The following is a 72,089-nucleotide window of genomic DNA, read 5'->3' as shown; positions in this document are numbered from 1 at the left end:
TCGTGCCGTGGTGGTGCTGCTGCCGTTCGTTCTCTACTATTCATGTTTGTAATATAAGTATCACTCTTACCTCTTATTCAATCATCAATTAACATAAACTATTCACGTATTTTTCATTTTCGAGGCCCACAAAAAATACTTTTTGTAAAAAAAACTGTCAAAATGAAGATTAATAGTAGTATGATTACAAACCTGAAATACATTATTTTACTTTGAAATTTTTTGATTGGCCCTCCCATCAAAATCATTGGTTCGTGGAGGTAGATGTACCATTCGCATGGTACATCCGTTCCTAAAAAAAAAAAACAAAAAAAAAGCCCAGGAAAAATATTGTACAGTATAGAAATATAAGGAACATTTAGTTAAAGTGAAAATAACATGGTATAGAATTGTAAAGAACATAAGTCTAAAGTGAAAAGAACATATTGTTAAAATGTAATGAACGTGATAAAAGAACATAAGAGATATACAAAAATTAAAGAACATAAAGCTATTAATAACAATGAACATGACACTATTCGGGTAAACGGGTCGGGTTTGGGTCGGGTAAGAGTGGGTCGGGTCAACTCGGGTTGGGTCGGGTCAATTCAGATTAATTCCATAACGTATGCGGATCGGGTTTAAGTTGGGTCATGCTTGAGTCGGGTCACATCGGGTCATACTTCTTATCGGGTTTGGGTCGGGTTAATAACAGGTCAGGTTAAATTCAGGTCACGTGAACAATAGGTCAGGTTTAATTCGGATTTTCACGGGTTAAAACGGGTTAGGGTAATTCTCAAGTTCGAGTCGGGTTTGGTTCAAGTCAATAATTTGCGGGTAAGAATCAGGTCGGGTTTGAGTCGGGTTCAGTTCAAGTCAATAATTTGCGGATTATAATCAGGTCGGGTCATTTTCAAGTCAGGTCATTCTCAAGTTCAAATCAGGTTCAGTTCAAGTCAATAATTTGCGAGTTATATTCAGGTAGGGTAATTTCCAAGTCGGTTCATTCTAGGATTCAAGTCGGGTTATGTTCAAGTCAATAGTTTGCATGTTATAATCAGGTCAGGTCATATTCGAGTTCAACTAACTATAAATATATAATTATCATTTTTATCAAGCTAATTATTATATGTTGTCATAAATGTTCGTAGTAGGCTTGAGTTAATATTTTAGGGACACATCTCGGGGTCATATAACGCCGTTTGGAACCATATATGATCATTATATGTTGTCATAAATGTTCGTAGTAGGCTTGAGTTAATGAAATCCGTTTAAGTTATAAACCAGTAATTAAATTGGTCGTTTAAAGGAAAATTGGATGGTTCCACCAACCCAATTGGACTCCCAGAGGGTATTAAGTACCATGGAAAATATTTCGTAATTTTTATTTCCGGGCCTAAAAAGTCATAAAATTCCAAAATTGAAGACAAATATTCACGTTTTTTGAGAAATTTTTGGTGTCGAAAATTCATGAAATTTAAGGGGATAAATCTCGGGGTCATATAATGATGTTTGGAACCATATATGATCATTATTTTCTATCATAAATGTTCGCGGTAGGCTTGAGTTGATGATTCAGTGCAAATTGTAAACCGGTAAACTGGTCGTTTAAAGGCAAATTGGATGGTTCCACCCACCCAACGGGACTCCCGGGCGGTATTAGGGATCATGGTAAACATTTTGACAATTTTATTTCCGGAAGAAAAAAAATTCTAAAATTTCAAAATTGAAGACTAATATCCACGCTTTTTAAGAATTTTTGGAGGATTCGAGACCCGGTGTCGAAAAGTCTTGAAATTCTGGGGGATGCATCTCGAGGTCATTTAATGCCGTTTGGAACCATATATGATCATTATTTGTTGTCATAAATGTTCGTGTTAAGCTTGAGTTACTGAAATCGGTGCAAGTCATAAACCGGTAAATAGGTCGTTTAAAGGCAAATTGGATGGTTCCTCCCACCCTATTGGACTCCTGAAGGGTATTCGGGACCCTGGTAAACATTTCGGCAAATATTATTTCCGGGCGAAAAAAAGTCTAAAATTCCGAAATTAATGGCTAATATCCACGTTTTTTTTAGAAATTTTGAAGGTTTCGGGGCCGGGTATAGAAAAGCCTTGAGATTCAAGGGAAGACATCTCGGGGTCGTATAATTTCGTTCAGAACCATATATGATCTCTATTTGTTGTCATAAGTGTTCGTAGTGGCTTGAGTTAATGAAAATGGTGCAAGTTAAAATTCGGATAATAGGCCATTTAAAGGCAAATTGAATGGTTCAACCCAGCCAATTGGACTCCCGGAGGGTATTTAGGACCATGGTAAATATTTCGGCAGTTTTTATATCCGTACGAATAAAAGTAAAAAAAAATTCCAAAATTGAAGGCTAATATCCACGTTTTTTGAGAAATTTTGAAGGGTTCGAGACCCGGTGTTGAAAAGTCTTGAAATTCAAGGGGATGCATCTCGGGGTCATTTAATGACGTTTGGAACCATATATGATCATTATTTGTTGTCATAAATGTTCGTGGTAGGCTTGAGTTAATGAAATCGGTGCAAGTTATAAACCGGTAAATAGGTCGTTTAAATGCAAATTGGATGGTTCCACCCACCCTATTGGACTCCCGAATGGTATTCGGTACCCTGGTAAACATTTCGGCAAATATTGTTTCTGGGCGAAAAAAAGTCTCAAAATTCAAAAATTAAAGGCTAATATCCACGCTTTTAAGAAATTTTGGAGGTTTCGGGACCCGGTATTGAAAAGCCTTGAGATTCTAGGGAAGACATCTCGGGTCCTAATTTCGTTCAGTACCATATATGATCTCTATTTGTTGTCATAAATGTTCGTAGTAGGCTTGAGTTAATGAAATCGGTGCAAGTTATAAACCGGTAAATAGGTCGTTTAAAGGCAAACTGAATGGTTCAACCCAGCCAATTGGACTCCCGGAGGATATTTAGGACCATGGTAAATATTTCGGCAATTTTTATATCCGTACGAATAAAAGTAAAAAAATTCCAAAATTGAAGGCTAATATCCACGTTTTTTGACAAATTTCAAATGTATCGAGGCCCGGTGTCGAAAAGCATTGAGATTTTAGGGGATACATCTCTGGGTCATATAATTCCGTTTGGATCCATATATGATCATTATATGTTGTCATAAATGTTCATGGTAAGCTTGAGTTAATGAAATCGGTGCAAGTTGTAAACCGGTAAATAGTCCGTTTAGAGAAAATTTGGATGTTTCCACCCACCCAATCGGACCCCCAAAGGGTATTAGAGACCATGGTAAACAATTCGGTAATTTTTATTTTAGAGCGTAAAAAAGTCAAAAAAATTCCAAAATTGAAGACAAATATTCACGCTTTTTGAGAAATTTTTTAGGTTTCGGGGACTGATGTCGAAAAGTTTTGAAATTTAAGGGGATACATCTCGGGGTCATATAATGCTGTTTGAAATCATATATGATCATTATTTTTTGTCATAAATGTTTGGGTAGGCTTGATTTAATGATTCAGTGCAAGTTGTAAACCGGTAAATTGGTCGTTTAAAGGCAAATTGGATGGTTCCACCTTCCCAATGGGACTCCCGGACGGTATTAGGGATTGTGGTAAACATTTTTCCAGTTTTTATTTCCGGACGAAAAAAGTCAAAAATTCAAAATTGAAGACTAATATCCACGCTTTTTGAGAAATTTTGGAGGATTCAAGACCCGGCGTCAAAAAGTCTTGAAATTCTAGGGAATGCATCTCAGGGTCATTTAATGCCGTTTGGAACCATATATGATCTTTATTTGTTGTCAAAAATGTTCTTGGTAGGCTTGAGTTAATGAAATCAGTGCAAGTTATAAATCGGTAAATAGGTCGTTTAAAGGCAAATTGGATGTTTCCACCCACCCTATTGGACTCCCGAAGGGTATTCAGGACCCTGGTAAAAATTTTGGATAATATTATTTCCGGGCTAAAAAAAAGTCTAAAAATTCCAAAACTAAAGGCTAATATCCACGCTTTTAGAGAAATTTTGGAGATTTCGGGGCCCGGTATCGAAAATCCTTGAGATTCTAGGAAAGACATCTCGGGGTCATATAATTTCGTTCGGAACCATATATGATCTCTATTTGCTGTCATAAATGTTCGTAGTAGGCTTGAGTTAATGAAATCAGTACAAGTTATAAACCGGTAAATAGGTCGTTAAAGGAAAATTGAATGGTTCAACCCAGCCAATTGGACTCCCATAGGGTATTTAGGACGTTGTTAAATATTTCGGCAATTTTTATATCTAGGCAAATAAATGTCAAAAAAATTCCAAAATTGAAGGCTATTATCAACCTTTTTTGAGAAATTTCGAATGAAACGAGGCCCGGTGTCGAAAAACATTGAGATTTTAGGGGATACATCTCGGGGTCATATAAGGCCGTTTGGATCCATATATGATCATTATATGTTGACATAAATGTTCGTGGTGAGCTTGAGTTAATGAAATCAGTGCAAGTTGTAAACCGGTAAATAGGTCATTTAAAGGCAAATTGGATGGTTCCACCCACCCTATTGGACTCCCGAAGGGTATTCGGGACCCTGCTAAACATTTTGGCAAATATTATTTTCAGGCGAAAAAAAGTCAAAAAATTCAAAATTCAAGGCAAATATCCACGTTTTTTGAGAAATTTTGGAGGTTTTGGGGCCTGGTATCGAAAAGCCTTGAGACTATAGGGTAGACATCTCGGGGTCATATAATTTCATTCGGAATCGTATATGATCTCTATTTGTTGTCATAAATGTTCGTATTGGCTTGAGTTAATGAAAATGGTGCAAGTTAAAATTCGGATAATAGGCCGTTTAAAGGCAAATTGAATGGTTCAACCCAGCCAATTGGACTCATGGAGGGTATTTAGGACCATGGTATATATTTCGGTAATTTTTATATCCAGGCGAATAAAAGTTAAAAAATTCGAAAATTGAAGGCTAATATCCACGCTTTTTGAGAAATTTCTAATGTTTTGGGGCCCGGTGTTGAAAAGCATTGATATTTTAGGGGATACATCTCGGGGTCATATAAGGCCGTTTGGATCCATATATGATCATTATATGTTGTCATAAATGTTCGTGGTAAGCTTGAGTTAATGAAATCGGTGCAAGTTGTAAACCGGTAAATAGGCCGTTTAAAGGAAAATTGGATGGTTCCATCCACCCAATCGGACTCCCGAAGGGTATTATGGACCATGGTAATCATTTCGGAAATTATTATTTCCAGGCGAAAAAAGTCTAAAAATTCCAACATTAAAGGCTAATATCCACGTTTTTTGAGAAATTTTTAAGGTTTTGGGGCCCGTATTGAAAAGCCTTGAGATTCTAGGGAATAACTCTCGGGGGTCATATAATGTCCTAAGGAACCATATATGATCACTATTTGTTGTCATAAATGTTCGGGGTAGGCTTGAGTTAATGAAATCAGTGGAAGTTGTGAACTGGTAAATTAGTCGTTTAAAGGCTAATTGGATGGTTCCATCAACCCAATTGGACTACCGGAGGGTATTAGGGACCATGATAAACATTTCAGCAACTGTTATTTTCTGGCTAAAAAAAGTCAAAATTTTCCAAATTGAAGTATAATATCCACCCATTTTGCTAAATTTTATAGGTTTCGGGGCCCGGTTTCTAAAAGTATTGAAATTCTAGGGAATACATCTTGGGGTCATATAATTCCGTTTGGAACCATATATAATCATTATATGTTGTCATAAATGTTCGTGGTTGGCTTGAGTTAGTGAAATCAGTGCAAGTTGTAAACCGGTAAATTGGCCGTTTAAAGGCATATTGGATAGTTTCACCCACCTAATTAGACGCCCAGAGGGTATTAGGGATCATGGTAAACGTTTCGAATTTTGTTTTCCAGGTGAAAATAAGTTAAACACTACTAGAAAAATAGCAATGGGCACCGGTTCAAACCCGGCCTAAGGCACCGGTTTGAACCGGTGTCAATGTGGGGGGGGGGGGGGTGCCCATTACCCCCCTTTTTGCCACCGATTCAAAACCGGTGCCATAATTTATTTTTGGCACCAGTTAACCGGTGCCATAACTATTTTTTTTTTATTTTTTTTTTGGAATTAAAGTCAATTGGCACCGGTTAACCGGTGCCAATTCATGTATTTTTCTTTATTTTTTTTAGTTTGCTTTATCCACTTAAACATACAATCAGAGATATATTGATCAAAATTGATCATTAAATAAGAAATATAATCAGAAACATATAACCAAGCTTGAATACGAAATATAATCAGAAATATATTGATGATTAAATTGTTATTTTACAATACAGAAAAATAAAATAAATTACAACATCAAAATCCAAAAAAAAAAATTACAACATCGAAGAAAAAAATTACACATCGAAGAAAAAAAAAATTATAACATTGAAATCAAAATTCCAAAATCAACACCTTGATTCTTTACCTGCATCAATTAAAATTACGAAAATTAAACCCAGAAAATAAACTCAGAAATCACGAAATTAAAAAGCAAGAAAATAAACCCAGAAATCCCCCCCTAAAAAAAAAAACTCACGGACTGAAAATAAAAAAATTAAAAAAAAACCCAGAAACTCAAAATTATAAGAAAAATTGAAAAAAAAATACAAAATCCCCGAATTTTTTATAAAAAAAAAACCAAGAAAACTCAAAATATAAAAAAAAAAACCCCAAAAGACACATGCATGTACCCAAAAAAAATTGATTAACTTAACCCAAAATTAAACCCAGAAAAAACGAGAAAAATCGAATTAAAATACAAAATCGATTAAATTCGGATAATTATACCCAGAAAAATTGAGAAAACTCGAATTAAAATCCAATAATCGATTAAATAAACCCAGAAAAATTGATTTAAATCCAAAATCAAACCCAAATTTAAATCCAACAAAATCGATTAACATCGAATTAAACCCATAAATTAAACCCTGGCCTCGAATGTTTATACCCAGAAATTGTTGTTGATGTCGGTGGGCATTGCGGCGGTGGTGATGTGGTGGTGGTGGGCTTTGTGGCGGTGGTCGAATTTGTGGTGGTGAAGATCGAAGAGAGAGAGGAGATCGAAGAAGCTAGGGACGGAGAGGAGATGAAAGAAGATCGAAGAAGCTAGGGAGAAGAGATCGAATAAGGGAGATGAGAGGGATCGAATAAGGGAGATGAGAGGAGAGAGAAGGAGAGAGGAGAGAGAAGGAGAGAGGAGAAAATGGAATGAAAGAGGCGGAGTGAGAAGTTAATTAGGGTTATGTATGTGATGAACCGGTTTTTTGTTTTTTTTTTACATCTTTTGCCACCGGGTCAAAATTGAATCGGTGCCATATGTCTAGCCCGGTTTACAACTGCTTCAATCTTAGCCTTTTTGCCACCGGTTTGCCTTGAACCGGTGGCAATATAGGGGTGCCCTTTGCTGTTTTTCTACTAGTGAAAAAATTCCAAAACTGAAGACTAATATCCACACTTTTTGAGTAATTTTGGAGGTTTCGGGGTCTAGTGTCGAATATCCTCAAGAATTAGGGGATACATCTTGGGGTCATATTATGCCGTTTGGAACTATATAAAATCATTATATGTTGTCATAAATGTTCGTGGTAGGATTGAATTAATGAAATCGGTGCAAGTTGTTAACTGGTAATTAAATTGGTCGTTTAAAGGAAAACTGGATGGTTCCACCCATCCAATTGGCCTCCTGAAGGGTATTAGGGACCATGGTAAATATTTCTGCAATTTTTATTTCTGAGTGAAAAAAAGTCAAAAAAATTCCAAAATTGAAGACTAATATCCACGCTTTTTGAGAAATTTTGGAAGTTTCTGGGCCCTGTGTTGAAAAGTCTTGAAATCTTAGAGGATACATCTCGGGGTCATATAATTCTGTTTGGAACCATATATGATCATTATTTGTTTTCATAAATGTTCGTTGTAGGCTAGATTTAATGAAATCGGTGCAAGTTGTAAACCGGTAAATTGGTCGTTTAAAGACAAATTGGATGGTTCCACCCACCCAAGTGGAATCCCGGATGGCATTAGGGAACATGGTAAACATTTTGGCAATTTTTATTTCCGGGCGAAATAAAAGTCAAAAATTCAAAATTGAAGGCTAATAACCACGTTTTTTGAGAAATTTTGGTGGATTTAGGGCCTGGTATCGAAAAGTCTTGAAATTATAGAGGATACATCTCGGGGTCATGTAATGCCGTTTGGAACCAGATATGATCATTATATGTTGTCATAAATGTTCGTGGTAAGCTTGAGTTAATGAAATCGTCGCAAGTTGTAAACCGGTAAATAGGTCATTTAAAGGCAAATTGGATGGTTCCACCCATACAATTGGATTCCCAAAGGGTATTAGTTACCAAGGTAAATATTTTGACAATTTTTATGTATGGGTGAAAAAAAGTCAAAAAATTCAAAATTGAAGGCTAATATCCACCCTTTTTGAGAAATTTTGGAGTCTTCGGTGCCCGGTGTCTAAAAGTCTCGAAATTCTGGGGAATATATCTTGAAGTCATATAACGTCGTTTGGAACCATATTTGATCATTATTTGTTGTCATAAATCTTCGTGGTAGGCTTGAGTTAATGAAATCGTTGGAAGTTGCAAACCGGTAATTAAATTGGTCATTTAAAGGAAAATTTGATGGTTCCACCCACCCAATTGGACTACTGGAGAGTATTAGGGACCATGGTAAACATTTCGGCAATTTTTATTTACGGGTGAAAAAAAGTTAAAAAATTAAAAAAATTGAAGGCTAATATCCACGCATTTTGAGAAATTTTGGAGGTTTCAATCGAGGCCCGGTAACGAAAATTCTTGAGATGTTAGGGGATACATCTCGGGGTCATATAATTCCGTTTGAAACCATATATGATCATTATATGTTGTCATAAATGTTCGTGGTAGGCTTGAGTTAATGAAATCAATGCAAGTTGTAAACTGGTAAATTGGTCGTTTAAAGGCAAATTGGATGGTTCCACCTAGCAAATTGGACCCCAGATGATATTAGGGACCGTATAGAAATATAAGGAACATTTAGTTAAAGTGAAAATAACATGGTATAGAATTATAAAAAACATATGTCTAAAGTTAAAAGAACATATTGTTAAAATGTAATGAACGTGATAAAACAACATAAGAGATATACAAAAAGAGCATAAAGCTATTAATAACAATGCACATGAAATTATTTTATAAAGAACATACAGTTAAATGTTACTTCTTTATCTTCGTGTTATTTGATTGTCAGTGTAGTGTATTTTTATTTGTAAATAATATTAATCACTGTGAAATGTTATTTAAAATTTATTTTTATATTATGGTGGGTGAATGTAAATAATGTTCATTATATAATATGATCATGCTCTTTATAATACTAGGGATGTTCTCTAGATACACAAAAATAACATAAAACTGGATGTTCTCTGTAAAATACCTACACGTTCTTTACAAAAAAAAAAAAAAAAAAAAAAAAAAAAAAAAGATGTTCATTATGTCTTTTATCAAATATCCGGGTGTACCATGCTTAATACATCTGCCTCCACAAAGACTATTTCACTTTTCCCCTACCCTATTCCCTAAAAACACTTATATCTTGGAAAACGAGGTTAGCGGTTCTTATTATAAACTAGAAAATGCTAAGTACTTGATTGAGAGAAGTCACAAAGCCTAAGTGTTGGGGTATGAGACTGGGCAAGGTGGTGTGTGGCATGTGCACAAGACATGTGCGCCCAAGAACAAGGAATACAAACAAGTAGTTTGGTCGTTTGAGGGTATTTTGTCGTTACCTTAACACATGATTATTAAGCACGAATGAGATGGTTCTGGGCATTATCCATGACTCCCAAGGCCCTTTGGGAAACCATGGAATTACTTGGATGTACAATCTTTTCGGGTGAAAAATTGATGTACGGAAGCCAAATTTGAAGGCTATAATACACGAAATTGGAGCAATTTAGGAGGTGACGAGACCCGGTGTCAGAAATTCATGAAATTATACGGGATGCATCCCAGGGTCATATGATATTTTTTGGTCCCATCTAAGACCATAAGTCGGCTACATAAAGGCCTAATGGAAGCTTATAGCCAATACAAGAGGCGCGTACGAAAAAAATGGGTTAAATTGGATGCTTAAAGGCAAATTGGATGGTTCCACCCACTCAATTGGAATCCCGCAAGGTATTAGGGTCTATAGGTAACTTTCGGCAATTTTTATTTTCGGGTAACAAAAAGTCAAAAATTATCAAAATTGAAGGCTATAATACACGTTTTTTGGCCAATTTCAGAGGTTTCGGGACCCGGAGTTGAAAAGTCTCGAGATATTAGGGGATATGTCTCGTAGTCATATAATGTCATTTTGAACCATATATGATCATTATATGTTGTTATAAATGTCTGTGGTAGCCTCGAGTTTATGAAATCGGTGCAAGATGTAAACGGATAAATTGACTGTTTGAAGACATATTGAATGGTTTTACCCATCCAAATGGACTCATGGGGTGTATTAGGGTCCATGGGAAGCATCTCGGCAATATATGTTTCTGTTTCTAAAATAATGAAAAATTGTCCAAAATTGAAGGCTATAGTACATGATTTCAGGTTAATTTTTGACGTTTTTTCAAAAAATGAACTGAATGCGTGGGGTGAGTCATGGGGCCATATAAGATGGTTTGAAATCATAACACACCTATAAGAATGTCTATAAAATACTAAGAATGAGTTCTGTTTCTATTTTGAAAGTCATGAAATTTTGAAATATAATGATGTCATATAAGTATAATGATGTGATATGATTTGATCATAATTATGTCATAAAAGTATATTTAATTGATGTGACTTGACAATAATGATAATGATAGCATATAAGTATAATGATGTCATATTATGTAATTATATTTATAAATGTGATGTCATAATGATGTGGCTTGACAATAGTAATGTCATAAAAATAAAATAATTCCATATAAGGAAAATGGTGTCATGTAATTACAATTTTGGTGTGATTTGACTTGACACTATGGCTTGGAATTGAAAAAGAACACATGTTATGATGTAGCTATGGATAAATCATATTACTATTCACATGTGTATTGATTAATGCGATGCGATGTGATGTGTTGATTGATAGACTATGGATAATAATCATACTACTATTCATGTTTATAATCTAAGTATCACTCTTATCTCATATTCCATCATCAATTAACATAAACTATTCCTCAATTACCCTATTTCGGGGTCAATTGACACATTCACAGTAAAAAAACAACCCCTAACCTATAAAATGTGCAATAATGGTAATATGAGATGTACTAAAGTGTTAAAAACCCATCCCCCTACTATTTCAAACTTTTTCTCCGTCTTTTGGGATTGATTTAGTAACTTTATCTGTTTTTCCAATTACCGTCCTTTTGACTTATTTTTTTTTACTTTTGGGGCCTACAAAAAATATTTTTTGGAAAAAAAAGTGTCAAAATGAAGATAAGATTTACCTATTCTTTGGATTTCACCAAAAAAATTTGGATGCTCTTATGAAAAACGAGATTAGCGATTCTTCTTATATACGTAATAACACATTGTATTCCAAGTGCATAAAATAATTTATGCCAATTGAAATGAAAAGAGTAATTGTCTCCTTGATTTACTACGCCGAATATGATTGGCCCTCCGCATGCACAGTTACAAAATAAATCCAAACATATACTGTGATTAAACTAGGCCTACAACAAATATGGCAATAATTTGACAAATTATCAATTTTAATAGTGCACACAAATACAATTATTCCTATTTTTCAAATTGCAAAAGACATTTTTTTAATAAATTAGATTACATACAACATACCGACAACCTTCTCTTTTTTGGGCATGATACGTACGTCCATATTTAATTAATCAGATTACGATTTTCCCGTTGTTTATTATTGACTAAATGCTCCTAATTTATTTTTCTAACTCAACATAATTATTCACACATCTCATTATATCCATTGTTTACGATCTCCTAGACACACTATACATGTATTTCATTCCTTTGATAAGATAATGAGTTGGGGGCCGGGGAAGAGTGTGAGCACGGATCCAAGCGTGCATGTAATACAAAGAAAGTTGCTTCACACTACTCTATGAGTTATAACGTTATTACTGTTGAAGTTTTCTTTTTTAAAACTTGAGTAACTCATTCTACATTAGGAATAATAAATGTCACAAAAATTGTAAATAAATTTATAAAATTAGTCATAATCTACAATCGAACACTTGTTATCAATAAATGTCACCACTTAAAATAATCCCATCAAAAAAATTTTAGTAATCAGCGAGTTGAGAAGATATGGTGGCTAATTCAAGATATATTAAGCAATGTGCAGGAATGCAGGATCAATGGAAAATGTTATCTTTACTCTACTCTAAAAATTGAGAAATAAAGTGTAGTAAATGTTTGTTAGGTACATCCATACATGTAATGTCATATGTGCTAGCGTATGAGATGCATATCTATTTATATTTTTTTTTTTCAAAAAAGAAAGATATACTCAAATTAGGAAAGCATACGTCCCAACTTAAATGTACGAGACATATGTGGTGCAAACGAGGGGCAAGCCCTTACATGTGTGCATTTTTAAAGATGCTTTTATAACACATTATAAATAAATAATATGATGATTTGAAAACCTTATAAATTAGTGGATATAGCCTCATGTACGTATATATCACTCGGCAAGAATCTCTAATAAATCATAATGATGTACAAAATACTATTAACATAAAGAAAATTAAAACACATAAATATCAACATCATAAAATGATGTAAAAACTGGTGAAACGAATATTCACAATAGCTGGAGAGATTATTGTCAAGTAATTGCTATACCGTAGCCATCACCTTTCTTTTCTTATTTATGCCTTTCTTTTTTTCTTAATAGGAGTACCTTTTTTTTAGCATTACAAGATTTACAACTCGTATTTTCATCCAAAATAAGTATATATATTTGCTAAATCTTTTGTGTGGATGGTGGATAATCGAATCCTTTGAAAGAGGAGACATTAAAATCATGTTGAGTGGGAATACTTTCTATAATTTTCCAATTAAGTCAAAAAGAAAGATCCTTTAATGTGATCCTAGCAATTTTTATGTACGTTGAGATATTAACCAATAGATTTGGATGATCATAAAAATGATCAAGTGGTGCTTAATTGCTTTTCATGTATATATACTTTTAGCAATTACATCCGATCCAATGGTTTTTGATCAATGAAGCTTAAAAAGCTTGGCAAGTTTAGTTAGAATTATCATGTCGGCTTCGTGGTCTTCAGTGGAACATTCTAGGTGTAATAATTATGCACTTCATATTGCATTTTGATGTTGATCGATACAAAGAAAAAAGGAATAAGTTGAGTAATGAAAATTACTTGTAGCTTTTTATTTCAATCAATAATCTTGTACACTCTTAATGGCATCATATTTTTTTTGGATTTGTAGACTCTATCAATCACTTTCCCTTGCAAAACTCTGTTTAATTTGGAGAAATTATCATTAAAATATGAAATAAGCCTATTCATCTTTGGGCTACAATGGGCTGAAAGTGGCCAAATTTGGGCTAAAATGGGCTGAAAGTGGGCTAAAACTATATCTTTGGGCTGCTATGGGCTTCTATTTTTGTCACAATTAAGGTTGTATTCAATTCATGTCACTGGTCCTACTGACCTAAAAGATCATAATTTTGGTTGTTAGAAAATCACAACATACTAAAACCACTAGAACTAAGGAAACAACATTTCTAATACTAGAACATATTAAACAAACATTAAGACTAGAGCTGTCAATTTGGGTAAACGGGTCGGGTTTGGATCGGGTAAGAGTGGGTCGTGTAACTCGGGTTGGTCAATTCAAATTAATTCCATAATCTATGCGGGTCGGGTTTGGGTTGGGTCATGCTTGAGTTGGGTCATACTTCTTATCGGGTTTGGGTCGGATTTAGGTCGGGTTACATTCGGGTAGGGTGAACAATAGGTCGGGTTTTCACGGGTTAAGGTGATTCTCGGGTTCAAGTCTGGTTCTGTTCAAGTCAATAATTTGCGGGTTAGAATCAAGTCGGGTCATTCTCGGGTTTGATTCGGGTTCGGTTCAAGTCAATAATTTGCAGATTATAATCATGTTAGGTCATCTTCAAGTCGGGTCATTCTCGGGTTCAAGTCGGGATCAGTTCAAGTCAATAATTTGCGGGTTATAATCAGGTTGGGTCATTTCCAAGTCGGGTCATTATCGGATTCAAGTCGGGTTATGTTCAAGTCACTAATTTGCAAGTTACAATTAAGTCCGGTCTTTTCCAAGTCAGGTCATATTCGAGTTCAACTAACTATAAATAGATAATTGTCATTTTTATCAAGCTAATTATTTCCTTTGAGTACAATATATATAGCAATATACTAGGGAACTATAGTCTATAATTTAGGAAGATAATTATCTCCTTTGACCATACATCAAATATATACTATATTTAACTCTTAAATTTGAGGATGATGCTCCTTTCTTTTGCTAGCTTGGACCGACTTGGTCTCCTAAGAAAAAAAAATGCTTTGATCAACAATAATAAGGTGGTCTAAATTGCATTTAAGGTGATTTGAAATCAGGTCAGGAACAATTTGGGTTGAATTTAGGTCGCGTCAATAACAAGTCGTGTTAATTTTGAGTCGGTTTAGTAACAGATCGGTTTGAATTTTTTGGTTGGGTAAGTAATAGGTATGGTAAAATTCGGGTCAGGTCAATAACAAGTCGGGTTGAATTTAGGTCAGGTCAATAACAAGTCGGGTTGATTTCGGGTCGGGTTTGTAAAAGGTAAGGTTAAAATCGGGTCGGTTAAGGAACAGGTCGGTTTGAATTCAGGTCAGGTTAATAACCAGTCGGGTTAAATTCGGATTTTGACGGGATAAAATGGGTTTGGGACAATTTCAGTTCAAGTCGGGTTCAATACAAGTTAATTAAATTGGCCGTTATAAACCGGTAAATCGGTGCAAGTTGTAAACTGCTAAATTGGCCGTTTAAAAGCAAATTAAATGGTTCCACACACCCAATTGGGCTACCGGAGGGTATTGGGACCATCGTAAACATTTCGGCAATTTTTATTTCCAGGAAAAAAAAGTAAAAAAATTCCAAAATTGAACGCTAATATCCATGCCTTTTGAGAAATTTTGGAGGTTATGGGGCCCGGTGTCGGAAAGTATTGAAATTCTATAGGATATATCTTGGGGTCATATACTCATATAATGCCGTTTGGAACCATATATGATTATTATTTATTGTCATAAATGTTCGTGGTAGGCTTGAATTAATGAAATCGGTGCCTGCTGTAAACCGGTAAATTGGTCGTTTAAAAGCAAATTGAATGGTTCCACCCACCCAATTGGACTGCCGGATGGTTTTCGGGACCATGGCAAACATTTTGGCAATTTTTATATCCGGAGAAAAAAAAAATCAAGAAATTTCAAAATTTAAGGCTAATATCCACGCTTTTTGAGAAATTTTGAAGGTTTTGGGGCCTGGTGTTTAAAGGTATTAATATGTGAGGGGATAAATCTCAGGGTCATATAATGCAGTTGAGAGCATATATGATCATTATATGTTGTCTTTAATGTTCGTAATAGGCTTGAGTTAATGAAATCCATGCAAGTCATAAACCGGTAATTAAATTGACCGTTTAAAGAAAAATTGGATGGTTCCACCAACCCAATTAGAATCCAGAATGGTATTAGGGACCATGGTAAACATTTCATCAATTTTAATTTCGGGCGAAAAAAAGTCAAAAAATTCCAAAACTGAATACTAATATCCATGCTTTTTGAGAAATTTTGGTGGATTCGGGGCCTGGTGTCGAAAAGTCTTGAAATTCTAAGGGATATATATCGGTTCATTAAATGCCGTTTGGAATATATTATTATTTTTTGTTGTCATAAATGTTCGTTTAAAGGCAAATTGGATGGTTCCATCAACCTAATTGAACTCCCGGAGGGTATTAGGGACCATGGTAAACATTTCGGCAATTTTTATTTCCAAGCGAAGAAAAGTTAAAAAAATCCAAAATTGAAGACTAATATCCACGCTTTTTGAGAAATTTTGGAGGTTTCGGGGCCCGGTGTCGAAAAGTCTTGAAATTTTAGAAGATACTTCTCGGGGTCATATAATACTGTTTGGAACCGTATTTGATCATTATATAATGTCATAAATGTTCGTAGTAGGCTAAAGTTAATGAAATCGGTGCAAGTTGTAAACCGGTAAATTGGTCGTTTAAAGGCAAATTGGATGGTTCCACCCACCCAATGGCACTCCCAGATGGAATTATGGACTATAGTGAACATTTCGGCAATTTTTATTTTCGTGCGAAAAAAAGTAAAAATATTCCAAAGTTGAAGACTAATATCCACGCATTTTGAGAAATTTTGGAGGTTTAGGGGCCCGATGTCAAAAAGTCTTGAAATTTTAGAGGATACTTCTCGGGGTCATATAATGCTGTTTGGAACCATATATGATCATTATATGATCTCATAAATATTCGTGGTGAGATTGAGTTAATGAAATCGGTGCAACTTTTAAACCGGTAAATTGGTCGTTTAAAGGCAAATTGGATGGTTCCACCCACCCAATGGGACTCCCGGATGGAATTATGGACCATGGTAAACATTTTAGAAATTTTTAATTTTAGGCGAAAAAAGATCAAAAAATTCAAAATTGAAGGCTAATATCCACGCTTTTTGAGAAATTTTGGAGGATTCAAGACCCGTTATCAAAAAGCCTTGATATTCTAGAGAATACATCTCGAAGTCATATAATGGCGTTGAGTACCATATATGATCATTATATGTTGTCATAAATGTTCGTAATAGGCTTGAGTTAATGAAATCCGTGCAAGTTGTAAATCTATAATTAAATTGGTTGTTTAAAGGCAAATTGGAAGGATCCACCAACCTAATTGGACTCCCGGAGGGTATTAGGGACCATGGTAAATATTTCGGCAATTTTTATTTCCAAGCGAAGATAAGTCATAAAATTCCAAAATTGAAGACTAATATCCACGCTTTTTGAGAAATTTAGGAGGTTTCGAGGCCCGATGTCGAAAAATTTTAAAATTTTAGAGGATACTTCTCGGGGTCATATAATGTTGTTTGGAAAAATATATGATGATTATATGATGTCATAAATGTTCGTGGTAGTCATGAGTTAATGAAATCGGTGCAAGTTGTAAACCAGAAAATGGGTCGTTTAAAGACAAATTGAATGGTTCCACCCACCCAATGGGACTCCCGGATGGAATTATGCACCATATTTAACATTTCGGCAATTTTTATTTCCGTGCAAAAAAAAAAGTCAAAAAATTCCTTTTTGAGCGATTTTGGAGGTTTCGGGACCCGATGTCGAAAAGTAATAATTTTAGAGGATACTTCTTGGGGGCATATAATACTGTTTAGAACCATATATGATCATTATATAATGTCATAAATGTTCGTGGTAGGTTTGAGTTAATGAAATCGGTGCAAGTAGAAAACCGGTAAATTGGTCGTTTAAAGGCAAATTAGATAGTTCCACCTACCTAATGGGACTCCCGGATGGAATTATGGACCATAGTAAACATTTCAACAATTTTTATTTCCGTGCGAAAAAAGACAAAAAATTCCAAAATTGAAGACTAATATTCACGCTTTTTGAGAGATTTTGGAGGTTTCTGGGCCCGATGTCGAAAAGTCTTGAAATTTTAGAGGATACTTCTCGGGGTCATATAATGCTGTTTGGAACCATATATGATCATTATATGATCTCATGAACGTTTGTGGTAAGCTTGAGTTAATGAAATCGGTGCAAGTTGTAAATTGTTAAATTGGTCGTTTAAAGGCATATTGGATGGTTCCACCCACCCAATGGGACTCCCGGATAGAATTATGGACCATAATAAACATTTCGGAAATTTTTATTTCCATGCGAAAAAAGTCAAAAAATTCTAAAATTGAAGACTAATATCCACGCTTTGTGAGAGATTTTGGTGGTTTCAGGGTGATGTCGAAAAGTCTTGAAATTTTAGATGATACTTCTCGGGGTCATATAATGCTGTTTGGAACCATATATGATCATTATATAGTGTCATAAATGTTCGTGGTAGGCTTGAGTTAATAAAATCGGTGCAAGTTGTAAACCGGTAAATTGGTCGTTTAAAAGCAAATTGGATGGTTCCACCCACCCAATGGGAATCCCAGATGGAATTATGGACCATAGTAAACATTCTGACAATTTTTTTTTCGTGCGAAAAAAAGTTTAAAAATTCCAAAATTGAAGGCTAATATCCACGCTTTTTGAGAGATTTTGGTGGATTCAAGTCCTGGTATCAAAAAGCCTTTATATTCTAGAGAATACATCTCAAAGTCATATAATGGCGTTGAGAACCATATATGATCATTATATGTTGTCATAAATGTTCGTAATAAGCTTGAGTTAAAGAAATCCGTGCAAATTGTAAATCGATATTTAAATTGGTTGATTAAAGGAAAATTGGATGGTTCCACCAACCTAATTGTACTCCCGGAGGATATTAGGAACCATTGTAAACATTTCTGTAATTTTTATTTCCAAGAGAAGAAAAGTCAAAAAATTCCAAAATTGAAGACTAATATCCACGTTTTTTGAGAAATTTTGGAGGTTTTGGGGCCCGGTGTTGAATAGTCTTAAAATTTTAGAGGATACTTCTCGGGGTCATGTAATGCTGTTTGGAACCATATATGATCATTATATGATGTCATAAATGTTCGTGGTAGGATTGAGTTAATGAAATCGGTACAAGTTGTAAACTGGTAAATTGGTCGTTTAAAGGCAAATTGGATGGTTCCACCCACCCAATGGGAATCCCGGATGGAATTATGGAACACAATAAACATTTCGGCAATTTTTATTTCCGTGCGAAAAAAGTAAAAAAATTCTTAAATTGAAAACTAATATCCACGCTTTTTGAGAGATTTTGGAGGTTTCGAGGCCCGATGTCGAAAAGTCTTGAAATTTTAGAGGATACTTCTCGGGGTCATATAATGCTGTTTTGAACCATATATGATCATTATATGATCTCATAAATATTCGTGGTAAGCTTGAGTTAATGAAATCGGTGCAACTTTTAAACCGGTAAATTGGTCGTTTAAAGGCAAATTGGATGGTTCCACCCACCCAATGTGAATCACAGATGGAATTATGGACCATGGTAAACATTTCGGCAATTTTTAATTTTAGGCGAAAAAAGGTCAAAAAATTCAAAATTGAAGGCTAATATCAACGCTTTTTGAGAAATTTTTGAGGATTCAAAGCCCGGTATCAAAAAGCCTTGATATTCTAGAGAATACATCTCGAAGTCATATAATGGCGTTGAGAACCATATATGATCATTATATGTTTCCATAAATGTTCGTAATAGGCTTGAGTTAATGAAATCCGTGCAAGTTGTAAATCGATAATTAAATTGGTTGTTTAAAGTCAATTGTAAGGATCCACCAACCTAATTGGACTCCCGGAGGGTATTAGAGACCACGGTAAACATTTCGGAAATTTTTATTTCCATGCAAAGAAAAGTCAAAAAATTCCAAAATTGAAGACTAATAACCACGCTTTTTGAGAGATTTCGGTGGTTTCGGAGCCTGATGTCGAAAAGTCTTGAAATTATATAGGTTACTTCTTGGGGTCATATAATGCTGTTTGGAACCATATATGATCATTATATAGTGTCATAAATGTTCGTGGAAGGCTTGAGTTAATAAAATCGGTGCAAGTTGTAAACCGGTAAACTGGTCGTTTAAAGGCAACTTGGATGGTTTCACCCACCCAATGGGACTCCTGGATGGAATTATGGATTAGGGTAAACATTTTGGAAATTTATAATTGCGGGCGAAAAAAAGTCAAAAAATTCAAAATTAAAGGCTAATATCCACGCTTTTTGAACAATTTTGGAGGATTCATGGCCCAGTATCAAAAGCCTTGATATTCTAGAGATTACATCTCGAAGTCATATAATGCCGTTTAGAACCATATATGATCATTATATGTTGTCATAAATGTTCGTAATAGGCTTGAGTTAATGAAATCTGTGCAAATTGTAAATCGATATTTAAATTGGTTGATTAATGGCAAATTGGATGGTTCCACCAACCTAATTGGACTCCCGGAGGGTATTAGGAACCATTTTAAACATTTCTGCAATTTTTATTTCCAAGCGAAGAAAAGTCAAAAAATTCCAAAATTGAAGACTAATATCCACGCTTTTTGAGAAATTTTGGAGGTTTTAGGGCCCGGTGTTGAATAGTCTTAAAATTTTAGAGGATACTTCTCGGGGTCATGTAATGCTGTTTGGAACCATATATGATCATTATATGATGTCATAAATGTTCGTTGTAGGATTGAGTTAATGAAATCGGTACAAGTTGTAAACTGGTAAATTGGTCGTTTAAAGGCAAATTGGATGGTTCCACCCACCCAATGTGACTCCCAGATGGAATTATGGACCATGGTAAACATTTCGACAATTTTTAATTTTAGGCGAAAAAAGGTCAAAAAATTCAAAATTGAAGGCTAATATCAACGCTTTTTGAGAAATTTTGGAGGATTCCAGGCTCGGTATCAAAAAGCCTTGATATTCTAGAGAATACATCTCGAAGTCATATAATGGCGTTGAGAACCATATATGATCATTATATGTTGCCATAAATGTTCGTAATAGGCTTAAGTTAATGAAATTCGTGCAAGTTGTAAATCGATAATTAAATTGGTTGTTTAAAGGCAAGTTGGAAGGATCCACCAACCTAATTGGACTCCCGTAGAGTATTAGGGAACATTGTAAACATTTCGGCAATTTTTATGGATCATAGTAAACATTTCGGCAATTTTTATTTCCATGTGAAAAACAGTAAAAAAATTCCTAAATTGAAGACTAATATCCACGCTTTTTGAGAGATTTTGGAGGTTTCGGGGCCCGATGTCGACAAGTATTAAAATATTATAGGATATTTCTCGGGGTCATATAATGCTGTTTGGAACCATATATGATCATTATATGATCTCATAAATGTTCGTGGTTGGCTTGAGTTAATGAAATCGGTGCAAGTTGTAAACCGGTAAATTGGTCGTTTAAAGGCAAATTGGACGGTTTCTCCCGCTTAATGGGACTCCTGGATGGAATTATGGACCATGGTAAACATTTCAGAAATTTTTAATTGCGGGCGAAAAAAAAAGTCAAAAAATTCAAAATTAAAGGCTAATATCCACGCTTTTTGAGCAATTTTGGAGGATTGAAGGCCCGGTATCAAAAAGCCTTGATATTCTAGAGAATACATCTCGAAGTCATATAATGCCGTTTAGAACCATATATGATCATTATATGTTGTCATAAATGTTCGTAATAGGCTTGAGTTAATGAAATCCGTGCAAATTGTAAATCGATGTTTAAATTGGTTGTTTAAAGGCAAATTGGATGGTTCCACAAACCTAATTGGACTCCCGGAGGGTATTAGGGATCATTGTTAATATTTCGCCAATTTTTATTTCCAAGGAAAGAAAAGTCAAAAAATTCCAAAATTGAAGACTAATATCCACGATTTTTGAGAAATTTTGGAGGTTTCGGGACCCGGTGTCGAATAGTCTTGAAATTTTAGAGGATACTTCTCGGGGTCATATAATGCTGTTTGGAACCATATATGATCATTATATGATGTCATAAATGTTCATGGTAGGCTTGAGTTGATGAAATCGATGCTAGTTGTAAACCGGTAAAATAGTCGTTTAAAGGCAAATTGGATGGTTCCACCCACCCAATGGGACTCCCGGATGGAATTATGGACGATAGTAAACATTTCGGCAATTTTTATATCTGTGTGAAAAACAGTAAAAAAATTCCTAAATTGAAGACTAATATCCACGCTTTTTGAGAGATTTTGGAGGTTTCGGGGCCCGATGTCGACAAGTCTTAAAATATTAGAGGATATTTCTCGGGGTCATATAATGCTGTTTGGAACCATATATGATCATTATATGATCTCATAAATGTTTGTGGTTGGCTTGAGATAATGAAATCGGTGCAAGTTGTAAACCGGTAAATTGGTTGTTTAAAGGCAAATTGGATGGTTGATGTGTCCATTTTATATAGTGTTTTACCCCCGTCCCTTGGTCGTTATTAGTAGTGTTTTTGGCTCCTTTGGGTCACTTTTATTACTAATTTGTGTGTTCTAGTGTTTTCGTAGTTTTAGTTGTATTTTACAGGAAATTGCACTCTTGGAGCATTTTCCCGGGCTTTATTGGATCGACTACGGAAGCTAGAAGGACACGACCACTTTTGGAGCCCAAGATCGGTGAGAGCCGGTGATTAAGGGCTCGGTTATTTGGATTAGGAGGCAATTGGACCATGTATTCGAGACCCGAGAGGAAATATGGATTGGGCCGAGAAATCTAGCCCAATCGAAGTTCAAGTCTCGAAGAAGAAGACCGGGCCCGATCAGGTGAGCGTAGGCTAGATCGGGCGCGGCATGCCAGCAATGGGCGTTGTAAAAAGGCGGGCCCGATCGGGCGGCCCTTCGCCCGATCGGGCGCGTGTTTCTGGAAGGGTCTTTTGTCGAGCAATTAGTTTCTAATTAGGAGTAGTTTTTAGTTTTGTTTTAAATACGTTTTTAGGACGATTAATTGAGATCGTCTCTTCTTTGGGGACCACTTCTTCTTCCCTTATCTCCTCTCTCTTAGACTTTCTCTCTCTACTTAGTTTTCTCTCTCTTAAACTCTCTCTAAACCTTTGTTCTTAATTCTTTCTTTTAATTCCAGATTTATTTTGGTAACGATTTCTCTTTCCTTAATCTTAGTTATTTATTTTATTCCTTTGATCATGAGTTATTTTATTATTGTGATTAGTTTAGTTTTTAATATGTGTGAGTAGTTTAATTTCTAGGGTTTATGGGGATCTAATAAATAATATGAAGGGGTAAATTATTGTTGTTAATTATCAATGCTAGATTAATTTCCTATTGATTGATTTAATGCTCTGTGACTAGATTAGGCCGATCTTTTATGCATGAGTTTGACAATATTGATTCAAGAATCGAGAGATGAGAATTAATGTTTAGGTCTAGTTTCAATAGGCAAGTTAATTTATAAATGGTTAAGTCAAGAATCGAGAGATGAGATTTAATACCGATAAATTAATTGTGTGATTGTAATAAGTAGCGAGAGCCCTTTACAATCTGGTTAATTGATGCATTGATGATTGACTATTACTGATTGTTGGTATTGCATGGTGATTTCTTATTGGATTGTTTTAATGTTTTACAATTGCGGCTTGTAAAAGTATGGCAATATTAAATTGATGAATCGAGCAGATGTTAATTTGATATTAAAGGCTATTTTCAATAAGAACTTAGATCTAGTAAATTGCGAGAGCCTGTTAGATCTATGTTGATTAATAAATTACGAGAGCCTGTTAATCATGTTATTTATGCAATGTCAATGATTGATTGCCCTATTTTACCCCGGAGTATTATTTATTGGTGAACCTATACCCTAGATCCCTTTATATATTGTTTTCTCCCTACTCTTATTCTTTGTAGTTTAGTCTCATACTTAATTATAAATATTGGTTACTTATATAATTTAGATTATAATAATTAATTGGAAGTAAAAAGACTTGTTTCCCTGTGGAGATCGACCCTACTTCCCTATCTACCTTAGTTAGTGATTTAGGTATTTATTTTTGATTAGGGGATACGACTTTACCCTGTCAATGGTTCCACCTACCCAATGGGACTCCCGGATGGAATTATGGACCATAGTAAACATTTCGGAAATTTTTATTTCCGTGCGAAAAAAAGTCAAAAAATTCCTAAATTGAAAACTAATATCCATGCTTTTTGAGAGATTTTGGTGGTTTCGGGGCCCGATGTCAAAAAGTCTTTAAATATTAGAGTATACTTCTCGGGGACCTATAATGATGTTTGGAACCATATATGATCATTATATTATCTAATAAATGTTCGTGGTAGGCTTGAGTTAATGAAATCGGTGCAAGTTGTAAACCGATAAATTGGTCGTTTAAAGGCAAATTGGAAGGTTTCTCCCGCCCAATGGGACTCCTGGATGGAATTATGGACCATGGTAAACATTTCAGAAATTTTGAATTGCGGGCGAAAAAAAAAGTCAAAAAATTCAAAATTGAAAGCTAATATCCATGGTTTTTTAGCAATTTTGGAGGATTCAAGGCCCGGTATAAAAAAGCCTTGATATTCTAGAGAATACATCTCGAAGTCATATAATGACGTTGAGAACCATATATGATCATTATATGTTGTCATAAATGTTCGTAATAGGCTTGAGTTAATGAAATCCGTGCAAATTGTAAATCGATATTTAAATTGGTTGTTTAAAGGCAAATTAGATGGTTCCATCAACCTAATTGGACTACTCCCGGAGAGTATTAGGGACCATTGTAAACATTTCGCCAATTTTTATTTCCTAGGAAAGAAAAGTCAAAAAAATCCAAAATTGAAGACTAATATCCACGATTTTTGAGAAATATTGGAGGTTTCGGGACCCGGTGTCGAATAGTCTTGAAATTTTAGAGGATACTTCTCGGGGTCATATAATGCTGTTTGGAACCATATATGATCATTATATGATCTCATAAATGTTCGTGGTAGTCTTGAGTTAATGAAATCGGTGCAAGTCGTAAACCAGTAAATAGGTCGCTTAAAGGTAAATTGGATGGTTTCACCCACCCAATGGGACTCCCGGATGGAATTATGGACGATAGTAAACATTTCGGCAATTTTTATTTCTGTGTGAAAAACAGTAAAAAAAAGTTCCTAAATTGAAGACTAATATCCACGCTTTTTGAGAGATTTTGGAGGTTTCGGGGCCCGATGTCGACAAGTCTTAAAATATTAGAGGATATTTCTCGGGGTCATATAATGCTGTTTGGAACCATATATGATCATTATATGATCTCATAAATGTTCGTGGTTGGCTTGAGATAATGAAATCGGTGCAAGTTGTAAACCGGTAAATTGGTTGTTTAAAGGCAAATTGGATGGTTCCACCTACCCAATGGGACTCCCGGATGGAATTATGGACCATAGTAAACATTTCGGAAATTTTTATTTCCGTGAGAAAAAAAGTCAAAAAATTCCTAAATTGAAGACTAATATCCATGCTTTTTGAGAGATTTTGGTGGTTTCGGGGCCCGATGTCAAAAAGTCTTTAAATATTAGAGTATACTTCTCGGGGTCATATAATGATGTTTGGAACCATATATGATCATTATATGATCTAATAAATGTTCGTGGTAGGCTTGAGTTAATGAAATCGGTGCAAGTTGTAAACCGGTAAATTGGTCGTTTAAAGGCAAATTGGAAGGTTTCTCCCGCTCAATGGGACTCCTGGATGGAATTATGGACCATGGTAAACATTTCAGATATTTTGAATTGCGGGCGAAAAAATAAGTCAAAAAATTCAAAATTGAAAGCTAATATCAACGCTTTTTTAGCAATTTTGGAGGATTCAAGGTCCGGTATAAAAAAAGCCTTGATATTCTAGAGAATACATCTTGAAGTCATATAATGACGTTGAGAACCATATATGATCATTATATGTTGTCATAAATGTTCGTAATAGGCTTGAGTTAATGAAATCCGTGCAAATTGTAAATCTATATTTAAATTGGTTGTTTAAAGGCAAATTACATGGTTCCACCAACCTAATTGGACTACTCCCGGAGGGTATTAGGGACCATTGTAAACATTTCGCCAATTTTTATTTCCTAGGAAAGAAAAGTCAAAAAATTCCAAAATTGAAGACTAATATCCACGATTTTTGAGAAATATTGGAGGTTTCGGGACCCGGTGTCGAATAGTTTTGAAATTTTAGAGGATACTTCTCGGGGTCATATAATTCTGTTTGGAACCATATATGATCATTATATGATTTCATAAATGTTCATGGTAGGCTTGAGTTAATGAAATCGGCGCAAGTTGTAAACCGGTAAAATGGTCCTTTAAGACAAATTGGATGGTTCCACCCACCCAATGGGACTCCCGGATGGAATTATGGACCATAGTAAACTTTTTCGGCAATTTTTATTTCCGTGTGAAAAACAGTAAAAAAAATTCCTAAATTGAAGACTAATATCCACGCTTTTTGAGAGATTTTGGAGGTTTCGGGGCCCGATGTCGACAAGTCTTAAAATATTAGAGGATATTTCTCGGGGGTCATATAATGCTGTTTGGAACCATATATGATCATTATATGATCTCATAAATGTTCGTGGTTGGCTTCAGTTAATGAAATCGGTGCAAGTTGTAAACCGGTAAATTGGTTGTTTAAAGGAAATTGGATGGTTCCACCTACCCAATGGGACTCCCGGATCAAATTATGGACCAAAGTAAAAATTTCGGAAATTTTTATTTCCGTGCGAAAAAAAGTCAAAAAATTCCTAAATTGAAGACTAATATCCATGCTTTTTGAGAGATTTTAGTGGTTTTGGGGCCCGATGTCAAAAAGTCTTGAAAAATCATAGGATACTTCTCGAGGTCATATAATGATGTTGGGAACCATATATGATCATTATATGATCTAATAAATGTTCGTGGTAGGCTTGAGTTAATGAAATCGGTGCAAGTTGTAAACCGGTAAATTGGTCGTTTAAAGGCAAATTGGATGGTTCTCCCGCCCAATGGGACTCCTGGATGGAATTATGGACCATGGTAAACATTTCAGAAATTTTTAATTGCGGGCGAAAAAAAAAGTCAAAAAATTCAAAATTGAAGGCTAATATCCATGCTTTTTTGAGCAATTTTGGAGGATTCAAGGCCCGGTATCAAAAAGCCTTGATATTCTAGAGAATACATCTCGAAGTCATATAATGCCGTTTAGAACTATATATGATCATTATATGTTGTCATAAATGTTCGTAATAGGCTTGAGTTAATGAAATCCGTGCAAATTGTAAATCGATGTTTAAATTGGTTGTTTAAAGGCAAATTGGATGGTTCCACAAACCTAATTGGACTCCCGGAGGGTATTAGGAACCATTGTAAATATTTCGGCAATTTTTATTTCCAAGAAAGGAAAAGTCAAAAAATTCCAAAATTGAAGACTAATATCCACGATTTTTGAGAAATTTTGGAGGTTTCGGGACCCGGTGTCGAATAGTCTTGAAATTTTAGAGGATAATTCTCGGGGTCATATAATGCTGTTTGGAACCATATATGATCATTATATGATGTCATAAATGTTCATGGTAGGCTTGAGTTAATGAAATCGGTGCAAGTCGTAAACCGGTAAAATAGTCGTTTAAAGACAAATTGGATGGTTCCACCCACCCAATGGGACTCCCGGATGGAATTATGGACGATAGTAAACATTTCGGCAATTTTTATTTCTGTGTGAAAAACAGTAAAAAAGTTCCTAAATTGAAGACTAATATCCACGCTTTTTGAGAGATTTTGGAGGTTTCGGGGCCCGATGTCGACAAGTCTTAAAATATTAGAGGATATTTCTCGGGGTCATATAATGCTGTTTGGAACCATATATGATCATTATATGATCTCATAAATGTTCGTGGTTGGCTTGAGATAATGAAATCGGTGCAAGATGTAAACCGGTAAATTGGTTGTTTAAAGGCAAATTGGATGGTTCCACCTACCCAATGGGACTCCCGGATGGAATTATGGACCATAGTAAACATTTCGGAAATTTTTATTTCCGTGAGAAAAAAAGTCAAAAAATTCCTAAATTGAAGACTAATATCCATGCTTTTTGAGAGATTTTGGTGGTTTCGGGGCCCGATGTCAAAAAGTCTTTAAATATTAGAGTATACTTCTCGGGGTCATATAATGATGTTGGGAACCATATATGATCATTATATGGTCTAATAAATGTTCGTGGTAGGCTTGAGTTAATGAAATCGGTGCAAGTTGTAAACCGGTAAATTGGTCGTTTAAAGGCAAATTGGAAGGTTTCTTCCGCCCAATGGGACTCCTGGATGGAATTATGGACCATGGTAAACATTTCAGATATTTTGAATTGCGGGCGAAAAAATAAGTCAAAAAATTCAAAATTGAAAGCTAATACCCACGCTTTTTTAGCAATTTTTGAGGATTCAAGGCCCGGTATAAAAAAAGCCTTGATATTCTAGAGAATACATCTCGAAGTCATATAATGACGTTGAGAACCATATATGATCATTATATGTTGTCATAAATGTTCGTAATAGGCTTGAGTTAATGAAATCCGTGCAAATTGTAAATCTATATTTAAATTGGTTGTTTAAAGGCAAATTACATGGTTCCATCAACCTAATTGGACTACTCCCGGAGGGTATTAGGGACCATTGTAAACATTTCGCCAATTTTTATTTCCAAGGAAAGTAAAGTAAAAAAATTCCAAAATTGAAGACTAATATTCACGCTTTTTGAGAAATTTTGGAGGTTTCGGGGCCCGGTGTCGAATAGTCATTAATTTTTAGAGGATACTTCTCGGGGTCATATAATGCTGTTTGGAACCATATATGATCATTATGTGATGTCATAAATGTTCATGGTAGGCTTGAGTTAATGAAATCGGTGCAAGATGTAAATCGATAAATAAATTGGTTGTTTAAAGGCAAATTGGAAGGATCCACAAACCTAATTGGACTCCTGGAGGGTTTTAGGGACCATGGTAAACATTTCGGCAATTTTTATTTCCAAGCCAAGAAAAGTAAAAAAATTCCGAAATTAAAGAGTAATATCCACGCTGTTTGAGAAATTTTGGAGGTTTCGAGGCCCGGTGTAAAAAAGTTTTGAAATTTAAAGGATACTTCTCAGGGTCATATAATGTAGTTTAGAACAACATATGATGATTATATGATGTCATAAATTTTCGTGGTAGGCTTGAGTAAATGAAATCGGTGCAAGTTGTAAACCGGTAAATTGGTCGCTTAAAGGCAAATTGGATGGTTCCACCCACCCAATGGGACTCCTGGATGAAATTATGGACCATACATTTCGAGAATTTTTATTTCCGTGCGAAAAAAAGTCAAAAAATTTCCAAATTTGAAGACTAATATCCACGCTTTTGAGAGATTTTGGAGGTTTTGGGGACCGATGTCGAAAAGTCTTGAAATATTAGAGGATACTTCTCGGGGTCATATAATGCTGTTTGGAACCATATATGATCATTATATGATCTCATAAATGTTCGTGGTAGTCTTGAGTTAATGAAATCGGTGCAAGTCGTAAACCAGTAAATAGGTCGCTTAAAGGTAAATTGGATGGTTTCACCCACCCAATGGGACTCCCGGATGGAATTATGGACCATAGTAAACATTTCGGCAATTTTTATTTCTGTGCGAAAAAAAGTCAAAAAATTCCTAAATTGAAGACTGATATCCACGCTTTTTGAGAGATTTTGGAGGTTTCGGGGCCCAATGTCGAAAAGTCTTGAAATTTTAGAGGATACTTCTTGGGGTCATATTATGCTGTTTGGAACCATATATGATCATTATATGATCTCATGAATGTTCGTGTTATTCTTGAGTTAATGAAATCGGTGCAAGTTGTAAACTGGTAAATTGGTCGTTGAAAGGCATATTGGATGGTTTCACCTACCCAATGGGACACCCGAATGGAATTATGGACCATATTAAACATTTCGGCAATTTTTATTTCTGTGCCAAAAAAATTCAAAAATTATCCAAAATTGAAGACTAATATCCACACTACTTTTTGAGAGATTTTGGTGGTTTCGGGGCTCGATGTCAAAAAGTCTTGAAATTTAGAGGATACTTCTCGGAGTCATATAATGCTGTTTGGAACCATATATGATCATTATATGACCTCTTAAATGTTCGTGGTAGGCATGAGTTATTGAAATCGGTGCAAGTTGTAAACCGATAAATTGGTCGTTTAAAAGAAAATTGGATGGTTTCACCCACCCAATGGGACTCCTTGATGGAATTATGGACCATGGTAAACATTTCGGAAATTTTTAATTGCGGGCGAAAAAAATGTCAAAAAATTCATAATTGAAGGCTAATATCCACGCTTTTTTAGCAATTTTGGAGGATTCAAGGCCCGGTATCAAAAAGCCTTGATATTCTAGAGAATACATCTCAAAGTCATATAATGCCGTTGAGAACCATATATGATCATTATATGTTGTCATAATTGTTCATAATAGGCTTGAGTTAATGAAATCCGTGCAAGATGTAAATCGATAATTAAATTGGTTGTTTAACGACAAATTGGAAGGATCCACCAACCTAATTGGACTCCCGAAGGGTATTAGTGACCATGGTAAATATTTCGGCATTTTTTAATTCCAAGCGAAGAAAAGTAAAAAAATTCCAAAATTGAAGACTAATATCCACGCTTTTTGAGAAATTTTGGAGGTTTCGAGGCCCGGTGTCGAAAAGTTTTGAAATTTTAGAGGATACTTCTCGGGGTCATATAATATTGTTTGGAACAATATATGATGATTATATGATGTCATAAATGTTCATGGTAGGCTTGAGTAAATGAAATTGGTGCAAGTTGTAAACCGATAAATTGGTCGTTTAAAGGCAAATTGGATAGTTCCACCCACCCAATGGGACTCCCGGATGGAATTATGGACCATAGTAAACATTTCGGCAATTTTTATTTCCAAGCGAAGAAAAGTCAAAAAATTCCAATATTGAAGACTAATATCCACGCTTTTTGATAAATTTTGGAGGTTTCAGGTAGAGCTGTCAATTTGGGTAAACGAGTCGAGTTTGGGTCGATTCAATTCGGGTTGTGTCAATTTGAATTAATTCCATAATCTATGCGAGTCGGGTTTGGGTAAGGTCATGCTTTAGTCTGGTCACGTCGGGTCATACTTCTTATCGGGTTTAGGTCAGGTTAAGGTCGGGTTATATTTGGGTTGGGTGTACAGTATGTCGGGTTTAATTCAGATTTTTACGGATTAAAATGGGTTAGGGTAATTCTCGGTTTTGTGGTAGGCTTGAGTGAATAAAATCGATGCAAGTTATATGCCGGTAAATAGGCCGTTTTAAGGCAAATTGGATAGTTCCACCCACCCAATTGGACTCCTGAATGTTATTAGGGTCCATGGTAAAGATTTCGGCAATTATTATTTTCGGGAGAAAAAAAGTATAAAAATTCCAAATTGAAAGGCTAATATCCACGCTTTTTGAGAAATTTTTGAGGTTTTGAGGCCCTGTATCAAAAAGCCTTGAGCTTCTAGAGAATACATCTCGGGGTCATATAATTCCGTTGAGAACCATATATGATCATTATATATTGTCATAAATGTTCGAAATAGGACCGAGTTAATGAAATCCGTGCGATTTGTAAACCGGCAATTAAATAGGTCGTTTATAGGTAAATTAGATGGTTCTACTAACCCAATTAGATTTCAGGAGGGTATTAGGGACGATGGTAAACATTTCGGCAATTTTTATTTTCAACAAAAAAAAAAAATCCTTAAATTGAAGACTTAATATCTACGCTTTTTGAGAAATTTTGTAGGTTTTGGGACCTAATGCAAGTAAGTCATAAAATTTTAGAGGTTACATCTCGGGGTCATATAATGCTGGTTGGAACCATGTATGATCATTATATGATGTCATAAATGTTCGTTGTAGGTTTAATTTCATGAAATCGGTGCAAGTTGTAAACCGGTAAATTGGTCGTTTTAAGGCAAACTGGATGGTTTAACCCACCCATTGAGACTCCCGAATGGTATTAGGGACCAAGGTAAACATTTCGGCAACTTTTATTTTCGGGCAAAAAAAAGTCAAAAAATTCAAAATTGAAGGTTAATATCCACGCTTTTTGAAATTTTTTGAGGATTCACGGCCAGGTATCCAAAAGTTTTGAGATTCTAGGGAATACATCTCTGGGTCATATAATGCCGATGAGATCCATACATATAATCATTATATGTTGTCATAAATGTTCGTAATACGCTTGATTTAGTGAAATCCGTGCAAGTTGTAAACTGGTTATTAAATTGGTCTTTTAAAGGCAAATTGGATGGTTCAACCAACCCAATTAGACTCCCGAAGAATATTAGGGACTATGGTAAACATTTCGAAATTTTTTATTTCCGGGCAAAAAAAAGTCAAAAAATTCCAAAATCGAAGACTAATATCCACACTTTTTTAGATATTTTGTAGGTTTTGAGGCTCGGTGTTAGTAAGTCATATAATTTTAGTGGTTACACCTAGGGGTAATATAATAATGTTTGGAACCATATATGATTATTATATGATGTTATAAATGTTCGTCATAAGCTTGAGTTCATGAAATCGGTGCAAGTTGTAGACCGGTAAATTGGTCGTTTGAAGACAAAATGGATGGTTCCACATACCTAAAGGGACTTCCGGATGGCATTAGGTACCTTGGTAAACATTTCGGCAATTTTTATTTTCGACCGAAAAAAAAGTCAAAAAATTCAAAATTGAAGGCTAATATCCACGCTTTTTGAGAAATTTTTTAGGATTCAGGGCCCGGTATCCAAAAGCCTAGACATTCAAGGGAATACATCTCGGGGTCATATAATGCCGGTTAGAATCATATATGATCATTATATGTTGTCATAAATGTTCGTACTAGGCTTGAGTTAATGAACTCCGTGCAAGTTGTAAACCGGTAATTAAATTGGCAAGTTAAAGGCTAATTGGATGGTTCAAACAACCCAATTAGATTCACAGAGGGTATTAGGGATCATGGTAAACATTTCGTCAAATTTTATTTCCAGGCGAAAAAAAAGTTATAAAATTCCAAACTTAAAGACTAATATCCATGCTTTTCGAGAAATTTTGTAGGTTTCGGGGCCCAGTGTCAGTAAGTCATAAAATTTTAGACGTTACATCATGGGGTCATATAATACTGTTTGGAACCATTTATGATCATTATTTGATGTCATAAATGTTCGTGGTAGGTTTGATTTCATGAAATCGGTGCAAGTTGTAAACCAATAAATTGGTCGTTTTAAGGCAAATTGGATGGTTCCACCTACCCAATGAGACTCCCGGATGGTAAACATTTCGGCAACTTTTATTTTCGGGCGAAAAAAAAGTCAAAAAAATCAATATTGAAGGCTAATATTCACGCTTTTTGAAATTTTTTTTAGGATTCGGGGCCCGGTATCCAAAACTCTTGAGATTCTAGGGAATACATCTCCGGTTCATATAATGCCGATAAGATCCATATATGATCATTATATGTTGTCATATATGTTCGTAATAGGCTTGAGTTAATGAAATCCGTGCAAGTTGTAAACCGATAATTAAATTGGTTGTTTAAAGGCAAATTGGATGATTCCACCAACCCAATGGGACTCCCGGATCGGATGGCATTAGGTACCATGGTAAACATTTTGGAAATTCTTATTTTCGGGCGAATTAAAAGTTAAAAAATTCAAAATTGAATGCTAATAACCACGTTTTTTAAGAAAAGTTTGTAGGATTTAAGGCACGGTGTCGAAAAGTCTAGAAATTCTAGGGGATATAACTCGGGTAATTTAATGCCGTTTGGAACCATATATGATCATTTTTTGTTGTCTTAAATGTTCGCGGTAGGCTTGAGTTAATGAAATCTGTGCAAGTTATAAGCCGGTAAATAGGCCGTTTAAAGGCAAATTGGTTAGTTTCATCCATCCAATAGGACTCCTGAAGGTTATTAGGGAACGTTGTAAATGTTTTGGCAAATAATATTTTCGGGATAAAAAAAAGTACTACCTCTGTTTCGTATTAGTTGTAATTTTGGAATATTTTATATCTCACAAATAATACCCCAAAGTTGCAACTAATAAGAAACGGAGGTAGTATAAAAATTCCAAAATTGAAGACTAATATCCACGCTTTTTGAGAAATTTTGGAGGTTTTGGGGCCCGGTGTCGAAAAGTTTTGAAATTTTAGAGGATACATCTCGGGGTCATATAATGCTGTTTGGAACCATATATGATCATTATATGATGTCATAAATGTTCGTGGTAGGCTTGAGTTAATGAAATCGGTGCAATTTGTAAACCGGTAAATTGGTCCTTTATAGGCAAATTATATGGTTCCACCCACCCAATGGGACTCCCGGATGGAATTATGGACCATAGTAAACATTTCCGCAATTTTTATTTCCGTGTGAAAAAAAGTCAAAAAATTCCATAATTGAATACTAATATCCACGCTTTTTGAGAGTTTTGGAAGGTTTCGGGGCCTAATGTCGAAAAGTCTTGAAATTTCAGAGGATACTTCTCGGGGTCATATTATGCTTTTTGGAACCATATATGATCATTATATGATGTCATTTATTTCATGGTATGCTTGAGTTAATGAAATCGGTGCAAGTTGTAAACCGGTAAATTGGTCGTTTAAAGGCAAATTGGATGGTTCCACCCACCCAATGGGACTCCCGGATGGAATTAAGTACCATAGTAAAAATTTTGGCAATTTTTGTTTCCGTGCGAAAAAAAGTCAAAAAATTACAAAATTGAAGACTAATATCCACGCTTTTTGAGAGATTTTGGAGGTTTCGGGGCCCGATGTCGAAAAGTTTTGAAATTTTAGAGGATATTTCTCGAGGTCATATAATGCTGTTTGGAACCATATATGATCGTTATATGATCTCATAAATGTTCGTGGTAGGCTTCAGTTAATGAAATCGGTGCAAGTTGTAAACCGGTAAATTGGTCGTTTAAAGGCAAATTGGATGGTTCCACCCATCCAATGGGACTCCTGGATGGAACTAATGACCAAGGTAAACATTTCGGCAATTTTTAATTTCAGGCGAAAAAAATTCAATAAATTCAAAATTGAAGGCTAATATCCACGCTTTTTGAGAAATTTTGGAGGATTCAAGGCCCGGTATCAAAAAATCTTAATATTCTAGAGAATACATCTCGAAGTCATATAATGTCGTTGAGAACCATACATGATCATTATATGTTGTCATAAATGTTCGAAATAGGCTTGAGTTGATGAAATCCGTGCAAGTTGTAAATCAATAATTAAATTGGTTGTTTAAAGGCAAATTGGATGGTTCCACCAACCTAATTACACTCCCGAAGGGTATTAGGGACCATGATAAACATTTTGGCAATTTTTATTTCCAAGCGAAGAAAAATAAAAAAAATTCCAAAATTGAAGACTAATATCCACGGTTTTTGAGAAATTTTGGAGGTTTTGGGGCCCATTGTCGAAAAGTCTTGAAATTTTAGAGGATACTTCTCGAGGTCATATAATGTTGTTTGGAATCATATATGATCATAATTTGTTCTTATAAATGTTTGTGGTAGGCTTGATTTAATGAAATCGGTGCAAGTTGTAAACCGGTAAATTGATCGTTTAAAGGCAAATTGGATGGTTCCACCCACCTAATGGGACTCCCGAATGGCGTTAGGGAACATGGTAAATATTTTTGGCAATTTTTATTTCCGGGAAAAATAAAAGTCAAAAAATTCAAAATTGAAGGCTAAGCTAATATCCACGTTTGTTGTGAAATTTCGGAGGATTGGGGCTTGGTGTCGAAAAATCTGGAAATTATAGGGGATATATCGCGGGTCATTTAATGCCGTTTGGATCCATATATGATCATTTTTTGTTGTCATAAATGTTCATGGTAAGCTTGAGTTAATGAAATCAGTGCAAGTTATAAGCCGGTAAATAGGTCGTTTAAAGGCAAATTGGATAGTTCCACCAACCCAATTGGAGTCCCGAAGGTTATTAGGGACCATGGTAAATATTTCTGCAATTATCAATTCCGGGTAAAAAAAAAAAGTATAAAAATTCCAAATATAAAGGCTATTATCCACGCTTTTTTAGAAATTTTTGAGATTTTGGGGTCTGGTATCAAAATGCCTTGAACTTCTAGAGAATACTTCTCGGGGTCATTAAATGCCGTTGAGAACCATATATGGTCATTATATGCTGTCGTAAATGTTCGTAATAGGCTTGAGTTATTGAAATCCGTGCGGGTTGTAAATCGGTTATAAATAGGCATTTTAAAGGCAAATTGGATGGTTCTACCAACCCAATTGGACTCCTAGAGGGTATTAGGGACCATTGTAAACATTTCATCAATTTTTATTTTCAAGTGAAAAAAGGTCAAAAAATTCCAAAATTGAATACTAATATCCACGCTTTTTGAGAAATTTTAGATGATTTAGGGCCCGGTGTTGAAAAGTCTTGATATTTTAGAGGATACTTCTCGGGGTCATATAATGTTGTTTGGAACCATATATGATCATTATTAGTCGTCATAATTTTCGTGGTAGGCTAGATTTAATGAAATCAGTGCAAGTTGTAAACCAGTAAATTGGTCGTTTAAAGGCAAATTGGATGGTTCCACCCACCCAATGGGACTCTTGGATGACATTAGAGACCATGGTAAACATTTCGGAAATTTTTATTTCCTGGCAAAATAAAGTCAAAAAATTCAAAATTGGAGGCTAATAACCACGTTTTTTGGGAAATTTTTGAGGATTCGGGGCCCGGTGTCGAAAAATCTTGAAATTAAAGGGGATATATCTTGGGTCATTTAATGCCATTTGGAACCATGTATGATCATTTGTTGTTGTCATAAATGTTCGTAGTAGGCTTGATTTAATGAAATCGGTGCAAGTTAAAGGCCGTTAAATAGGCAGTTTAAAGGAAAATTGGATAGTTTCACCCACCCAATTGGATTCCCGAAGTTTTTAGGGACCATGGTGAATATTTCGGAAATTATTTATTTCGGGTAAAAAAAAAGTATAAAAATTCCAAATTTAAAGGCTAATATTCATGCTTTTTGAGAAAATTTTGAGGTTTTGGGGCCCGGTATAAAAAAATCCTTGAGTTTCTAGAGAATACATCTCGAGGTCATATAATGCCGTTAAGAACCATATATGATAATTATATGTTGTCATAAATGTTCGTAATAGGCTTGAGTTAATGATATCCGTGCAGGTTGTAAACCGGTAATTTAATAGGCCTTTTTTTGGCAAATTGGATGGTTCTACCAACCCAATTGGACTCCCGGAGGACATACGGGACCATGGTAAACATTTCGGCAATTTTTATTTTCAAGAGAAAAAAAGTCAAAAATTCCAAAATTGAAGACTAATATTCACGCTTTTTGAGAAATTTTGGAAGTTTTGGGCTCGGTGTTGAAAAGTCTTGATATTTTAGAGGATACATCTCGGGGTCATATAATGCTGTTTGGAAACATCTATGATCATTATATGATGTCATAAATGTTCGTGGTAGGCTTGAGTTCATGAAATCGGTGCAATCTGTAAACTGGTAAATTGGTCGTTTAAAGGCAAATTGTATGGTTCCACCCACCCAATGAGACTCCCGGATGGCATTGGGGACCATGGTAAACGTTTCGGCAATTTTTATTTTATGGCGAAAAAAAGTCATAAAATTCAAAATTGAAGGATAATATCCACGCTTTTTGAGAAATTTTGGAGGATCATGGGTCCGGTATCCTAAAGCCTTGATATTCTAGGGAATACATCTCGTGGTCATATAATGCCATTAAGAAATATATATGATCATTATATGGTGTCATAAATGTTAGTAATAGGCTTGAGTTAATGAAATCCGTGCAAGTAGTAAACCGGCAATTAAATTGGCCGTTTAAAGGCAAATTAGATGGTTCCACCAACCTAATTGGACTCCGGGATAGTATTAGGGACCATGGTAAACATTTCGGCAATTTTTATTTCCGGGCCAAAAAAAGTCAAAAAATTTCATAATAGAAGACTATATCCACGCTTTTTGAGAAATTTTTGAGGTTTTAGGGCCGGGTGTCGAAAAGTCTTGAAATTTTAGAGGATATATCTCGGGGTCATATAATGCTGTTTGGAAACATATATGATCATTATATGATGTCATAAATGTTCGTGGTAGACTTGAGTTCATAAAATCGGTGCAAGTTGTAAACCGGTAAATTGGTTGTTTAAAGGCAAATTGGATGATTCCACCCGCCCAATGGGACTCCCGGATGGCATTAGGGACCATGGTAAACATTTTTGCAATTTTTATTTTCAAGTGAAAAAAGTCAAAAAAATTTAAAATTGAAGGCTAATATACAGGTTTTTTGAGATATTTTGGAGTATTCAGGGTCTGGTATCCAAAAGCTTTAATATTCTAGGGAATACATATCCGGATCATATAATGCCGATGAGATCCATATATTATCATTATATGTTGTCATAAATGTTCGTAATAGGCTTGAGTTAATGAAATCCGTGCAAGTTGTAAACTAGTAATTAAATTGGTCGTTTAAAGGCAAATTGGATGGTTCCACCAACCCAATTAGACTCCCAGAGGGTATTAGGGACCATGGTAAACGTTTCGGCAATTTTTATTTTCTGGCGAAAAAAGTAAAAAAATTCCAAAATTGAAGACTAATATCCACGGTTTTTAAGAAATTTTGGAAGTTTTGGGGCGCGGTGTAGAAAAGTCTGGAAATTTTAGAGGATACATCTCGGGGTCATATAATGATGTTTGGAACTATATATGATCATTATATGTTGTCATAAATGTTCGTGGTAGGCTAGATTTAATGAAAACGGTGCAAGTTGTAAACCGATATATTGGTCGTTTAAAGGCAAATTGGATAGTTCCACCCACCCAATGGGACTCCCTGTGGCATTAGGGTCCATGGTTAACATTTTGGCAATTTTTATTTTCAGGCGAAATAAAAGTCAAAAAATTCAAAATTGAAGGCTAATAACCACGTTTTTTGAGAAATTTATGAGGATTCGGGGCCCGGTGTCGAAAAGTCATGAAATTCTAGGGGATATAACTGGGGTCTCATTTGGAACCAAATATGATCATTTTTTGTTGTCTTAAATGTTCGTGGTAGGCTTGAGTTAATGAAATCTGTGCAAGTTATAAGCCGGTAAATAGGTCGTTTAACAGCAAATTGGATAGTTTCATCCACCCAATTGGACTCTCGAAGGTTATTAGGGACCATGGTAAATATTTTGGCAATTATTATTTTCGGGCGAAAAAAAGTATAAAAATTTCAAATTTAAAGGTTAATATCCACGCTTTTTGAGAAATTTTTGAGGTTTCAGAGCCCGGTATCAAAAAGCCTTGAGCTTCTAGAGTATACATCTCGAGGTCATATAATGTCGTTTGGAACCATATATGATCACTATTTGTGGTCATAAATGTTCGTAATAGGCTTGAGTTAATGAAATCCGTGCAAGATGTAAACCGGCAATTAAATTGGTCGTTTAAAGGCAAATTGGATAGTTCAACCCACCCAATTGGACTCCCGGAGTGTATTTGGGTCCACGGTAAACATTTTGTCAATTTCTATATCCGAGTAAAAAAGTCAAAAATTCCAAAATTAAAGGCTAATTATCCACGCTTTTTGAGAAATTTCGAATGTTTCGGGGTCGGTGTTGAAAAGCATTGAGATTTTAGGGGGTACATCTCAGAGTCATATAATGTCGTTTGGATCCATATATGATAATTAATTGTTGACATAAATGTTCGTTGTAAGCTTGAGTTAATGAAATCGATGCAAGTTGTAAACCGGTAAATAGGTCGTTTAAAGGCAAATTGGATGGTTCCACCCAGCCAATTTGACTCCCGGAGGATATTTGGGATTGTAGTAAACATTTCGTCAATTTTTATTTCCGGGTGAAAAAAAGTCAAAAAAATTCTAAAATTGAAGGCTTATATCCACGCTTTTTGAGAAATTTTGGAGGTTTCAGGTAGAGCTGTCAATTCGGGTAAACGGGTCGGGTTTGGGTCGGTTCAATTTGGGTTGATTGGGTCAATTTGAATTAATTCCATAATCTATGCGAGTCGGGTTTGGGTTGGGTCATGCTTGAGTATGGTCACGTCGGGTCATACTTCTTATCGGGTTTAGGTCAGGTTAAGGTCGGGTTATATTTGGGTCGGGTGAACAGTATGTCGGGTTTAATTCGGATTTTCATGGATGAAAACGGGTTAGGGTAATTCTCGGGTTCGGTTCAAGTCGATAATTTGTGGGTTGGAATCAGGTCAGGTCATTCTTGGGTTTGAGTCGGGTTCGGTTCAAGTCAATAATTTGTGGGTCATAATCAGGTTGGGTCATTTTCAAGTCGGGTCATTCTCGGGTTCAAGTTGGCTTCGATTCAAGTCTATAATTTGCGGGTTATAATAAGATTGGTCATTTAATTTCCAAGTCGGGTCATTCTCGGAGTCAAGTTGGGTTATGTTCAAGTCAATAATTTGCAGGTTACAATCAGGTCGGGTCATTTCCAAGTCAAGTCATATTCGGGTTCAAGTAACTATAAATACTACCTCCGGTCCAAATTACTCGCAACTTTGGAATATTTTATATCTCACAAATAATACCCCAAAGTTACGAGTAATTTGGACCGGAGGTAGTAGATAATTATCATTTTTATGAAGCTAATTATTTCCTTTGACTCTAATATGTATGACAATATATGCTAGGGAACTATAGTTTATAAATTAGGAAGAAATAATTATCCTCTTTGACCATACAACAAATATATACTATATTTAACTCTTAAATTTGAAGATGATTCTCCTTTTTTTTGCTGCACTGGACCAACTTGGTCTCCTTAGACAAAATGCTTTGATCAACAATAATAAGGTGGTCTAAATTGCATTTAAGGTGATTTGAAATCGGGTCAGGAAGAATTTGGGTTAAATGTAGGTCGGGTCAATAACAAGTCGTGTTGATTTCGAGTCGGGTTAGTATCAGATCGGGTTGAATTTTCGGGTCGAGTCAATAACAAGTCGCGTTGAATTTGGTTCAGGTCAATAACAAGTCGGGTTGATTTCGGGTCGGGTTTGTAATAGGTTGGATTAAATTCGGATCGGGTTAGGACAACCAGTCGGGTTGAATTCAAGTCAGGTTAAATTCGGGTTTTGACGTGTTAAAACGGGTTTGGGTCAATTTCGGTTTAGGTCGGGTTCGGTTCAGGTCAATTTTTTACAGGTTACATTCGGGTCGGGTCATCTCCAGGTCAGATCATGTTCGGGTTCGAATCTCACATAATCGGGTCAACTCAGGTCTAGGGTTGGTTTCAGGTCGGGTTTGGGTCACCATTCTTTCGGGTTTAGATGGGTCGGTTATTAATCGGGTTTGAGTCGGTATTTCGGGTCGGATCAACTTTTGACAACTCTAATTATGACATAATAATATACGCTAGAGGAAAACACTTTCCTTAGCTTGGGTAGCTTAAGTAATCCAATATGTTTTCTCAGTGTGTACACAACTTTTCGAATTGGAGTACTCTCGCTCGCTGTTTCTTTTTGTTTGCTAGGATGTTTATTTACTTATAAAGATCAATGTTTCCATCTCCTCACACGAAAGATTCTAAATGGAACGTACATAAACGAGCGAAACAAGCAGCAATCTCAATAATGAAATGTACGTCGTAGTAGTTAAAATTGAGAAGATATACTTACAATGCATACATAACTTCCTACGTTGAGAAGATGAAATGCTTCAAAATGATGACTGCATAGTAGCTAACATTCACATGTTAGGTTTTCTTTGTTTCTATACTCACTCAATCACTTACAATGTCACCTCTTCTTTTAATTGACTATTTCCACTGTAATTCTAACCACTATTCCACCTTCTTACGTTCACTACATCACTATAAATAGATCATCACTTGCATACTAATCTATCATCGATTTAAGCTACTTTAGCCAGCAATCATCATGTGTTCGAAAATGAGCGTGTTCAATGTTTTGGTGCTAGAGTTACTACTACTAGTAGTTGTTGCTCATGCAGCAAGACCGCCGAAAGCCTTGAATAAAACATGTCTTGAAGATGGCAATGTAGCCTATTCAGGATCTTCTCCAAGTGGTGTACTGCGAGTTGATGCGTATCAAGATAGCTGCCCTGATGCTGAATCAATAATATTTTCGTGGGTCGAAAATGCTGTGCTTAATGATCCTAGAATGGCTGCTTCTTTGCTTCGCCTCCATTTTCATGACTGTTTTGTTAATGTAAGCATCATCTCTATCTTTCTAGTCTAACTCTTACTATTAAACTTGTTGCAAAATAACATGTTACAATAGAAGAAATTTTAATGTAACTAAGTATTCCCGTTAATTTAGAGTTAATAAACTGAGTATGACTTTAATGAACTTATGTATGAGTGTATGACTTTGTTTGCCAAAGAGGTCAAACTTAATCAAATGGTTTATAATAATAAAAAAATTGTCGTTAAAAAATAATATTGTACTCGATGAGATTAATCCTAAAGCAATTATTGCACGTATATTATTTTACTTAATAATTCAAATGGAATAAGATATAACTAATGGTAATTATATCAAAGGTTTTACCTCAAAAGTTAATTGGGACTGTTTTGTTGAATGCATAGATTAACATGAAGCCCTATACAAATTTGTTTTAATGTTACAATAGTATATAGATAATTTGATTTTTCTTTGTATTTGTAGGGATGTGATGGTTCGGTATTGTTAGATGACACTGGTAACTTTGTTGGAGAGAAAACCGCTGCACCGAACTTAAATTCTCTAAGAGGCTTTGAAGTGATTGATTCCATTAAATCGGAATTGGAGTCTAATTGCCCTGGAGTTGTTTCTTGTGCAGATATTTTAGCTGTTGCGGCTAGAGATTCCGTTCTTATGGTAATTTCTTGGTTGAGTTTTATTTTCATGAATAAAAATTAAATATTTTTTTTAAAGGCTACTGAGCTTTGTCTGATAATATTTTTATAGTCTAATGGGCCTGGGTGGGAGGTCCAGACAGGAAGGAGGGACAGTTTAAGTGCTAGTAAATCAGCAGCAAATACCAACATTCCAGGCCCAAATTCAACAGCCCAAACCTTGGTAAAAATGTTTCAAAATGTGGGCTTAAGTCTCTCTGACATGGTAGCTCTCTCAGGTAAAATATGCTTTAAGTTTGGCTTGCAATTTATTTATGCACACATTATTTTGTTGCAAGTTAATTTACATAAAATTAATTTAATAATGGCGAAAAAGTTGCAACTTCTTGCATGCACTCAGATGTAAGACGATATTGATGTTCATTTCAATTCCAAATGGTTAGACTTTTACTTTATTTCCATCTGTTCTAAGTACACCCAAGTGTATAATAGATTGCAGCTGAAAAAGTTAGGAAAACAATGTATACTTGTATAGCTGTATAGTCATGAACTAAAATTTTAAAATGACATTTTTTTTAAGGTGCTCATACTCTTGGTAAAGCTCGGTGTTCATCCTTCAATTCTCGGCTTCAAACCAGCAGAGGGGACATCAATGTTGATTTCTTGCAATCATTGCAGCAGCTTTGCTTACAATCTAACAGCAACAGCAATATTCTAGCTGACTTAGACCTAGTAACTCCAGCTACATTTGATAATCAATACTATGTTAACCTTTTATCCGGAGAAGGATTACTGCCCTCTGATCAAGTCCTTGTAGGCGGCGATATTGATCAAACAGGTGAGATTGTCCGATCATATGCCGAGGATGAAGGTGCATTCTTTGAGGACTTCATTGCTGCAATGCTCAAGATGGGAAGCATAGGAGTTCTTACTGAGAGTGGTGAAATTCGTCGTAATTGCCGTGTTATTAACTGATGATGCATAAACAAGTAGTTGGTGGAGTATTTTAATTTATACTATTGTGTGAACTGCTAAGTGTTGCTGTTTGGAATTTTCTAATTTATGTGTTAAATGTAATCGTGTACTATGTATGGCTAAGAAGTTGGTGAACTCTGATTTGAAAATCATCTGAAATAGAAATCCATAAAAACTATCCTAAACATTGCGCACTGCTCTTTAAATTGTGTGCAAATTCTGTTTTGGGTTAGATGCAAATCAAGTAATAGTAGAGTTTTGTCATTTTAGTTAGGAAGATTGAATTGGACTGATCTACATGACAAATTGACAAGTGAATAATTTATAGGATCAAAATTTTCAGACAATCTCAAATAAATTAATTTCACGAAAATAAGTTGAACGAAACTAAACCTTAAGGTGATCAGACAACCCACAAGTCAGGACAAAGTGTGTTGTAGCAAAGATCAAAATGAATACTTTAAACTTAGTAAAAATACTACCTCCGGTCCAAATTACTCGCAACTTTGGGGTATTACTTGTGAGATATAAAATATTTCAAAGTTGCGAATAATTTGGACCGAAGGTAGTATACTCTTTTAAAGTAGCACGTAAATAAGCTCCATGCCACTCTTTACCAACACACTAACACCGCCCAATTCCGGACACAATTCATATACTATCCGTTCCTAATTATGCCTTGACTTTTATGGTCACTTTCTGAAAACTTTGATCACAAAACTCACCAACACAAATTACAAACCTCAAACAATATCAAGAGATCTTGTTAGTCAACTTTCAATACATTTCAAAATTTTAATGTTATAAATTCTAGGTGTGTTTAAATTTAAAAGGGACAGAGAGAGTAGTTTATAATATAATGATGATGTTATTGAAAGATTGGTGTACACTTATCATTTTTCTTTATTTTCCCTGGTACGAGTGATTATCAATAAATATATGGTACATATCTATGCTATTACTTTGGCAACTTCCCACTCCAAGTTGGGATTAGAGCACCTACTCTCATGACTCTAGTCAGTTACCAAAATGATAGCGGGGATGAATAAGTTACTACATACTACACCATCAAAGCTCCACCTAGAATGCCTCAATAATAGAAGCAATAACAATGCTGCGATCAGGAGACCTACTGTAGACAGTAAACTAACTTTGGCTGATAAAATTATCAGGACGAGAGCAAAATACCCAACATTTACATTACATACACAGCGCCCAGGTATTTGTAACTGATGATACATTGGCTCCAAAACGTCATGGATTCCATTGACCCAATCCTTAATTAGACCATCACTCAGATGCAGAGCTGGATTATGAATTCAGGTTCCTACAGGTATGCCAAAAAACAAGATGAGAAAATCAGCACTATTTTACTCAGTGGGGAGGGGGGTGGGGGTGATGGGGGGAGTTATTTTGAATGTCCAAGCGAAAATGAAATACTTTGACTGACCACCAGAGTTGCTCTTCCAATTCCATTCCTGTGCAGCCTGTGGGCCCTGCAATAAATGACCCATAAGATTAAAAACTAACTCTAAAAGACACTAACTTTATTTAAAGCAGAGACTACAAGACACAAGAGAGCTAGGAAGTACTTGTTGGAAGCGAGCATTGGCTAAATTAGCAGGTGCCTGTAATTGTGGATAAGAAGCCTCCTACAAAATAAAGCACAGTATATCAACCCCTTACAATTATTTAATATACACACACATGCAGACTTGCATTCACAATCGCGGATGTTAGGCCTTATATATCTCAGTAACAATTAATGAGAAGGAAAATAAGACCTCAGATGGGACAAAGTAAATACATGAAAAGTTGAGCCACCCTAAAAATATTAATATATTATACACTTCCTAAATTTAACAGGTTGTGCTTTGAAACATGTCATATTAAGTGATAACCTTGACAAAAAACAAAACTTGCACTTACATTGTTAAGACATAAAATTTGATATAATGAACAATAGTTGTAGTATATCAACTCTTAATCCTTAAAACACCAAATAAAATGTTGCCCTCCTTTCAAAAAAATAAATAAAAAAAAAACGTTGCCCTATTATATCTTTATACGGACAAAAAAGAAAAATCCATCTGTTATTTTTGTTCTTCCTACAAGGAGTTTTTTTTTTCGCGTGACAAAAAGTCTGAGAAGGAAGAACATTAAAAGAGCAGCAGGAGTATTAATTAGACAAGAATACAGTACATGCATTTCAGAGGATTCAAAAGCTGGTGATACTGCATAGGATGACCTCCCTCTACGTCCATTATTGCTACCCACTCCTTATCTATACCCTTTCGTAAATAAATTTTACCCAGAATAGGTTACAAAACCAAGTTCCACAAACACCCTAATCCCTACCATATTAATACTGCAAATTCTAATCACAATTCTTCAAATTAACATAATGCTATGTTCTCTGTCATCTTTTCAATATATGAAGTTCCTAAAGAGTTAAGATTATAAACACAGACGACTTGTAAAAGAACCTGATAAACTAATCAAGATTTAACCCTCCAAATCACCCAGATAGCCCGATCACTAACAGCCATAAGTACAAGCTTTACACAAAATAGATGTACATTTTGGGTAAAGAGAGTCTTATGGTTCTAAGCCAATCATCGAGGAGCAGACAGAGCCTGGAAGCAAAAGGCAAAGACTTGAGGCATAGGGGAAGCTGCTGCATATAGTGTAGTAATACAGAACAACCAAAGTAGTCAGTAATGGAAGCACCAGAATCAAGGCAAGATCAGCATCACAAGCAGAAATGTCAGCAATAAGGCTTGGACACTCTGATGTGACATGCCGAGGAAACAGGGTCGAGATAAGAATTGGCAATCAGACTGCAATGATGGCAATTAAAAACCCAGACAAGGCAAAGGTGAAATTTCGAAACATAGCTATTGATATTGTTGGTTTAATTAATAGTTTGGGTTTTTTTTTTTTTTTTTTTGTTGTAAGCCTGTAACAAGAGTCCATAATTTACCGATAAAGGCTAGGAGCGGGGGAAAAAAGAAAGAAAAGATATAAATGAGCTGCCTTTGAAAACAAGTGCATGATTTGAAGTTATACAATAAAGGGTTGTAGCATAGATTAGAATCGGGACAAATATGTCAGACAGTGCCCAGGATAAGCCAAGTTATACCACCCTTTATACTGACAAGAAGCCTGAAAAAGGAGAGTACGAAATTGAAATGCTTAAACAGTAAATTAAGCAACCTACCTGAGCCATAACGTTGCCCATACCTCGCGGAGCCTGGTACTATAATCATAAAGAAAACAAGACAACAAACAAAAGTGAGCAAAAGCATAGTAAATTGTAAAATAAGCATTTATAATAGAAAACATGGACGATGACTAACCATTGATGACAAAGGCGGATTCTGTAACTGCTCAGTGTTGCGAAATTGTGTCTGAAACTGCGGTGGTTGTGACTGAGTTGCCTGCTGATTTGGAACAGCCTGCAGGCTTGGCTGGTTAGATGGTGTTAGAGCAGTTGGCTTCTGCTGTTGCTGCTCATATAACGCCAATTCCTCGGGTTTCACCCACTACATATTTTGAATGTACAATTTCACATGTTAACTTAAATGAAAGAAAAAGTAAGACAACAAATCTAAGAAGTGAAAGAAATACCATCTTACCCTGCTTTCACCAGTTATACTGTTATAATAATATTTGTACCCATCAGGAGAGGTATGCTCTGTCCAGTTACATTTAACTGGAGCTGGTCTAGCAGCAGCACTTGCAACAGGTGTAGAAGATGTGGAAGGTGTGTCAGAGGGTGGTGGGACAGCAGGTGTACTGGAAGCTGTTGTTGGTGTGGCACCAGCCCATTGTGACTAAACAAAAGGGCATTGCTTATTAGAGTATGAAAAGACTAATAACTACTCAGTGCATGACAACCAAGCACAGAAAATAAAGCTCACAAGACAAAGATTATGGTAAGATAAGCAATTAAGATCAATTAAAATACCGTAGTATAAATTTATCTACATGACAATCCCTGTACAGTCAACATTTACAAACCACAATTTCAGTAAATGAATCCAAACACGACAATCCCTGAACAGATAACCTTTACAAACCATAAAGTCAGTACATGAATCCATACAGGTGGGTATGCTTGCACGGATGCACACACACAACACAACACAACACACACACACACACACACACACACACACAAACACACACACACACACAAACACACAATATCACTTGTCTGCAAAGACGAGAGGTGAAAACATGATATATTACCAAGTAAGTCCAGAAACAAACCCCTAGAACTACAATTCTTTCATGGAAAAAAATTATCATACAGCTAAGAAAATCATACAAAAATCCATAGAAGTATAGCATAGTATCAAATTGTTAAAACAAACAAGCAAATAAGAAAAATGCACTTGCAGAATTGTCTTTTGCCCACCTGCTGCCTGGAAGCCTGAAAATTCTGCTGTACTGGTTGGTTATGCATTGATGGTTGCATCATTTGAACCTGTTGTTGAAGTTGAGAGAATGCCAGCTGAGATGACTGAAAGCTAGCTTGCAGATTCTGTCGCTGTTGTGATAACATCTGTGTTATCTGAGATGGAGATTGTTGATAAGGAAGCGGTTTCTGTGGTGTTGAAGTAGGCAGCTGTGAATTTGTGTTTGTAGATGCAGCATTAGGTCGGGGTTGTATGGTCATAGGTGTTGTGGCACTCTGCTGCGCTTGAAACTGAGTAGGCATACTGCCAGTTGAACCATGAAGCTGTTGCAATGGATATGGTTGGCTGTATGGGGCTTGAACACCAGCTTGGGGATAATGTGGCCTCACAGAAGCTTGAGAAACAGGTGCCTGATTATATGTTCCTGCACCTTGATGTAGTTGTAAGGGAGTCGGGATGTGCTGAGGTGACTCAAGGGGCTTCTGCAAAGGTGATATTTGCTGGCCACTTGGAGGCACTTGTGAAAAAGATTGTTTGAAATTCTACAACCAACGTTTAAAAGTTACTAATAGCACATGAAAGCGTAGAGAAAAAAAGGAACACAATGGACACACTTACATAGAAAAAAGACTTACCTGTGGAGATGTTGAAGCAGCAGGAACAGTTCCTCCAATGGAAGCTTCTGTGAGCCTGCCTCCAGGACCAAAATGAGAACCCTAGCATTTGGGGCAAAATAAGTGACTAATTCACAGTTCATACTACTCGAGTTATTGCTATTTAAAAAAAAAAAAAAAAAAAAAAGAGAGAGAGAGGGAAAGATTGGCAATACATTGTAGCAAAACCCTCATGCTAAAATATGTAGTAAGAGAGGTAAAAAGGTGTAGATATAGTGGGGTAAGAGGGGTATGATGGTAACTGAGTATATCAAACGATTTATGTAACTAGCATAGTTCAACCACATATATTTTCTCTGATTTCAACTTTAACAACATACTACAGTGAAGCTAGATGCTCCACGTCCACCTATTTTTCTGAGAAGTATATATACGTGATAATACTTCACATATATCCCAGGCCTTGAAATACTCCCTCCGTCCTTTTATTAAGAACCCGTATTCCTTTTTGAGGAGCCCAAAATTAAGAACCTATTACTATTTTAAGGTTGTACTATATGAGAATATTCTCCACTTTTTGATGAGTTGTCATCTCTATTTTGTACTTTTACATCAATTCCCAACACTTTCTCTCTCCCTCTCTTCAACTATTCCCAACCACTTTTTTTCTCTCTCTCTCTAACTCCACATGCACTTATGTACTTTCACCAACTTTCTTAATTCCCGTGAAAAAACCCAAATAGGTTCTTAATAAAGGGACGAAGGGAGTAATTTTTTTTGTTTCAATTCTTCTTCACAGGGATGTCAGATGTTTTAAGAAGAAGTGAACAAAATTAGATATTTTCCACTTACAGGAGTCGCAGAAATTGCTGTGTCACCAGACCTAGGAGGAAACTGATTGCCAAACCCATGGACACCAACGCTTGGAGATGGGCCTAGATTTTGCGGGCTCATAGGCTGCCATGCATTTGGTGGTCCCCGACCACCCATAGGAACAGGAATATTGATACCTGAGGCTGGCCTGAAAACATAAACGTATAAATAACAAACATCAACAAACAGATCGTCAAAACAACTTATAAATTGTCGACAGATAGATCATCAGACCATTTTAAATTAACATTTTTCTGAACTTTGAAATTGATAACAAAAAAATCCTTGCTTCCCCACCCCCACAAAAGAGAATTTTATGAAAAATTGTACTGTACCGGATTCCTTGTGGTGGGGAAGGACCGAAACCTGGACTTCCAAAAGCAGGATTAGCCCTAAGAAAAGCAAAAGAAATATATTGAATAAACCACCTTGAAAACCCCCTTTGAAACCAAGATATATTCATTTGCAATTAAGGTATATCAGTAGCAGGCTAGCAGCCAAATATTTAGCATCAACCCAAAGAATTCACTTACACAGCATTTTATACCTGAAACTTCCTCTATTAAGGTAGTGTAATATTATAAGAAGTCAATTTTTACTAATCAAAAGCCTATGTTAGACATTAAGTCCCATGGTAAGAAGAGTACAGCAATCTCTGTATAATTAGTCAAAGGATGAAGAATATCAAACTCTAATTGAAGTTAGAGAGGTATTTTCTGCATTATTCACAGGTCTCATTCACTGGTTGCTCCACAATGCCAGACACAATATTCAACAGACAACACCACAGTAAAAAGAGCACAGCAATCACATTGATATACTTTGTCATATGATGAAGATTATCCAGAGTCATTGTCTGCGTATAAGTTTTGTTTATGGGTCTTATTTACTGGTTGCACCACAATGTCAGACATAATATTTAACAGAATAACAGCTAACATTGAATCAGATAACACCATAGATGAGCCAAAAAACATAGATAGGCAAATATTAAAAGGCCCGACGGATAAAATGCTAGCAAACCACAATCCAAAACAAAAGAAAATTACTGGACACATGAGCAAGTTAAAGACTTACAGGTAAAGAAACTATAAACAACACCAAAATGTTCAATGATATTATTGTTCTACAAGTTGGGGTTAATTGCAGCATCTAGTGTTTATTGACAAAGAACAGAGACGTTGATCATCACAACAGTTCCAGAAGAAACACATAATGTAAGATACAAATTATAAGCATAGTCAAACCTTGGTTCTCCAGCCCTAGGCCTCTTTGGATCAGCAAACCGAACAATTAGAGGTTGATCACAACCCTACAAGCAAATTGAGTTTGTCGAATAAGATACTATCACAACCCATGCATACTATCAATGGGAAGAAGATAGCAACAAAATTTTTTACAAATAAAATAATCATAAAATATATAAAAGCATACTCTCATTGTAAATATTCCATTTAGAGTGTTGATAGCTGCCATTGCCGAATCCTTACTGGAAAACTTGACAAATCCACAGCCTTTACAAAAGTAGTCATAAATCAGTGACAAAGAAAAACTGGTGACAACTAAGAAACAAACAAAGCAAAAACTACACTAGGTATGTAGAAGGTTGTCAAGGTTTCTTCTATGGGGTTAAATAGAATCTCTCTCCATCCAAAAATAAGTGTCACGCCTTTCATAGGGAAAATACAAAAAATGATGACTTCATCAGTGAACCAATCTCTATACATACCTTTGCATGTGTGTATAATTTGGCTACTGCTAAATAGTGAATAACTAAATACTGATTGAAAGTGGGAGGAAGAACTTCATAACAAGAATTCTTAAATTCACACACGGGGCCAGAAAAGAATTATCATTTGGACCACACAGTGACAGATATTACAAACCAAAAAGTCAAGACACGGAGAAAATTTAAATTTTCCTTTTCCTCCACGGCCCAAGGCTAGATAGCTATGTTCCAATCACCAATGCTTTAACAACAGGGGTATCAGTTCCACTGAGACATAGTGCCAATAGATGGATCAACAGAGTTACTCTCCATAAATAAAAGAATTATCAATCAAACGACTGAGAAAGGTTCACATAAATCTCACTTGGGGTACAAAAAGAAGCATTAAAAGTAAAAGTACAAATGAATTTTTATTTTCAGGAGGGGTGAAGGGAAGGAAGAAGGGTAAACATAAGATAGAATAGTTATTAATAGAGAAAAAAAAAATTATCAAATTAATCAGCAAATAGCACAAACCTCTACTCTGCTTCCTTTCATCACGCATGAGGTATACATCTTCAATACGACCATATGGTGCAAAAATCTGTTAAACGGGAAAATGCAACTAAATATGTAGCTAGCATTCAAGGAATTATAGCACAACAGAAGTAGATAATTTTACAAAATTAGAAAGGCCTGAAAATTAGGGCATGAAAGAGCAGGTAACACCATAACAGAAAAAGACCAAGGTTTACATATGAAACAGCAGCAGAATTACAAAAAATATTTAATACGGAGTAACTACTAGTAGACATGACAAGGCCCCACCCAGGCACCTATCTCAAGCTGATGACTCCAAATGTCCCTAAATCCCACCAAGGAGTATAAACTTCTAACAGGTTTAAGCTACACTAGTTTTGTGCCCCGTGCGATGCCCGGATTGTTTATTGAAGTTTAAAATAAAACAATTTATCTAAAATATATATGTTATACGAATTTTCTACTCATGGATTATTAATCACTTGATAATCATACTTGTCCGTTTATGGGTATTAATAATTGTACAAGCAAAAAGTACGGCCAACTAAAACTGTGATCTCTTTTAATTTTATCTGAATATCTAGTGAAAAAACTTAAGAAAACGATTATATACATGCGTCTTTGATATTTTATTTTTTCCTTCTATACGTCTATGGATCCGTCATTTGTATAGAAATATTGGTATTTTATTGAAAATAAAATTTAAAACTAAAATTTCTATTGAAAACAAAACTCTAAAATAACTTTTTTACCCTACTAGATCTATCTAAATTTCATTGAAAATAAAATTCTAAAATAACTTTAATTTTTTATCCAACTTTTTTATCATAATTTTACAAAAACAATATATTCAAATAAATCTTACGTGGCATAATTATAATTAATTGTCATCTACGTGGCACGACACTTGGCGAACAATTGGAATACCTAGTGTCGTTATCTCGTTGTCTGGCTAAAAGTTTAGCTTTATATATTAGTTATATGATGTGGCTTGGAACAAATACAAAAGGTTAAAAACAATATTTTTGCACAATGAAATTTTTGGTTCCAGTAGTACCATGAATTTTTTTGTTACTAGAAAGTCTTATGATAGTAAAATGAAATGTATGGAGGTGCTCAATAATGTTTGGTAGGACTATTGAATATAAAAGTTTGTCCCACACGTGAGTAGTGCCTTGGTAGTACTCTATAAATGTTTTAGGTTGCTGGAAAACCTTTTGGTGGTACTAAAAATGGTTCTGAAAGACCTAGGAAGGTTTCCAGCAGTACTGGAAAGTGTGCCGGTAGTACCTCACCAGGTAAGTGAACAATGCAAGACCGATGTGTATTGGCAGTACTATGAAGGTTTTTAAACGATACTAGCAAGTGTTGGGAATTATTATAACATTTTATAATGATAAATTGTAACGTTTTGGTAGATCTGTCAAGTTTAAAGTTCTTTTCATACGAGCCTTGGCAGTACTATATGACGGTACTAGAATATTATCTGGTAAAAGTTAAAAGGTTTCCGGCAGTATTAAAAATTAATCTAATAGTATCTCCACAGGTAAGTTAATTGACACAAAATGAGTAGCTTGCCCCAGTTATTGGCCAAGTGACCTCCCATTGCTATAGATACAATCCCCAACCCCCAACCCCCCCCCCCCCCCCCTCTCTCTCTCTTTTCCCAGGCACATACAGAAGTTGAAAAATCGGGTATCACTGTATCCTGTAGGCATGTTTTGTGGAACGTGGAGAAAAGTTTTACATATGTGATTGGGATTTACTTAGTTGCATTTGAGGCACTCCAAAAAGGAGATTTTGTGGAAGTACAATGAAGTTGATGATCGGTTTACCCAAGTTCATTTGAGAGTAATCAGAACTCAATTCAAGTCTTTGCACAAGAAAAGCTCTAATACATTATTCCTTAGATCTAATTCAAGCTGTTGCCAACCATCCAAGGATAATTTGCAAGGAAATCAATGGTAAGATGGCAGTAGAAAAAACTGCAAACCTAGACCGCAAAAAATCATTTCAACACAGAAACTATTCAAGTGAACTGAAATCTTTCACAATCATCCATTAACAGGTTGTTGAGTTCCTATCTGTAAGTACAAGTGTACAACATAACTATGATGGATGTAAAGACCTTGATGGCTAAGGCTGTAAATGCCGTCATGATAGAGGTAAAGGAGGAATACAAATCCCCCTTACCAGACAAGAATGGTAACAGCAGTTCTTCACTAGGTTTTGGGGAAGAACCTATAAATTCTGAAACTAGCTATTTTATCATATATTGGCACAACCATATGACTAGAAAGAGGGAGCTATCAAGTAGAAGCCGTTTTGAGAAAAGATTTAAAAATCTTGCGATAAGCAGATTTAAAAACCTTGCGATAAGCTAAAGGTAATAATAAATTAATAATATCAGATCAAAAGATGTACCTAAAAATCTAAAATTACAAGTGCTTTAAATGAATAGATGGTATTAAAACACTTAGCGGAAGGCTTGCAGAGCTTCTCCATCATAATGCCCTTTGATTTTACCTTAGGAGTCACTACAGCTCGAAAGCTGGCAGTATTACACTAAACTTTTGAACTCCAGCAAAAATTCTTACAGTCTTACTGTAATCACTGCCAATCAATTATTCACCTAAAACTACTAATAGAAAGGGACGGGAGACCCAAAATTTAAGGGAACAAGAGTAACTTTTAAAAATATTGAACCAAAAAAAAAAATATCAATCTTTTGATAAATGGAGAGAAGCAGAACACAGCATAAACAACAAGAATGCCGATAAAATCATTTACAAGGAAAGGAAGGTGAGCATAAAACTGTAAGATTGGTGAGAAGGTAATGTTATAAGAGAGAAAGATGAATCAGTTGTTTAACAAGAAGAATAGGTAGGGAGGCAGTAGTGCTGAATGGGGGTAACATAGAGGTGAAGGAACACTTTAAAACTGTTTCTAATGGTTTGTAAATCAAAGAGTAGACCCTGGGTGAGTAACAAGAGTCTAGGACCTCATGAACCCCCCCCCCCCCCCCCCCCCCTCTCTCAATTATTCAGATGGAAAGAATTTTAATGCCTATAGGAAAAAAAGATATTAACATTTATGCCATTAGATGTGATGATTTAAACAGATTTCGGCTCAAAGACAGCAAAAGATCCAATTAGGTTTAGAAGATGAACAAGACATTAATCATAAGAATAGTGGTCTTCATATTAACAGATGACCTGATGACGTGTCATTCAAAAAATTTCAGCAATGTTGAGCAATAAGGTGAAGTGGTAACATACTTTTATATTTATTAACCTCATCAGCTGGATCATATGAAACAGACTATGGACTACAAATACCAAAAAAAAGATAAGAATTTCCAAATAATACCTCCTCCACTTCCTTCTCTGTAGCAAGCTTGTTCAGTGAACCCACAAACAACTTGTACTCAACTGTGCCTGACAAATTTAACAACACAATGAGCTTTAAACAATCAAGCAATAATGCAGAATGGTGCCTATTTAACTAGTTCATGTCATCCCTTCAAAATTTAAAATCTCCCACCACCAAATTCCAAAATCTCCAAAACAAGCAATACAAAAGATACATATTTTTTTTAACAAGAAAAGAATGCAAAAGATCAATGGAGACAGATGCACCCCCACTGGCCCAAAGACATTTTAAAACACAAAAGGGAATCATTAACTTCAAGAGAGATAAATTTGCAGCTAAATCATACAAAAATACTCCCTTCGATCTGGTAGAGATACTCCTAGCATCCTAGGCCTCCAGTGATGATCACATACGCAAGGAAGAAGCATGGCAAAGGCAGTAAAACCAATTAATAACAGTGATGATCACATACGCAAGGAAGAAGCATGGCAAAGGCAGTAAAACCAATTAATAATGCAAGGGCGGGGGAGTCATTAGCATTTATAATTCTGTTAAGAGGAGTTTGTTATAGTGAGAGAAGAATCTATTAGCAAGTGGTTGGCAGGCTAAGTTTAATTAAGGGAGGGAATTCAGTTGTAATAAGCATGCGAAAATTATTGTTAAGCTTTTGCTTAGTTGGAGAGCTCCTTTCCTCTCGAATGAAAGGGTATATTGAGTGATTACACTGATCAAACAATACAATCTATCCCCCCCTCTCAATTCTAATTGCTGTTTGTAGTCTGAGTTTGCTTGTAGGTGGCTGATTCCTAGCACGTTCATTTATGTTTGTAGTCTGAGTTTGCTTGTAGGTGGCTGATTCCTAGCACGTTCATTTATGTTTGTAGTCTGAGTTTGCTTGTAGGTGGCTGATTCCTGGCATGTTCATTTATGTTTGTCACATTTGGCATATCACATTTAAGGAGAAAGAAACTTTAACCTAAACATAATCATGAGGTATCTTGAGAAATTTGTTTCAATGTTCAGTTTCAATATATTCATTTTATAAGTATAAATTATACACAATTAAAGATAATACTAAAAAAATATGTATTGAAAGTTTGAAAATGTCAAACGGGACAAACTCAGGGAGCCATGTATAGTTAGCATAGTCAGGAACCAAGATAAAAATAATACTACCTCCGTTAATAGTTATGTGCAACTTTTGCCATTTTTGTCCGCTAAGCATTATGTGCAACAAAAAAATTTCTTTCCTCTTTTAGTAAAAAAAAACTAGTCAAATGTCATTTTTACCCTCATTTAAGAAATTAAAACACAATTACTAACTATAATCAAATTTAATTAATCACTAATTCTCACCCCAACCAACCCAATCTAATTAATCAACTCTTCATCTTTCAATTCAAGAAACCCATCTTCATCTTCATCTTCATCTTTTCTCTCTCCTCTTTCAATCAAATTATCTCTTTGAATTTTTTTTATAGATCTTCTTTCTCTCTCTTCAACATCAATAATTTCTTAACATTTCTGGGATTTTGGGGTGGTTTTTGTTTAGAATTTCGTCGGGCTTTTGCGGTGGGATTTCATCGGATTTCGTGGGGTTGGTGGTGGTGGGTTTCGTGAAAAATGGTGGTGGTTTCGGGTGGGATTTCGTTGGGTTTCGTGATGGGATTTCGTGGGGTTGGTGGTGGTGGGTTTCGTGAGAAATGGTGGTGGTTTCGGGTGGGATTTCGTTGGGTTTCGTGATGGGATTTCGTGGGGTTGGTGGTGGTGGGTTTCGTGAGAAATGGTGGTGGTTTCGGGTGGGATTTCGTTGGGTTTCGTGATGGGATTTCGTGGGGTTGGTGGTGGTGGGTTTCGTGGGAAGTGGTGGTTTCGTGGGGTTGGTGGTGGTTGGGTTTCGTGGGAAGTGGTGGTGGGTTTCGTGGGTAGTGGTTGTGGTTTCGTGGGAGTGTTGGTGGTGGGTTTCGTGGGGAGTGGTGGTGGTTTCGTGGGGGTGGTAGTGGTGGTGGTGACGCCGCCGTTGAAGGCGGCAGTGGTGTTGATGAAGGTGGTATGGGTGGTGTTGGCTGGTCTTGGTGGTGGCAGTGGGTGTTTGATTATTATTTCTCCCTACCTTAATTACATACCCCTAGAATACATTAATCACCATTATCAAATTTTGCATCGTGAACCGTGAACTCCCCCAAAGTTGCACATAACTATTAACGGAGGTAGTATTAAGAATCTAGTTAATAGGGTGAAAGAATATGGGAAGGAAGAAAAAACAATTTTTTAAATGAAAGCCCAGAGCATTATCTCAGAAGCTTAACACATAGAACCCTGAAGATTACATACCATTACCAAGACGTTCACGTTCACCGTCAGCATATCTAACTTGTATAGGAGCAAGTCCCTGAAGATGACAAACCATGTATAGTTAGCATAGTCCAATATGCCAAACTGGCTCCAGAGGCAAGATAACTCACCCCAGGCAAAGTATATTGGTTATGTAGTGCTCTAATTGCCCTGTCTGCTTCTTCAGAAGTAGCATATTTGATAAAACAACACCCTGCAGAAGTCAAGAATTTGCCCATAAAATGATTCACTGAGCTACTTTATGCATCTAGCAGTGAGATATTAAGCAATGAGACAATAAAAAGGGACAAATAACACACATAATGCACAGATGGTGCAATAAGATGATACAACTCTAGTAAAATGCAGTGAGAGCTACATAAAATGACTTTTGGATTAAAGCATCAAATGTCAGTGCAGTTAGACTGGTCCTGAAAATGAGGAGCCAAAATGGCCACGCATGACATAATGAACCACTCACACAGCTGAATCATTTAAAAAGGTTCACAAGTGAACATTGGAAACTCATATAACTTACCCATTTTTAAGAATGAAAAGCAAGATATTCTTGCCCTAATAATCCTGGGTAAGCACCCAGAATTGCATAATCCGAGAGGGAAAACAGCTCTTGAATGTTCACAAAGAAAGCAATACATGGGAAAAAAAGTGTCGCATTTAGCCAACATAGTAACCAACATTAGTCTTACAACAACTCTCTATGAAAACCAACATAGACGACTCAAGAACATAATCTGCATATCCTGATGTAACTTCCAAAAGCACCAAGTGGGTCCATTGTCATAGGTCTGTGAATGAAGACGGTGTGACCCCAAGGAAGAGAATCGAAGGGGGAAAAAAAACTAAAGGCACCTCATAAAATCGCAGCCTCTATTCCAAATTAGTATGAAAGCAGGATAGCAGCAAATACGGGTAAAAAATACTTGAAATTTTGTACACTGGGCTCGGGAACACGAGCTTAACAATCCGGATAATACTCCGGATTGACACACCTCATTAACAAGGCATAAACCATTGGATAAACTAAAAGGGTCTCCATATCATAGAAAATTAGATACCATAAAATCAACTACTCCCCCCTACTAAGGTATCTGGCAACGGCAACCGGTAGTTCGGTGCTCAACATTCATAAATGACAGTCCAACTACAGCTCCTTAACAATGCCTGTGTTGATCCAGAATAACGCATTAAACTATTAATGTATAATAGGTCCATCTTGTGTTGCTACATTACTGATACGAAGCCTCACTACAACTCAATCAAAATTCAAGAATAAAGGTCAAAGATACATCATGCGACGACCGTTGCAGCCCAAAATTCAGCACTTTGTGGCATCAAACATATATAACACCAATAAACAAAATATTTCTTCCCAAAAGGATTCTAATAATATTATACCTAACCACGGCAGGCAAGCTAGTCAGGCCTAGAATGTAAAACGATGTGACAAGAGCTCAACCATAAAGACCAAATAGAAAATTAACAATAAATACTTGTCTTTCCCAAGATAAGATCATAGCAATACATCCAAGACTCACAAAAATAAACCACGCAAAAGAAAAGTGGAAATAATATGCTACAGATTTATACATAAAAGCCCCTGCAATGCCATTGGTTGAATATGACAATAACGACATAGCAAGATAAGGATGTGTGTCAGCTGGTTCAAGTGACAATTCCTCCAGCTCAGCTCAAATAGCTACAAGTTTTACTTAATATCGACCAAACTAGAGACATTTTTGGTAGATGCAATATTAATTCCAGCTAGTCACAAATAGTCAACTACATTCTCAGACATGGTTTGCAGATATCAGTTGGAATCGTGAAACTCATTGCATGAAAAGAGACGAACAGTGCCCAAGATCACACAGTAAATAGGTAATATGGGTCATGGGAAATATTAAATTGCGCACAAATACAATCTTGAAAAGTATTGCTCCATGAAAAATACTGAGAACCCAGAATAATACATCGCTGAGAACCAGCAGATACTAACTGCAGCACAACACTTGCTTCAAAAAGCTTATCAGCCTAACAAAGTTAAGGATGAGCAAGAATAAAAAAAAGATACTACGTATATCAAACTTGTTGCCATCTAAGAATATGGGCACCATACAATAAACCCTTAAATAGAAAAAGCTGTCACAAGTCCAAAAGCTTTCACGCATCCTGTATTCTTGACTACCAAAAACTAAAGAATGATACCTTTAAGATTTTAAGGAAAAGCTGCCAGCATAACAGACACATAGTATTTAAAAAAAACAAGGCAAATGCTGAAAGGAATTGTCACTTGCTACAAGTTTCACCAAATCAACAACTCAAACGACCTAGAATCCGTCAGATTTCGTAACCTGGAATCCGGGAAGCTCACAGCTGAGCCAGCTTTTTTATAGATTTGAAGCTGAGATATAGGAAAATTTTATCCACGTTACCATAACCTGTAACTAGTGTGCAACATTAAAAGGATGCATTGGAAAATATTGCTTATCTTTAACCTAAACTTATATATCCAAGCACCCATCCCACATAGTAGTGTCTAGTGATAACCAATAGACATCAATAGTAGTAGCACAGAGATTAAAATCATTCAATTAGGACGGAACATCACAACATTCAGCAACATCTTAGATGGTATCAGGCATCAGCAATATTAAAAGGAAAAAAAAAAAAAAAAAAAAAAAAAAAAAAAAAACCCCGATCACTGCAAAATTCAACCACACACGAGACCTAGATTCATAATCAGAGGCGCAGAATTCAGTACTGAGAGAAAAATAGCTAACTTTACGAAATGGCTTGGTTTCGTGTGTTCAATTGAATCAACTGTCATATGGCCGTACGATGGGGATAAAGCCCTAACTAAGGTAAAATATATTCCGGAAGGTTAATGGTCAAAAACCAGGAAAAAATCCCGCCATCTGTGATTAGACAATGCTACACCTTCGGCAGATGAGGAACCAACCAATTCCTGAAGATAACGCTTGTTGCCTCAAGCACTTTAATCTTTAAAACAAAGAACCAACCCAGAAACAGATATAAAACGATACCAACTACCATGAGAAAAAATACTAACTATACAAGCTAAATAAAACCTTATTAAATAAATGCAAAAGAAAAACTGAAAAAGTAATGAATCAAAATGTATCCACGATAACACACTGCCGCATTATGAAGAAACGTGCAGTATACCACTAGACAGCTACCGAATCTTAAAAAGCCAACATTCTAAGTGAATCCAGCTAAACTGAACTCATTAAAACTAAATTGCCCACAAAGCTCAGGACTACACTTTTCAGATTCACCGAGTGGAAAATGTCTGTATCTAGCATAAGAGACTTGGAATTCACTGCAATTTCCTCAGCAATAAATACAATCATGTCCAAATGTCAAAATCCTACAGTAGGATAATGTGTGGAAACTAAATATGTTCTGATGCCTTACACCAGTGACCAAGCTTTATACGGAAACAAGAACTTAATCCATTGAATCCCTACAGAAAGAAGTATTGCCATATAAAACTACTAGGCCAACAGCAAGAGGCCTGAGAGGTTCAGGAGGCAAATCATCAAAATATCCCATAATTGCACCATAAAGTGTCACCAACATCAAAGCCAACTCATCCAACATTCAGGCAGCTAAAAGGAAATCCAAACTTATCAGCCTAACATGGTAAAAGAAATCCAAGGCATCCAAACTTTTGCTATATACCATGGTAAAAGAAATCTGACCAACAGGAGCCCCTTTAGATTAAATGTCATAAACACCCATTCAAATTATAATCCAAAATTTTTGAGTGTACAAGAGTTTCAGAACAAGACATCCTGACATACAATTAGCTATAGATCTGCAGAAGACATTCCCATTACAAATGACTTGCTGGGTAATGCCTTCCCCACTGCTAAAGCCACTAGTACTAGAGCAGGTGCTCCAATTTTAAGACTGGTCTACACAGTCAATCTAAGTAGGTCTACATCCCTTGCATCTTCTTGTTTGACACTGCAGACTTAAAAGAAAGGTCGCAACCAAAATCAACAGGCTCGAAATTGTTGCAAAAACTAACTGAGACGAAACATAGCTTACACTTGCTCCCCATCAACCGCACATCACAGAAGCACACCTGAAAGGAGAAAGGGGTACAAACAGTAATTATTTAAAACAACTCAAAACACATACCTTGTTGCTGCCCAGTTCTCTTGTCTTTTATCAAGGCAACCTCCAACACCTTTCCTTGTTCTTCAAACAATGGTCGGATCTGACAAGAATAATCATACATATTAGAAATTTTTCCAAAAAGTGCAAAGAACCATAACAAGGCAAGTAGGCAAGCAATTGAATCCACTCGCAAGTTGAATAGTACATTACAATTGCTGATTCCCACCTACATTGTTTCTGTTCTTAGTTTATTCTTCTATTTGTAAGAAATTGCTAATATGTTTTAGAAAACAATTGCGCAGACCTTCCAAAATTCAGATAAATTGTATTATCTCCACCAGATTTAAATGGTAAGGGGTAAGACTGCATATATATCTAGATCACCTCAAGCTCTGCCTATGGCAAGATACAAACTGGATGGTAGTCTTGTCATTCTAGCTGCAGATTGTGCGCAATATAGTCTAATGATCACTACCAGAACCCTCACAGAGGTTTGGGGGAATAAGAGAGAGGTGTTGGGCATAAGAAAGAGACGCAAACAGTACAGACAAGATAGTGCCAAGAAAACCCTCTGCAAGCACCCCCCCCCCCTCCCCAAACAACCTAAAAAGAGGAAATGCAAGCATAAACAGTCCTAGTATCATAATAGGTTTGGGGATATTGTAGATACAGCATTTAAAGGATTCAAACTATCAACACAACCCACAAAACTAGGTGAAATTCAAATTCACTTTTTGCCATAAGTTTGTTTCCACCAAAAGTGAAAACATAGTAAGAGCATGAGTCATATCCAGCTCAAATAACCTAGGATATGCATTTACACAATAGATGGAAATGGAACAAGGAGCATGGACTGCATTAAGCCTTAAACAGCATCAAATCTACTGCCAACCCATATGTACATCTACGCACAAAATGCAAATAAAATGTTAACACAGTCACATTAGGCCACATATTCTTTAACAACAAAGAGTTTCTCATCCACACACACAACCAAAATTAACACCAGATACAATTTTCTTTGACTTTGATTACCAAGAGTCCAAAGATCAGAAAGAATTACATGTGAAATAGAATAATTTAGACTAGCTTACCTCTTCTTCTGTCACAGTTCTGGGTACAGAGCCCACAAAAAGCTTAACAAAATTTTTCCCATCAAAATGCTCTGGAAATGAAAATAACCAGTCAGATAATTAACAGGGAAACAAAGATACATATCATATAATGACGACCAATTCTTTTCTTCGTCCTTTATTTTCACAGAGGAAAATGATGGTTAAGAGGGAGAAGGCATGAGCTGAAATTAAATAGAAATAAGAGGAATGTACATGTTCCACATCACACCAAACAAGGAAAAAAAATCAAATAAAGATGAGATAATTAGTCAAAAATCAGTCAACTATAAGAAATTAATTCATGAAAAAAGAACTTTGACGAGAAAGTGTATGTAGATTGTAGACCATGAATCGCAACAAAAAAAAACAAAGAAAGCAAATCACTTAGTCAACAATCAAACGCGCCTCATAAAGACAAAAATTACACCAACAAGCTCCAATGAGAAGCTACATCTTCATGAGTAACAAGATCACAGAACTAACAATCATGTCCATAGTAAGAGAAATGTCAGAGCGAGGAACACTCAAGCTACATTTTTCACGATAAAATTTGCCAAATTAAGATCCTAGTGTCGCAATTCAACCCCCTTTCTATGTTTAGAATTTAGATATTTCCTAGGCCTTTAAATCAAGTTTTCTAGGCCTTATACACAATTATTATGTTACAGCCAAACCAATGTTCAGTGTAAAAACAATGTAATTCAAAAAATAAGTTCTTTATGGATTGATATCAATGAAAAAAAAAAAATTCAAACTACCTACCAATTGTCGTCTTGCTTTAATACTTGTATAGTGTTATAGACCCTCAAACTCAGTTCTTGATATTTAATTGATAAGCACGCACACCACACCCCAATTGACCCTTGTCCCAGTTTTTATCGTCAATAGGCAAGAATGCCTCATCTTAAAATCAGACGCCCACTTGTATTCCTGCGTGCAAACAATTGACAAGCCCCTTTTCACTAAAGATACTAGGCAAAATGAGTAAAGACTATAGTTACAAGAGCCTGAATCAATTAGGGGTGGCAATTCGAGTTAGCAGGTTGAGTTCTGGGGGTCAATTTCGGGTTGTTCTTAGAAACTATCAAAAATAGTGTAACACTTAATATTATTAAGAAATATGAAATTTGGGTCAAACCGGGTCGAATTCGGGTTGTTCGGTTGGGTTCGGTTTGGGTTCGGGTTTCTCCCAATAACTTCGGGTTCGGGCCGGGTCATAGACTGCTAGCCCTAGAATCAATCAATTAAAATGCTTATCACCGGTTATTCAAAATGAGATTCAAAGTGAATTTGGTAGATTTTACAGTTTATGAAACATTTTACTAGTTATACACAAGGAAAATAAGGATATTTAGTCAATAGAATTTCACCATGCAATGTAATATATGGTAGCATTTTTTAAACTTTACTCATTGATAAAATTAAATGGAAGAATCAAGATCCACCTAAACAATCCAATGGTAGTAATTAAGTGATTATTGAGAAAATAATTAGACCTCATTATTTATATTCTATAAGTATTCCTTCCTCCCTTGTCATTTCATATACCATGATCCAAGTTCTACACAGCTTTTAAAAAGACTATACCTAATCTATACAGAGCCCTGACTAGGTCTTGTCTTGAATGTGGTTCATCTCAAGGTAAGTTTAATAGTGAAAGAGGTTTACTTTGCAAAATATAGAAGCTCTCAAGCTAAAGTGCATAACCCATATAAGCCCATAATCAACTTAAGCTTGTAGAGGGCTCAATTGATAGAGAAGGTCAAAAGCTCCTTTGGCTTAGTAGAATCCAATATCCTGGGCTTAAGCACAACCCTTGCAAGGCCATTCAGCGGGGCTCATGAACCCACACGATAGATTTCTAGGACATATATACTCCTTGAACTTACCTTTACTTTGAAAGCATCTCCAAGTACCCCTAGGAATATGACATCTCAAGTGCGTCATTGCATGGGGGTAGCTATGTTCAAGAAGAATTAGGAGATATAAATCTTTGTGCGCAAGAAGCGTTGGTGCAATTGCACACTTTTTACCAAGATGTGTTAAGTCATTAATGCAAAAACTATCTCTCTCTCTCTCTCTCTCTCTCTCTCTCTCTCATCCTAATCACCACCCAAGATTACTAAAACTAAATAAGTAGCCAGCGATTTCAAGCTTCTCTCTTCTTTATTTCTGCCTCTTCTTCGACTTCTTCATCCATCTTGTTATCCCTCCCCCCCCCCTATTATTTATTTGTCTTTTTTTCTTTACATCCATTTTTCCCTCTTATTCACCTTTGTTTAATTTTTCTTCTGCAATTTTATACTGAACCCCCCCCCCCCCACTCTTCTTCAGGCAGTACCAATATGTCAGAATAATTAGTGACTGAGTATGTTATGAAATATTAACTTTGTGGTAAGGATTCGTATCATTTATAACTATACAAGTGTATTTTTACGATTTAAAAAATGGACTAAAATAATCCCTCGAATTTGAGGACTGCCTTCGCAGAATCATTGGATCCAAAAAAGCCAACTGGAAAAAATTTAAGGCCAGGCCTCAACAACATGAACTTACAAGTAAATTTATCAGATTTTAAGCAGGGGGAGCATTTTGCATGAAACAACACTTGGATGGAGAAATTAGATATGGCAGATGTGAACATATGCCCTCTGCTCTTAATGGAAAAAAGTAAAGTCCTGTAAAAGTAATAAATCGCCTGATATAACTCAATTTGAGAAAGATGAAGACTGTGTTGATGTGAGCTTGTAGGTGAAGTTAACTAATTTATTAAGAAAATAAAGTTCCTCAAAGTTGTAACACCTTCAGAGAAAGTGTTCACAAATTCATATTGGACAATTACTAGCTCGGGTTAGGTTTTTTGGTGTTTTTTTAGGGAAAACCCATTGAGGAGGAAACTCAGTAATTGATTAAAATCAGGCCACAAGATAGTTAAACGTTAAGAGAAAAGGTTGACACATACATGTTGCACCACCATTAGAGGCCTTCCACACGAGAAGAGTGGGCAGTTACTAACTTGGTTCATGACTCATTCTAGTAGCCGATTTCTTCCAAACTAAATTAAATCAAGACAAAAAAAACTCCTAACTTGGGAGAGGCAATTATAGGTTGTTTTAAACTAAATTAATTCAACATTCAGATCCTCTACAATAACAGAGATGATATTGCAATTGGAACACATAAAGCTTAAATTATACAAGTATTAAATTCAACTGTGAGAGAGAAGATAATTTACCTGGAGAAGCACCACGACCGGAGAAAGGGAAGCCACGTTTCTGCCCAGCAATAGAAGGAGTAGGTTGTTGCGGCATCGGCATCGGCCGAGGCGGAACCGGTAAGTCATTCCCAAAACCAGCTTCAGGAGCTCCGACATCCCCGCCCAAACGCCAAAACCCACCAACGGGAGGATGATGAAAACCTCCGTTATCGCCAACAGGGGGTAATTGCCGAGGAGGGCTTTCGAACCCGCGGCGGCTACCAGAGAAGCCGCCGCGGTAATTTCCAGGACTACGGCTGTGGTCCACCGGAGGACCATCGGAAAACCGAGAAGGGCGGCGTTGTTGGTGGTGGAAATTGCGGTCACGGTCACGATAATCTCGGTCGCGGTCGCGGTCACGATCACGGTCACCTCTGTGCCTTTCCATCATTGGAGAGTGGTCGGAGAATCGAAACCCAAACCCTAACCCTAAGAAGGTTGGTTCGCCGGAGAAATAGAGAGAGGAGGTGCGGAAGAGGAAGAGTGTGTGTTGCCAAGGGTGAATATGTGCGATTGATGGGCTGATGTGATTAGAGTGCCCGACTAATTGTACTTCTTGTGTTCGATCTAATTGTAGTATTTTTTGTCAAAAAAATAAAAAATAAAAAATAATCTAATTGTAGTACTTGTACTCATCCTTTGAGATTGCTTTCGTTATTTCATGATTTTTACTTTATTTTAGAAAAAAAATACACTTTATAATTCACTGATTTATTTTTTAATGGTTTATTATCATAATTCGTATTATGCTATTAGTTTGCCTCCAAGGTCACAATGATCGATAATCGGTTGAAAGAGTTTTTTTTTTAATAGCCATATACCGTGGTCCAAATTTTAAAAAAAAATTAAAACAATTAAAAAAATAATCCAAAATTTTCGGCCATTTATTACCCACCGTCAACCCCTAACTCCACCCCTAACGGACTTACAATGCATGGTTCGTGCAGGCGGATGCACGATCCACATGGTGCATCTCCTTCAAAAAAAAAAGCGGAAAGAACATTGCATAGAAATATAAAGAACATTTAGTTTAAGTGAAAAGAACATATTATAAAATTGTATAGAAATGTAAAGAACATTCAGTTAAAGTGCAAAGAACATGTTATAAAATTGTAATGAACATAATGTGCAGTTAAATAATGTTTTTTATCTTCATGTTCTTTGATTGTCAGAATAATGTACTTTTATTTGTGACATATGTTAATTGTTTATTTTGAAATATTCTTTGAATTTTGTCTTTAGATTATGGTGGTTGAATAAAAATAATGTTCAATACAATATATTATCATTAGAGGTGATAAAATATTCGGGTCGGGCTGGGCCTTAACATAATATCTCGTGTCAAACCGGGAAAATGTAGTGGGCTTTTCTGATTTTTTTCGGGCCGAGTTTGGATTTTTTTTTTTACTAAAAATGCATTTTTTAGGCTTGTCTAAACCCGCCCTATTTTCGGGCTGGATCGGGCCGGGTCGGGTCGGGCCAAAGTCAATCACCTCTAATTATCATGTTTTTAATTAATATTACGGATGTTCTTTAGATTTACATATAAAGAACATGAAGTTGGATGGTTTTTTTTACAAAATAGGTATATGTTCTTTATAAAACAACTATATGTTCATTACAATACAGTTATATGTGATGTTCTTTATGAAATAGCTATATGTTCTTTACAAAACAAATGTATGTTCTTTACTGAACAACGGAATGTTCATTCAGCGTTTTTAAAGAGAAAACGGATGCACGGAGCATCGTGCATCCGCCTCCATAGAAAAAATTTCAACGGTCTTAACCTCGCTAGAAACCAACTGGTCACCGCCCTAACCACACACCTACACGGTTGGCCAACCCTTTAAACTCCCTATCACCCACCGGATCCCCGAAACCACCTCCTAGCCAACTTCGACCCCAGAATTGATTACACAAGATTTAACAAGTATGGTTAGCACTTGAGAAAGGTAAAAATGAATTAAACTATATTTTTACTTTTGAAATTAAGATAAAAACAATACTAAAAATATTAAAATGAGTATATTCATTGAAACGCTGTTTTATTAAAACTGTAAGTATGTTAGCTTTGATGCTTACAAGTTTTTATTTTGAGCTTAACATATATATTCCGTACCACCTAGTTAAATAAGTTAATAATAAAATTAAGTCAACCTAACAAGCTCTGCCTCGTGCCTTAAACTCGACACGAACCTAACATATGACCTGTTAGATAATTTATCTAAATTATTTTAGTTGTAAATTAATTAAAAAAAAAAAAAAAAAAAAAAAAAAAAAAAAAAAAACCCTTTGTTAACTGATTATCTTAATATTCTTGTCAAATTAAAATAAATAAATAAATAAATAAATAATCCCTCAAAGTATCACTACTATGGCGGAATTGGACATTATTTGAATAAAATGCTCTATCTAGGGATGGCAACGGGTCAGACTCAGAGCGGATTATGCTAAATCCGACTCCGACCCGACAGGAAGTGGGAGGTTAAATTCGACATCCGACTCCGACTTCAATATCCGACCTCCGACTCCGACTCCGATCCCACACCCAATGTTGGGCTATTTGGGCCTTTACAACCCACACCCAATGCCACCATGACCCAACTCCGATCCAACACTTTTTTTTTTATTATTATTCAATATACTTTGAGATGTTGGGCTATTTGGGCCTTTACAACCCACACCCAATGCCACCATGACCCACACAAAAATCCACTATCTATTGGAGTCGGAGTCGGATAATCCGTTAAAGTCGGACATTTGTCGGAGTCGGATTTTTTTCTCGGATTTTTTATAGGATCCGACTCCGACCCTCCTCCGACTCGGAGTCGGATTATTTTAACGGAGTCGAACTCGGATTACTTTTTTCTCGGACTCGTAGCGGATATTTTACCTCGGATCGGGGCGGAGTAGGGTCGGATCCGGACTAGATTGCCATCCCTAGCTCTATCGATTGTCCTTCAAAAAAAATAATAATAATGAAGCTTCAAGCTTTGATCTTCGTAAAAAGATGAGTACATATTTAAGGGCTAAGGCTTAGCCCTAAAACCCCAAAGAAAGCACGCAAAATCACAAAAAATAATGAAACGTGAGTCCTCAATTCATCAAAAATTACGTCTCTCGAGTCTCGACAACCCATACAACACTCGACGCCGTGTCAGCTTCTTCAGAGCTCCAATCCACGCCATTGCACGCCAATGGATATACAACATCCGCTGCGACTACAAACACCCCATCTCCTCGCTGTCGGCCTCGGTGTCCAATGGAACTATCCCTGTACTAAGGGCACCTCCGCTTAAGCAGCCACTCTCCAACTCTGCTTAGACTACAACTGCCCTCATCTTCCAGCTATGTTACCCCGCCACTCTACATAAGTTCCCCTAGTTAATTAATTATAGTTAAACACATAATTAATTATAGTTAAACACATAATTAATTATAGTTAAACAAAAAAAAACGTATAATTAAATACAATAAATTATTTTTTATTAAAAAAATAACCTGTTTGGTAGGTTGTAGTCATTTGACCTATTAAAAGAAACGACTATTTCACCAAATGTCACTGAGTACTTTAAAAATTCACCAAATGCCATCGGGTTTTTCAAAATTCACCAAATGCCACTGACAAACATTATATTGACATGGCATGCCATTAATGAGGTATGTATGACTGTTAACAATCCGTTATTGTAATTCTTAATTCACCAAATGTCACTGACTACTTTTGATTTTTCATGAAATGACATTATTTATATAAATTATTACACAATATACCTATGACCTAATGAGTTACAGCGCCTAGTTCGTTTCACCTTTTTTTGAATTTTTTTTGGGGTAAAATAGCCATTACACCCAATTTGTTGTATAAATTTGAATGCACAGCTAAATTCTTATGCCATTTTAGTTTTTGAATATTAGAAGTCAACAGTGTTGAATAATTTAATGGCACGCAATGATTATCATACCTCATTAATGACCGTTAACTATCCGTAAAAATATAGTTAACTATCCGTAAAAATATATGGTGAATCAATGATTAGTTAACGGTCATACCTCATTAATGGCATTTGGTGAAATAGCATTACAGCAGAATCAATGAGATCATTTATCTAAATAACTTGGTCTCTTTGATATTTTATAAAGAAAAGCACTGACACAAGGACAAGTCAGTAAGTCACACAACGTAAAGCTTTTGTAATAATAGCAGCATCAAATAGACCGCCTATACGTAATAAGCGGTCTCTTTAATTTTTATTTTTTAAAAAAAAATCAAAAAAAATTTCCTCTTTGCTGAGTCACATGACTCAGGAGGCACCTTAATACATCCGCCAGTGTTTTTAGGGTGTTAACATTCCAAAAATGGAATGGCATGGAATCATATAAAACAAATATAGTAAAAGAATAAAGCTAACATTATCTCATTTTTTCTTTTTACCACTTGATACATATATGTACACTTAACATTTTGACAACCCATACAAGTTTTTTTTAGGTAAAGCTACAATCTTAAAAGAGTAAAAGTATACATAAGTATAATACGATGAAGTATGTACTTCCTCCGCTCTAAATACGAAGTATATTGCAATAATGGGGGAATGCATAATTTTTAAGAGGGAGTGATATGGATCGGGAGAAATAAAATAAAGGCATATGTGACGAGGAGAGAGAGAAAACATGTGCTAATTAATTGAAAAATGTTACAATATTTATGCAATATTCGAAAATAGTAAATGTTGTAATACTATTGGAACGGAGAAAGTAATATACAATCTTACTTAGACCACTGCACACCAGTACACCACCATCTCTTTATTTGCTATTAGTCATCTGGTTGTATAAGATGTTCTAGTAATTATTATTTTGTGCTTAGTTAGTGCATCAAATAAGCAATTAATTACTTTGTTGTTAGTATATATTCTTATTTTTAAGGATAGTTATAGACACCCATTTGTGTCTCCCCAAAACCAAACCCAGTGATGAGTGCCTTTCACGTCGAATCATAATCGAATGAAACGAAAGTGTGGAAAGGTCTAGCGTACAAAGTTTTTTTTTTTTTCTCTTCTCCCTATTTTTGAAAATTTTATTTTAAGAAAACAATCAATCCAGTTTGGTTGGTCCATGATATGGGTCCAATAGTGGTGTAGTTAGATGGGGCTTGCAAAGACCTTTCCAACGATATATTATAAGCCCAATTCCGATGAATATTGAGGAAGTTATGGCCAATTTACTAAACTGGGCCCGGTTTGAGTTTTAAGTACGGCCTAATGATCTAGGGGAGGGCCTAATATAATTTATCATTCCTAATGCAATTAGGAATGGTTTTAGTCTTCTAGAACATTCTAGAAGGTTCTTTTCATTCCTAATTCAATTAGGACTCTTCAGAGTTTTAATCAAGATCAAATAGCATTTTCGACTGAAATTATATTATTTTATCTTCCAGTACGGGAAATTTATCGGATTTTCGAAAACGCGTTAAAAATCAGTTTGGCGTCCAACCCCAGGCCTTGGCGCCTGGAACCAGGATTGGCGCCAGGCGCTAGCCATTGGCGCCTGGCGCTAGCCACTGGTGCTGGCGCCAACTAGCCAGGGCTGGCGCCAAGGTTGTTTTTCGATCTTCATACTCTGTTTTGTTAAATTATCTTTTTTGGATGATTTTCTCTATAAATATCGTATCAAAAACTCCGTTTTCATGGACGAATTCTCATCAACAATTAGTTTTAATTAGCATTCACCAATTCTCTTCATTCATCAAGCTTTCATTCATTCTTTAGCATTCTTTTCTTTTCTAAACTTTTACTTTTTTCATACAAAATTCCGCATTCGCAAGATCTTGATACACCTAGCCATATTCGAAGTTGTCTTCGCTCTAGACGTGAAAGGTTTTAATTTCTGAGGGTTTGGTCCCAAATCTCTCTTTCAATTATTTAATTTAATTGTTTTGATTATTATTTTCCTTGAAGTTACTAACGTGTGTATTTTGTTATTAGAAAGAGGTACGAGGCATCCAAGTAAGTACTTTAATTGATTTATTGATATTATGATGTAGAAATCATGCTTAGATTGTTATTTTGATTCCTAGTATCATGTCTAGGGTAACTTTAATATTAA

The 72,089-nt window shown here is 35.8% G+C and overlaps 2 protein-coding genes across 3 annotated transcripts; one reads left to right on the top strand and one right to left on the bottom strand.

Annotated features, from left to right (window-relative positions):
* Positions 1-41,692: 41,692 nt before the first annotated feature.
* On the top strand, positions 41,693-43,575 carry LOC145631265 (peroxidase 40-like). Its single transcript, XM_081683352.1, has 4 exons — positions 41,693-41,971; positions 42,431-42,622; positions 42,713-42,878; positions 43,181-43,575. The coding sequence occupies exons 1-4, from the start codon at positions 41,693-41,695 to the stop codon at positions 43,573-43,575; spliced, it is 1,032 nt and encodes a 343-aa protein (XP_081539478.1).
* An 845-nt stretch (positions 43,576-44,420) lies between these two features.
* Positions 44,421-66,546, bottom strand: LOC145631385 (flowering time control protein FCA-like). Of its 2 annotated transcripts, none has more exons than XM_081683458.1 (19): positions 65,958-66,546; positions 62,702-62,772; positions 61,629-61,707; positions 57,572-57,654; positions 57,441-57,498; positions 55,104-55,171; positions 51,732-51,798; positions 50,921-51,000; positions 50,734-50,798; positions 49,822-49,878; positions 49,466-49,634; positions 48,635-48,715; positions 47,999-48,541; positions 47,214-47,411; positions 46,935-47,120; positions 46,796-46,834; positions 45,168-45,227; positions 45,016-45,071; positions 44,421-44,902 (listed from the first exon to the last, which is right to left on the bottom strand). In XM_081683458.1, the coding sequence occupies exons 1-19, from the start codon at positions 66,367-66,369 to the stop codon at positions 44,887-44,889; spliced, it is 2,388 nt and encodes a 795-aa protein (XP_081539584.1). In that variant the 5' UTR covers positions 66,370-66,546; the 3' UTR covers positions 44,421-44,886. The 2 variants fall into 2 exon arrangements, with proteins under 2 accessions (XP_081539584.1, XP_081539585.1); XM_081683459.1 differs by having other exon boundaries at positions 45,026-45,071.
* Between the last annotated feature and the right edge of the window lie 5,543 nt (positions 66,547-72,089).

This window comes from Chenopodium album, chromosome 5, assembly GCF_948465745.1.
Source record: "Chenopodium album chromosome 5, dcCheAlbu1.1, whole genome shotgun sequence".
NCBI classification, from domain to species: Eukaryota; Viridiplantae; Streptophyta; class Magnoliopsida; order Caryophyllales; family Amaranthaceae; genus Chenopodium; species Chenopodium album.
This window is presented reverse-complemented; position numbering and strand designations above follow the sequence as displayed.

What these genes read in the sequence shown, in the direction of transcription:
- LOC145631265 (XM_081683352.1), top strand. Translation starts at nt 41,693, where the DNA reads ATGAGCGTGTTCAATGTTTTGGTGCTAGAGTTACTACTACTAGTAGTT. An exon ending in TTCATGACTGTTTTGTTAAT is followed by an intron (nt 41,972 to 42,430) that starts GTAAGCATCATC and finishes TTGTATTTGTAG; the next exon opens with GGATGTGATGGTTCGGTATT. An exon ending in CTAGAGATTCCGTTCTTATG is followed by an intron (nt 42,623 to 42,712) that starts GTAATTTCTTGG and finishes ATATTTTTATAG; the next exon opens with TCTAATGGGCCTGGGTGGGA.
- LOC145631385 (XM_081683458.1), bottom strand. Translation starts at nt 66,369, where the DNA reads ATGATGGAAAGGCACAGAGGTGACCGTGATCGTGACCGCGACCGCGAC. An exon ending in GAGAACTGGGCAGCAACAAG is followed by an intron (nt 57,655 to 61,628) that starts GTATGTGTTTTG and finishes TGACTTCTGCAG; the next exon opens with GGTGTTGTTTTATCAAATAT. An exon ending in TTCAGGCTTCCAGGCAGCAG is followed by an intron (nt 47,412 to 47,998) that starts GTGGGCAAAAGA and finishes CCTTTTGTTTAG; the next exon opens with TCACAATGGGCTGGTGCCAC.